The 72,089-nt window shown below is 42.6% G+C and overlaps 1 protein-coding gene and 1 long non-coding RNA gene across 4 annotated transcripts; one reads left to right on the forward strand and one right to left on the reverse strand.

The window, feature by feature from the left end:
• Positions 1-7,053: 7,053 nt before the first annotated feature.
• MARCO (macrophage receptor with collagenous structure) lies at positions 7,054-28,719 on the reverse strand. Of its 2 annotated transcripts, XM_081313483.1 has the most exons (18): positions 28,665-28,719; positions 28,143-28,187; positions 27,498-27,599; positions 24,904-25,116; positions 23,026-23,070; positions 21,470-21,514; positions 20,942-21,004; positions 20,801-20,833; positions 18,734-18,787; positions 18,598-18,633; positions 15,838-15,945; positions 14,261-14,368; positions 13,625-13,669; positions 11,372-11,455; positions 10,724-10,777; positions 9,699-9,743; positions 8,410-8,583; positions 7,054-8,104 (listed from the first exon to the last, which is right to left on the reverse strand). In XM_081313483.1, exons 2-18 carry the CDS (start codon positions 28,183-28,185, stop codon positions 7,974-7,976), a joined length of 1,383 nt encoding a protein of 460 aa, XP_081169609.1. In that variant the 5' UTR covers positions 28,186-28,187; positions 28,665-28,719; the 3' UTR covers positions 7,054-7,973. The 2 variants fall into 2 exon arrangements, with proteins under 2 accessions (XP_081169609.1, XP_081169608.1); XM_081313482.1 differs by lacking the exon at positions 28,665-28,719 and having other exon boundaries at positions 28,143-28,442.
• A 25,292-nt stretch (positions 28,720-54,011) lies between these two features.
• LOC308660814 lies at positions 54,012-58,650 on the forward strand. 2 transcript variants are annotated; one of them, XR_014024820.1, is made up of 3 exons: positions 54,012-54,374; positions 54,586-54,777; positions 57,597-58,650. It is a non-coding gene; the product is annotated as an uncharacterized lncRNA (long non-coding RNA). The 2 variants fall into 2 exon arrangements; XR_014024819.1 differs by having other exon boundaries at positions 54,012-54,777.
• Positions 58,651-72,089: the final 13,439 nt, after the last annotated feature.

Here is a 72,089-nt window from a genome sequence, read left to right on the forward strand (position 1 = left end):
GGAATATTTGCATATTTTAATATGTGTTCGACGTTTCATACATGAGGTGGACCGCCTTGGGAAACTGGCTAATTTTTCCCAATATTCCCCTTGGTAATACCTGGAAGGCTGCAGTTCTGTGTCTATATGTAAGTCCGACTAAACTCAGTAACACTGATTTCTGAAGAGTTCTTGATAGAACTGTTCTGCATCTCTCTGAATATCTGATCATTCTCACAGAGGTTCTTATACGTTCCTGAGTCTCAGATAAAAGACAGTATGGAATTTGGACTTAAACTGGGGGTTCTAGCAAAGCATATCATTGTTTTAGCAAAGCATATCATTGCCCTGGGGACATACACGGGCCTGCCAATAACATTTAAACTAGATCCTACGGTAATGCCAGTCAGGATTAAACCCCGTAGAGTGCCATTTGCTCTTAAACACAAGATAGACACTGAGTTAGATAAACTTGTAGAACAGGTGAGTACTGCAGCCAGTAGATGGGGGTGAATGGGAGACCCCAATCGTAATGCCATTAAAAGCTAACGGGGAGGTCAGAATCTGTGCCAATTACAAATGCACAATCAATTGCATACCCAGTACCAGTAGTAAGCCACATCCTGGCATCCTTGCAAGGCGGTACAATTTTTGCAAAATTAGATTTGGCTCAGCCTATCAACAGCTTCCTGTTGACGAGGCCACAGCCACGGCACAGACAATTGTCACCCACAGGGGGGCATTTAAAGTAAAACACCTGCAATTCAGGGTCAGCGTAGCCCCCGGCATTTTTCAAGGCATTATGGAGTGGACACTCAAGGACATCCCGGGGGTTTGCCCCTATTTCGATGATGTGCTCATCGCTGGTGAGTCCACCTAGGTACTAGCAAAGAGGCTCAGAGCCATCTTTCAAAGGCTGCACAAAGCAGGCCTCAAGCTTAAAAAGAATAAGTGTAGTATTGGAGTTCCCTCAACTGAGTTCTTGGGGTTCCGTATAGATGCCAACGGCATCCACCCTGCTGAGTCAAAGGTTAAAGCCATTCAGATGGCACCCAGCCCCAAAACGAAGGGAGAGCTTCAGGCATTCCTAGGCCTCCTAAATATTTACCATGCATTCCTTCCTAACAAGGCCACAGTGGCAGAGCCGTTACACCAGCTCTTGGACAAAAATACTGCATGGAAGTGGACTAGTGTTCACGAAAGAAGTTTTCAGGAATTGAAGGCTCTAATGTCTGTTAGTTCCACGACCACCCATTTCAAGGAATCAATGCCAGTATGCCTAGCATGTGACGCGTCCCCATACGAGGTGGGAGCTGTCCTAAGTCACTTGGAGAGCAATGGAAATCAACTTCCAATTGCTTTTTATTCCAGGACACTGTCCTCCGCAGAGCATAATTACGCACAAATTGATAAGGAGGCATTGGCCATAGTAGCTGGAGTAAAAAAATTCCATGACTACTTGTACGGCAGGGACTTCACGGTCTTCATAGACCATAAACCGTTATTGGGGTTATTCACTACAGACAGACAGACACCCCACATCTTATCCCCCAGATTGCTAAGATGGTGCATTTTTTATCGGCTTATAGCTTTAAGCTAATTCACAAACCCAGCAGGGATATGGGCCATGCAGATGGCCTGAGCAGGCTTCCACTGCCTCAAATCGAGCCAGATCCAGCCCCAGCGGCCCGCAATTTGTCCATTCAGGACTTGCCTGAGTTTCCCCTCCATGCGAGGGACATAGCTGCAGAAACGGCAGCAGACAAGACTCTAAGCAGAGTGCTATTTTGGGTCCACACGGTGTGGCTAGAGAAAAGCCCAGATCCTGAGTTTCAGAGCTACTTCACAAGGAGACATGAGCTCTCAGCTCATAAGGGTTGTATTCTTTGTGGGAACAGGGTCCACGTAACTGATTTTCTATGCAAAGGAGGGGTGAGTTTTGTCCTATCCAATCCATTTTTCTCTTTGATGTGTTAACTATAAAACAGAATGTAAGCTGAGGAACTGGGTCCCTCTTTGAATGAGAGGAATCCTTTTTAGTCAACTGTTCTGAATAAATATCAATAAAATGATCTTCCTGTCTCAGTACCTTATTGGAGTCTGGGTGTACTGGAGCCAGAGCCTAGGGACTTATTTGCCCCACACTATGACCATGGAGACGTCCTCGGACAAAGCTCTTCGGCTTTGAAACGGAGATGAGCACCGGCCCCTAGAGTTGGAAACGACTAGCACGCATGTGCGGGGGAACCTTTACCTTTTACCTTATGATAACCTTAAATTATAATTAGGCCACTGAACTTATAGGACAGATACAACTGAAAATAGTTTTTGCTTTGTATTATGAAACGGTATGTGGCCTAAACTGCAGGGGGAGGATTTAAAGTATCCTGTGGGAGATACACTGTCAATTGTCAATAACCCCTCTCAAAGAGCTTGAGAACTGCGATGCAAGGGAACAGCGAGAGAAAAAGCAGCACTGGATAGAAACTGCTACGAAGATCAGAATGGCTTGTAGCTGCCTGTTGGCAGATGGCAATCAACTGCTTTAAGTGGCTTCATTCTAGCAGGCTCTAAAGACTCTTGTCTGGCTGTGCTGTGTCAAATGTCTGAGTAGCTTCTGCTGAGTTTGAGCCAGGGAGCCTGACAGCTTGATTACCTCCTTATCACTCCCACGACAGGATGAGGAGGGCCATTGCACACCTGCTGGGGAGTCAGAATAAATAGTTGTTAACCTTCAAAACACTCTGCTGGCCAGTCATTCAATGCTTCAGTAGCAGGATCAGGTGGTTACTCATATGGATCAGGTAGCCCGTTCTGCCCTTGATAGGCTTTCCCCCTCCAGGACATTGGCAAACCCCAATGTTGCTGCTGCAGTTCAATAGCAGCAAACCCTTCCTTCCTTCCTTCCTTCCTTCCTTCCTTCCTTCCTTCCTTCCTTCCTTCCTTCCTTCCTTCCTTCCTTCCTTCCTTCCTTTCTTCCTTTTTTAAATATAAATCTCATGACTGAAAAAGTTGTATGTTCCTGATCTGTGGTAGGGTGACATCAGGAACAACGCAGATTTGGATAACTGTGTTAACTGTGGGGTTTGCCTGACTCTGAAGATGCTCTACTACTTCTGCATCTCCATCAGCGTAAAGCATTTAATGCTGGAGTAAAGCATTTCAGGTGTGGTGGGCAAGAATGCTTGGCTAAATTGATCAGTTCAGAGAGGGCCAGTTGGATGAAATATGAGAGAAATTTAGCCCTAGGGCATCATGAACACCATGCTTGACCTTTCCCCTCATCCTCCTATAGATCAGAGACCTTAGGAGTTGAACCATGGACCTGGGAGCCTTCAGAATTTTGCTCACTGTAAAGTGTACTATTGCACAAGCTTAAGGATGTACTTCTAACACCCTACAGAACATCAGTAAAGGACCACAGTTGGGAAGAGGGAGGCATTTTACCTCATCTACTCCTGAGTAGGCTCAGGTTCATTAGATTTTTAACCTGTTTTTATTAGTTTATAAGTAACTCAAGGTGGTGAAGCTTGCAAGCAGGCAGGCAAATATTGGAGGTGCACACAAGGGAAATACGGAATGAGCTGCTATAGTATGAGTCTTCTGATGAACTATCTCTCTGGAATAGTTTTCCAGGTACTTGGAAAAACAGGGCTGGAAAATTCTGAGGAGGGAAACAGATGAAGGACTCACAGAGGATCTTGGTCTATGGAAATCTCAGGGTAGCTAAAATGACTGGAAATGGTTAAGGTGCGTGCATCTGAGAAATCTTTTGCTTGTGAGCCAGTTTTTCCATATCAGGACACTGTAACTGCCACTGTTAAGAGCTGCTGTAGACCCTATATCTGAATCTGGATGAGGGACGTGAGCGCCACCTAGTGCTGAGATGGAACCATTCATTAGACTATCTGGTAGAAAACAGTTTTCCATTTTTATTATGTTGTTATTGTAGGGTTCTTTATAGCCAAAGACACACACAAGCCAAATCCTGGGTACAGCATTTGAGCTGGTGAATAATGAATTTACAAAGCTAAATGTTACAGAAGACACTCTGAGACGAAAACTCCAGGGGATATTCCTGTTGTCGGAAGCGTCCCTTTCAATGATAGATTTCAGAATTTTTTTATTTATTTTATTTTTATTACATTTATATCCCGCCCTTCTCCGAAGACTCAGGGCGGCTTACAAGCTTAGCAGTATATGTCTCCTACTTGCTTCCTAACTATTTATTTGATTTTTATCCCACCTTTATTGTTATTTACAAACAGATTAAGGTGGCAAGCATACATACTACTCTTTCTTCCTTCTATTTTCCCCACAACAACAACCCTGTGAGGTGGGTTGGGCTGAAAGAGAGTGATTGGTTCAAAATCACCCAACCATATTTTTGTGCCTAAGATGGAACTGGAACTCATTGCCTCCTGGTTCCTAGCTCAGCAATTAATGCAATTAGCATTAATTGACAAGAAAAGATCATTTATGGTAATTATTTTGGTATTGGTATGCTTATTATTGTTTTTTTTAAAAAATCGCTATTTCTCAATGATGAGGGGATTAATTAATTATATGTTCGGATGACTGAACTGTCTCAGAGAGGGGAATTTATGGGGCTGAAAATGCTACTGAACTCCAGTTCTCAGAATTTCTTGCAAGGGGCCCTGCTGGCTAAGATTGGGAGAAATTACAATTCAGCAAAATGTGAAGACTGCTGCTGCATTAAATTGTGCAGCCCTGGGGCTGTGTAAAATTAAAACTGAGCAGGGGTATGAGGTTTCTGATACAATCTTAAAATGCTAGTCTTCAAGACAATAATTAGGTCCTTGCCGCAACAAAATTGTATAAAGCAAAGGGTCTGGATTGCAAAAGGTGATCACATGACCTTAGGGCACTGCAAAACTGTCATAAATATGAATCATTTGCCAAGCTTCCGAATTTTAACCAGGTGACTATGGGGATGTTGTAATGGTCGCAAGTGTGATAAATGGTCATAAGTGACTTTTTTCAGTGCCATTGTAATCTTGGTCACTAAACAAATGGTTGCTAGTTGAAGACTACCTATATATAGCACACAACTATTTATAAGATACCCTACTTTACAAGCCATTTTAGGTGTCCTTTGCTTGGCTTCAAAGCTCCATGACTATAGTACAAATTGTATATAGGATTAAACATTTTTAATAAAACAAAATCTTTCAAGCCCACCAACCATGTGAAAAACCAGGAAGCGTCCTACTCCCACCCAAACACATTCCACAGCCGTGTCCTTAGTGCATCACTGCTTTGCCCATCGTAACACTTTGGCATTCAGACAAGATTTAAGTGTGTTCCCCATGCACACTTGAAAATTACCTTCCCTTCGTTGAATCTATGTTGGTTGTTTAAGTATATTTTGCTGAACCCTCCTTCCCACGTTTATGCATTTGGCTTCGCCATTGCAGTGGCTGTTTCATGCATCCTGAACCAAACAAATCCTAATATGGATTAATCCACCACGTGAGCATAGCTAGTAGATGCCTTGCTCCTCTTGTATGGCTGAAAAGGTGATGTAAAAATAGGAAGGTAAGATGAGATGGGCAATTCATGTAGAGCAGGGGTGTCAAACTCAATTTCATTGAGGGCCGCATCAGCATTGCGGTTGCCCTCAGGGGGCCGGGTGGGCATGGCCTACTGGGTGGGCGTAGCTAAAGTGCGTATGGCCTACTGGGTGGGCATGGCCAGCTCTACATCGTTCGCATCAAGGATGCCTATGGGGGCCTGGGCAGGAGTGGGACAGATCTGAGGGTCTCTGGCAGAAGGAGGGTCTCTGGCCCAGGGCCAAGGCAGTGGGGGCCGTTCCCTCACTCTTTCCAGGATGGCTTCGCGGGCCACATGAAACCATTTTGCGGGCCGGATCTGGTGTCTGGGCCTTGTGTTTGACATCTCTGATGTAGAGTATTGTGCAGAGGATTGCTGCCAATACAAGATAAGCCCCTTCTTGGTGCTGGCCTTTTCTTTCTTTCTCCCCCCCCCTGTTCAGCTATATGAAGCACAGTGGTTATTTCTCCCTTTCATCTCATCTGTGTTTGTGTGCATTCAGCTTATGCTGAGTTTTATGAGTCTTTAATAAACTCTAGACAACATTTGCAACATTTCATCCCACCAATGTGTCTTCAGGTTAACATTTGCCAAGACTAGCTAAAATGACATACACTGTAGAAGAACTAATCAAATGCGACATAAAACAATTCCTTGAAAATGCATCGCTTTGCTCCTTAATACAGCCCTATTCCTCTTCTTTCTTCATTTCTGGGTGAGCAGATCTCAGATACTGATGTATGCCAATTTGGATATCCCTGCCTGTCATCGTCCAAGGCTTTTGTTAGAGAAATGCCAAGGGGGAAAAAAAGAAAGAAAAAGAAACAAGTAGCTGTAAACCTTCTAGAGGGACGCGGTGGCTCAGTGGGTTAGGACGCTGAGCTTGTCGATCAGAAGGTCGGCAGTTTGGCGGGTCGAATCCCGAGTGCCGCGTAACAGAGTGAGCGCCTGTTACTCGTCCCAGCTTCTGCCAACCTAGCAGTTCGAAACCACGTAAAAAATGCAAGTAGAAAAACAGGGACCACTAAGGTGGGAAGATAACAGCGTTCCGTGCCCCTTTGGCGCCTACTCATGCCAGCCACATGACCACAGAGATGTCCTCGGACAAGCACTGGCTCTTTGGCTTTGAAATGAAGATGAGCACCGGCCCCTGGAGTTGGAAACAACTAGCATGCATGTGCGGGGGAACCTTTACCTTTACCTAAACCTTCTAGAAGTCTAAGAATTACTCATCAAAGTGATTCATGGTTTTCTGCCCTCCTACTGTATATGAATACACAGTTCACCCAGAAGATAACCTCTTTCACAGGTATTCCCTGAAAGCATAAAACTCTGTTCGTATTTTAAGGCATACATTCCTGATCTCCTACAACATATCTGCTACAAGATATTTAGATATGTGAGGATTTCTCTTGTAATGTTATCAGAATGACATCACATAAAGAAGGAGAGGGGTGTTTCTTCTGGCAGAGGCGTCAGGCTGCGATTGCTCCAGGTGGGAATGAGACAACCCCCTGCGGGAGAACTTGCCCTGGGACAATTTAACAATTCAGTTTAATTATTTAAAATAAAATAATTTTTTAATTTTTGTCACTCACGTTTCATTTTGTCCCTCTCTTTGCATCCTTTCTTTAATGAGTCTATGCTACCATTTCTTTGATATTAGTGTAACTCTTGTCCCGCAGCGACTTGTTTCACAATGAGTTGGGCCATGGTGAGTTGGCCACAGCAGATGGTCATAGAACCAGCTCAGTCACCCAAAGGGACACTATGCCTTGAAGGAAGACAATGCCTCACAATAGGAGGCCAGTGTGTTTGAGTTCTCTTGAGCAATGCACATGTTCGGAATTGGGACTCAACATGATGCCACCTTGATGCAGAAGTTCAGGAAAAGGCACCCCTTGGAAGAAGGTGAAAGTAACATAAAGGCTAAAGAAACATGGCCATCGTTTTTTGTAAAGTTCTACTTCAGGTGAGCAAGGCGGTGAATGTTTCCTGGAATCCCGGCTGTTTTATGAAACGATGGTGTGAAGTTCAATTGTTTTATCTACAGAAGAACCTAGCAAGGTCATTTTACTTTACTGAAGATGAAATCTAACTTGGCAGATATTCATTGCTTTGTGGTATGTATCCTCCATGTGTGCTTCTTATTAGGAAGTCCAACTGTATCAATAGATCCAGGTGAATAAAGATGCAATTTATGGGATTTTTACATAAAAAAACATTCCTCAGTGTACTTGTGAGCCTAGTTACATCAAATATATCTTTAAAATTGGTCTCAATCAAAGAAGAACCTAAAAATACATTGATACAACAGAAGATAGTAAGCAATAGGTAACTGCTCAGTAAGATGCACACTGCATGACAAGGCTGAGACACTTATTTCAATATTATTTTACAGATTGCGCTGCAAAACTGCCTTAAGCACACTCAACCCCAGCATCTTCACTATGACTGCAGTTGTTTTCACCCCATTCACGTTTACTACACAAATAAATGGAGTGTTCATTTCCTGAACATTGTACATCATCCAGCCAGATTTGTCCAGATCCTGATGAGAGTCAAAATACACAAACAGAGATATAATGAGTAAATATGTAAATTGTTTCCAAGGCAAGAAAACAAACTCTTTTGACATCATTGTGCTGCAAGATCTAATTTTACACATATGAGGGATTGTTGAGGGAACCATATTCCCTTTAGCTGTTCTCTCAGATGTCTAAAATTCCCCTCTAGAACAAAGGCCCACAGCAAAGATTTCCCTTGCTATTTAAGAGTAGACCCATGTTTCAACCCCCCATCCCCCCACCCCAATCTCACGTTTTCTGATTTCATGAAAGTTGTGAAGTAGATTACCTGCAGCTGCAGTGAAGGTAGAAACAGCCCGATTGAACCCCAGCATTCGGCAAACCACGTTGCCAGCATTCACATCCCAGAGATCGTCACAGATGGTGCCCCACTCCCCTTTATGCAGAATCTCCACACGACCACGGTTGTCGTGTCCTATGAGTCTTAGGAAAGCACCGAATCCTGTGGTTGTTTGTGTATGTAATTTCAAAAGATAATGGTAAAGCATTAAGAGGTTTGATTGGGCCAACTATCCATTGAAAATTTACCTTTCTACTCCAGCTATACATTTGAGATTTTCCACATCTAAAGGATGGTTCAGTATAAACTCTCTTAGAGGGAAATGGTGGACTTTAACTAGAGCATCCTGTGCAAATCTTGCAACTGATGGCCCATACATTTATTTTGGTATTTGTAATTTTTGTTTTTGTTCCTTGATATAGGCTTCTCTACTAAACCTGATGCCTCAGGTGACCGCCTAGTTCACCTGTGTGGATAAGCCACTCTTGGGAAAGAATAACATAACACTATCTAAGGGAACACCTGCTGCCGGCATCATCTTCCCATCGTCCTGTGCGCCCCCACAGGGAGGGCCTTCTCAGAGTACCGCCGGTTAATGAATGCCGGCGGGTTATTCCCAGGGGAAGGGCGTTCTCTGTGGGTGCGCCTGCCCTATGGAACCAACTACCCACGGAACTTAGGACTGCCCCCGACCTTCGCTCATTTCGCCGTGACCTGAAAACTTGGCTTTTTGATCTGTTTGGTCCAGACTCTGGGGTTGTTAATTTAACTGGGTTTTAGATTTACTCTTGGGGCTTGAATTTAATTTAATTGTTTTAATTGATTTTAATTTTTGTATTTCATGGTTTTAACTGCCCTGTAAACCGCCCTGAGTCCTACGGGAATAGGGCGGTATACAAATTCAATAAAATTAAATAAATAAATAAATAAATAAATAAATAAATAAATAAATAAATAAATAAATAAATAAATAAATAAACAAACAAACAAACAAACAAACTAACTAACTAACTAACTAACTCCTGGATTAAATGTATAATAAGGATAATAAACACAAATATCTTTTCTAACAAAGGAATGCACCCTATTACTTGTCTATAAGTCCTGATACGAAGAGTACTATCACAGTTTTGCCTGCTTCTGGAACAGACATAGCTGTGTGCATTTTTTAATTGTGTTTTTGCAATTGTTATGCTCTTATGCTAGATAAAAAACCCCAGCTCATCTACAGCTCCACACGTGCAAAGAAGTTCTACAGTTTGTTGGGAATAATTTACCTGAGATGCCCCTTTCACCTTTAGAGCCTTGTGTTCCTGGTAATCCTGGTTTAAGAGAATTAAAAGAATGTTGATAAAACATCCAGATAGCTTGTGTGTTCTTTTTTTAAAAAACCATAAATGAAAACAGAAACAGTACACAATGGAGTGATGAATGAATAAAACAAATGCAACATGTACCAGAAAGATAATATATGTCCTACTTATGTACCACACTTCCCAAGGCATATCTATTGCAAGAGTTCTTATAGACCAGTGGTTCCCAAACAATTTTGTTTTAGGACCATTTTTTAAATTTTAACTTTTTTTAATTATGGGGTATCCTTGAAAGGTTTAGTTGTGTAGGTTATACCTATCAATATTTATTAGAAATTAAAACAGAGAAATTTTAAAATATTTATTTGACTTCACCAGATGCTGCTTTAGGACCTCTTTCCAGAGCACAATACCATAGTCTCTCGAGACTGAAAGATGCCAATGATGAAAACAGAGAAATTTTAAAGTATTTATTTGACTTCATGAACCCCTTGAAAGCGTGTAGTCCTAGAATGAATTTTTTCCTGCAATTTTCTTCTTTGCTACTACCATAATAGGTGAATTTTTCCCCAAGTGTCTAACAGCAAAATTGGAGAACCAGCATTGAAGAATCTTTACAATGGCTTTTCATTATAGATCAACCAAACAAGGCATATGGAATAATCCAGTAGCCTCAATAAAATGGAATTTATGGAGAGTGGGTTGAGAACAGGACATCTGTCACGAGTGCTCTATAACAGGTGTGTCAAACTGGCAGCCCACCGGCCGGATGTGTCAAACACAGGCCACACCCACCCCAGCTCCACAAAGGCAAAAAACATCATGATACGTCACATGACTCAATCGAGTTTGACACCCGTGCTCTATAGAATACTTGCCCATAATAATTTAAACATTATAAATCTATATTCTACCAAAACAAAATATAAAGTTCATATGCATTTGATTATATGTATGTGCAAAATATTGATATCCGTTTTGCAATTTACCTGTATCTCCCTTACTACCTTTTTGACCCTGAGCACCTTTTTGTCCTTGTGGGCCTGAGAGAAGAAAGAAGAACTACAAGTTAGAAAGTCTTTGGAAGCTAATGTTTCAGCCGACTAAAACATTCTATTTGCAGCTTTTTCAGCTGTCAGGTGAATCATTGTAGACTAAAGATATCTGTACAAACAGCAGAGACTAGGACTGCCTTGAAGAATGAGAGATTGGCATGTAGACCAATCCTTTGGAAACTCTCTGGAGAAGAGAAGAACAGGAGATTGTCCACAAGCTCTGAATGGCAGCTCCTTGCAAGAGGTTTGTAATGCCCTATTGGATTGAGCACCCTGAGACAAGCCTTTAAAAAGAACATTACTCACTTTGTAATCATGTCTGGAGATGATCTACTTAACTATATCATGGATATTAGAGACTTTCAAAATGCCAAGTTTAATTTGAGACCTGGTGAGTTTTACCTTCTTTCTTTGATACAAGGACTTTTTTTTAAGACTTAAGAGTTTCAAAACACTATATAATTGGCATTCAGGGGGAAAAAAGAATTTTGATTTAAGAAAATTATTAATTGAACTGGAGACCAGAGGAATATGGACTTCAATAATATTGTTACAAAAAAAAAGCCCACGGTATTTGCTTACCTGGAACTTGACTTGCTTCTCCTTTCTCCCCTTGTTCACCCTTTGGACCAGGAGTTCCTGGTGAACCCACATTTCCAACAGCACCTGTTAAGCAAATCAAAGGGTGTGATAGCAGAGCAAATGTGAAAGGATAGTTGCATATTGTGTACAAAAAAGATGTGCTAAGAACCATCCTTTTAACATGATAAGAAAAGATTACCTAGTAATTGAACAGCTGTCATGATCATGTGCTGTCAAAATATTTTGAACTACAACTCCTAGACTTCACAATCACTGTGTCTAAAAACCATGCCAACCTTAATAATGTAAACTGAGGCTTCTGGAAATTGTAGATCAGGAGGTATACAGACTATGGGTAGTCCTTGAATTATGACTGTAATTGAGCCGGGCAGTCATCAAGCAGGTCATCAAGTGACCATGTCCAATTTTAAAACTTTTTTTGTGATTAAGTGAACACCACAGTCATTAAATGAATGTGGATGCTGTTAATTGAACCTATTGTACCTAGACACTATAAGCAAATGCTGGTTCCCAGCAAAAAAAAGCCTAATAAATCCCATTCACATGACTGCAGGATACTGGAAATGGCCATACATGCAGGCCAGTTGCCAAGCACCGCAAGGCAAACATATGGCGAAAGGGGGAGCGGCTATCAGAACTTGGAAATCCAGGCTGTAAGTGGAGGTCCATTGTAATTTCAAATAGTTGCTAAGTGAGCAGTCATAAGTCAAGGACTAGCTATATTAGGTTATACCGGGCTGCAGTAGATGATTTTGCTCTGTAGCTTTGCACCTTTTGTTCCACATTACGGATTTGCAGGCAAAATCTGTTCTTACTGTCAATCTCCTGTTGTAAGCAGCTTTGTAACAAAAAGAAATGCAGAGAATGGCCACCATTTTCTGCCTCATCTTTTGCTGATTCACAGCACCACGAATCGTTTCTTGCTCATGTCAGCAAGAACAGCTTTTGCCTGCAAATCTATAATAGGGAACAGTGCTTAGAATGGACAAGGCCACAGATACTCAAAATTCACTTTTACCATTTTACCATTTGGGAGAAACCCATCGACTAATGTGGAGGAAGGCAAAAACACTTTAATAAATGAGGTGGAAAATGCTGGTCAATGAAAGAGGAGAAAAATGGGGAAGAAAGTCTGCAAATAATCTTTTAATGTATACAATCTGATGCCAAATAAGCAAGCCCTAGTCCCTTCCTTTTTTAGGAACAACAATGTAATTACATCTAGCAATTTCAGTCAAGACTTCTCTATATTATGTGTTCTCAGAAGTCAAATTACTTCTATGAAAAATGTTTAGTAGCTCTTGTTTTAGTATTTTCTCAGGTATAAGTCCTATTGGCCTCTGCATGTCTTATTGCCTAGTAAGCCTGCTTTGCTGTGCAGTGCAATCCCATGTATTTTCATTCAAAACTAAGCTCTGTTTAATTCAGCAACATTTACTTCCAGGAAGTGGGTGAGATTATTGTGCTCCTAAACACATCTACAGTATGTAAAAATAAATGCTACTTAATATAAGGAAATTGACTTCTGGTAAGTATAGGGTTATAGTGTTGGAGAAAGTTTGTGTCAGGGTATAGGTCACGGGTTGGCAACCCACGGCTCTGGAGCCGCATGTGGCTCTTTTAGCCTTCTCCTGCGGCTCCCAGTCATCCTCCGCCATTTGCAGAGAGACAGAGACAGAGAGAGGCACTTGCACTTCCCTTCTGTGTGTCTGTGTGTAAAAAAGAGAGTGGCCTCATGCTGTTCTCCGAGGGGCTCCTGCCTTTGCTGTCTCTCCACAGGAAGCAGCAGAAAGCAGAAAGTAGGAGCTCTCTCTCTCTCTCTCTCTCTCTCTCTTTCTCTCTCTCTCTCTCACACACACACACTGAGTGGGGGAAGAGCACTGGCAGACCAAGGGCAGGAGAGAGCCAGCCCAGTAAGCTTGATCGAGAACAGCATGAAACCAGCTTGCCAGGTGAGCAGAGAGGAAGAGATAGAGAGGGGGGAGAAAGAAAAAGAGAGAGAGAGAGAAATGGAGAGGGAGGGAGGGAGGGAGGGAGAGAGAACTCATGCATAGCAGCTTCAATTTCTTTTTAATTAAACTCTTCAATCAAGCTCCCCGCCTCGTGTGCACCCAGTGTTTTCTTTTCCTCTGGGAAACAGGTCCAAGTGGCTCTTTGAGTGTTTAAGGTTGCTGACCCCTGGTATAGTCGATAAGGAGGTCATTTCAATTGCACTTACACAACATTATTTACCTTTATTTCCTTGTGGTCCACGAAAACCATCGTGACCTGGTGGACCTGAAAGAGAAAATATTTCCTTGTCTATACATTTGAGTTCGTTTCTATAAGAGATTCTTTGTGTGTTATGAACATGACATATGAAATGATACATTATATAGAAAATATAGACCAAACAGCACTGGTTGCATTCCTGGATGATTTCTGGTGGGAGTCTGAAGACACAAGGACAAGAGGAAGGAATGACCACAAACTTCCAGAAAAGCTCTGCTGTTCCCAGTTCTATTTCACTCCCTATGGAAGATGTGAAATTGGGGTCTTCCTCCACTCCATGCGTTGTAGCTCTCTCCTCCGTTAGATCACCATGTTTTCTTATTATTTTCCCAACATTAATAAAGAAACCAGGAAGGACCAGCGTAAAAAATAGCTAAGATGCCAGTATAGGGAGCTGGTAAAATATGGCTGACTGTGCTCTGCTTGTTGTCTGAGTAGTTTCTGTTTGAATTATAATGCTAACCCACAACATGTTCCAACTATTTACTTCTGAAAGTAGTAAATGTCACATAAACAGTGAAAGTATATTGAGTACTTAAGTATTCTCCTTGATCTAAATACAACATTCAGGATAGCACTTGGTTGCATTCAAGTTACCTTGCTGGCCTTCATTTCCCTTCTCTCCCTTCTCTCCTGGATCACCAGTTATTCCTCTTGGGCCCATGATTCCTCTTTCGCCAGCATCTCCTTTTGATCCTGGTAAGCCTGTTTAACAGATTAAACACACTAAGTCTGAAGGCAGAAGTTTTCTCACTGGTACAGTCCCGGGTTTGTTTTCAGTTGTAGCATCATCATAACATGGTAATAACTACTAATTTGCTTAATATCTTCTTCACTTAAGACAATCACATTGCCAGTCAATTAGCTCTCTCTAGTAATGATGAAGATGTATATTTTGTTTCTGGGTCAACAGGCGTTTGAGATCATTTGTCATGTGAGTGATGAATTAAGACAGATTTTCTCACTTGGGTGTTTCTACATGATTTAGAACGGTAGTCTCCATAACTCACAACTAGAATACCCAACTAGCTAGAGAATTATAAGAAATGAAGGCCATATACCCATCTAGAAGGCACTCAGCTGATAAAAAAAAATGTGCTAATTTAGGTCAGCGAAGTGTTTAACTTCAGGCTTTAATAATTACAACATAACTAATTTGCAACTTTTTCTTTTTTAAAAAAATTAAAGTTACAGCTGGGGGAGCTGTACCAGGGGGAGCTGAATTTTGGTTTTAGCTTGGTTGGATTTGGATGAATGAATGAGTGTGGAATAGAGGAATAAAGTGTTTGGCAAGTGGAGAGCCATATAAGTAAGTTACATAAAATGTGTTTGGGGAAGGGGAGTTTTAATGTAATTTGGAAAAACTATTAGAAAAAAACTGTAGGCAAACTTAAAGTAATAAGATTTCAGAGGCAGGAACCATAATTTGACCAAACTCGGTTGAATTTTATGATTTATATTAATAACAATAGACTACAATCTGGAGTACTTCTTATATTTGGTACCTTTTCACATGTGTAGTGCCTGATTTAATTTACATGGTAGATTTTTCTTTTCTTTTCCTATAATGTGTCTTGAAATTATGTTAACATAGCTACCTGATATTGTAATAAGAAAAATGGAAGTATTTTTCTTTTTTAAAAAATTAGGCATTATTGATTTCAGCTGCAAACATCTAGGAAATGATAGATGGCAGCAAAGAAATATAAGAAAATCTGCCATTTAGTAACAGCCAAAATCTACAACCCAAAAGCTCAGGTAACAAAAACAATAATACATTTCTGGTGGGCAGCCATGCTACACTGTTTCATCCCAGATAGCAATTTACACAGCCCCAACCCTGAAAAATAGTTCATACAGCCCAGACAATCAGGACAATAGATGAGAATATTTGTAATTCAGGGTTGAACTGTTGGGACCTTGGTCGTCTCTGAGTTTGGTTGTTTTCTTGCAGACATTTCATTACCCAACTAGGTAACATCATCAGTGGCAAGAAGCAGAGTAACGAAACACCTGCAGGCAAACAACCAAGCTCTGAGAGCACCACGAACCTCACAGAATCAAGCCAGTTTATCATTTATCTCTTTCTTTTGTCACAGCACCAGCAGAATAGCATTCCACTAAGAACAGCCAGGAATAAAAGATTTCTTCAAAATGGTAATAACTCATCTTACCGTGAGATCCCATCTCCCCCATTTCTCCTTTCATTCCTGGTTCGCCCTTTGGTCCGACAGGCCCAAGATTCCCTTTTGATCCCTTTTCACCATCTAGTCCAGATATACCTGATATGAAAGAGATTTAATAATTCTTTTTAACTGAGCCACTGTACGCAGTGTCCAATACTGAACACAAGAGACTTGATCTTATTGTGATTTATGCTACAGTAGTAATCTCAGGGCTGATTCACTCCTTGTAATAAACTTTGATTTGCTTTGGTGTGTTGTCATAGTGCCCGGATTTCCACAAAATGCTAAGCCATAAATCACGGCTTAACAGACCATGATGGCTGTATTCACACCAAAAACAAACCTAAATACAGTATTAGCATGATGCATGCAATTAGAAAGGCCAGGTTTGCACAATGCTCAAGACAAAAACCTGATGGCTAGGCTAGGGTGTCATTTGAATTAAGCCTTGTAGCTAGTTTATGCTCCAGGGTGCTGATCAAATGAGGGAACTGGATTAATTCCACATGGTATAATTAAGTAAGCCTGGGTTACAATGGACAAGACAAATTTTGGTGGGCAGAGGGTTATGTTTACTATTTTCCATGAAGATGGAAAGCTGTAGGAGATAGGGCAGTGATGCAAACAGGTCATGCCATACACATGAGCAGCCCTGGATTTACTGATCCAGTTTTATATTTTTTTTGCATATTTTTCTTGCCTAAAATTATAAGAAATGATGACAATGAATTCAAACTATAGTTGAGGGAATTCCAGGGATCCTTAAGGAGGAATTGGGGCTGCTCACATACAGTATATATATATATATATATATATATATATATATATATATATATATATATATATATATATATATATATATATATATACACATATATACGTATTTTCCGGTGTATAAGATGACTTTTTAACCCATGAAAATCTTCTCAAAAGTTGGGGGTCGTCTTATACGCCCAGTCGTCTTATACGCTGGAAAATAGTACATAAATCAATCGAGCGCCCTCGTTCTTGCAAAGCAACTTCAAGCCTCCTTAGTCCAGTCCCCCCTCCAATGTGACTCTCCCTTCCCACCCCCAAGAGCCTCTAAGCCCCTTCCCCTCCCCCTTGCAAACGCCAGACCCCGGGAGCTCTTGCGTTTATTCCAAAGGGTGGGTGGAAGGAAAAGCCCTTTTCGGCTCTGGTGTGGCTGCAAGTCGACGAGCCCAGGAAGGCACACCCTCCCCTCTCACTGTGGAGGAAGCAGGGCAGGCTGGCGTCAGGCGGGAGCCGGCAGGGCAGTCCTGCGCACGCGCGTGCTCCCCGGCTGCTAAGGATTGCTCGGGGAGCCGTGGCAGGCACCTCACGCCCTTCCCTCTCGAGGTGGCACCGGCGGAGCCGTCCGGCGTCGGGCGGGAGCTGGCAGGGCAGTCCTACGCATGCGCGCGCTCCCCGGCTGCTAAGGAGTCCTCAGGGAGCCGTGGCAGGCGCCTCACGCCCTTCCCTCTCGAGGCGGCACCAGTGGAGCCGTCCGGCGTCGGGCAGGAACTGGCAGGGCTTTGCACCATCTGCATCAGACGGGTCTGAATCGGGCTTGTGTCGGACACTTGGCAACTGGCATGTAAGTATTTTCCGGCGTATAAGACGAAAAATCTTGAAAATCCTCTCAAAAGTCGGGGGTCGTCTTATACGCCCAGTCGTCTTATATGCTGGAAAATACGGTAGACTTCTTTGTGGTGATGGTTGTGTAACTATGAATTAGCACAAGTTGTCTATTCCTTTGAAATATGTGTTACATATTGACTATACTAAAAGATAGACAATTGTTCAGCATTTGTAGCTATTACAAAATCATATATCTCTATCTACAGTATCTATCTATCTATCTATCTATCTATCTATCTATCTATCTATCTATCTATTTATCAAATGATATATTGCTATTTCTGTCTTTGTCATCTACTGTAAGTATAAAATATGTCATCAAACAATGGGAAGGCCTTGATAAGTAGATAAAAATACTAAATCCTCTCTAAATATCTCACTGACTGTGCAACCACCCCTAGTAATAATGTGGCTAAATTGTCTTAATTTCATTTCAGCAAAATGGCCTTGGTGGTTTTATTTCAGTCTTAACATTTGAAAATGGAGTTGCTCAAGTTATATGCATTTAGACCAACCTTTCCTAGCCTTGATATGGTCCATAAACAGAATTGTTGGATGATATTGTCCCAGGATATGTAGGGTTTGAAGGTTGAAAAGACCAAGTTAGACATTTGGAGGATGGGAATCATAACTTTGGAAGATAAAAGGACTTTCAAGTTTGGATTACACACTTATCTCTGACTAGAAATAAATCTGGAAACCAAGGGCAGCCCAAGACATTTCGTTCTAAGAACTGGAGTAGAACATGGTTCCTGTGCATTGTAACCAAGACTTACCAATGTTTTCTCCAGGTCTCCCAAGAAAGAAGATATTGAAAGGCCCTATCCTAATTCCTGCTGTAAAAATACATTGATAATATAATAAATAATTAACCATATGTTCCTTTTTCATAAGACTGAAAACTAGACTCCTCAGTCACCATCATCTGACCACTATCTTGCTTTGGAACTTCTCTGAACTTCAGTCCACAACTGAAACAAATGCTGGACTGGACTTCTGACCAGTGAACTTGTCAAGGATCTATGCAATAGAAGTAATATTTAAGGATCTCCCAGGAGAATCACTTTAAGAAAAAGTGTTTAAAGAGGCAAATCCAGCCTGGTAGACCTTGCTCTCCTTTTGTCCCTTCTGGTCCCATGGCTCCTATAATCAAAATATAGAGAAAAATAAAAATAAATGCAGAACAAGAATTGGCAACACAATTAAACTTTACTTGAATTTCAGCATCTGATTACTTTATTACCTGTATCACCTTTCTCTCCTGGGGAACCAGGATATCCTTGTATTCCTGGAACTCCTAAAACATATGCAGCACAGATTAAAATACAATCTTATTCTCTGTATGTACTAGGGATTAAGTATCACTGAGCTCAGAGGGATTTGCATACACACACACACACACACACACACACACACACACATATATGGATCTTTGGTCATTCGGGGTTTTTCCCGCGTAGAATTGAAGGTGTAGGAGCAACGTTTCGACGGAATCCCATCCGTCATCCTCAGGCTGGTGGCTTCAGCTTCCTTCTTCTGGGAGAAGCATGTGGTGGTGGCTGTTTGTTCCTCTTTTTTAAACTGCCAGAGGGGGTGTGTTCTGTGGGTGGAGGTGTGCTCTGATTGGGTGGGGGATTAGGTGTGTTCTGATTGGGTGGGAGTGTGTTTTGAATGGTGGGTGTGTTCTGATTGGGTGGGGGTGTGTTTTGAGTGGATGGGCTGGTCTCAGCTGCCAGCCTTAGACCTGAGCTGGTGAGTTGTGCTGCTTTTGTTCGGCTTCGTGTTTGTGGTGGTGACATGTTTTTATAGTGGGTGTCAGTTTGCTTATTGTGTGGTTTGGAGGGGTTTAAAGTGGCTGATGTTGCAGCTGTAGTTAGGTTTCTGTTTTGTGGTTGTGCGTCGTTATCATTGTGGGTTCGGATTTGCTTTTTGAATGTTTGTGTGGTGGTGATGTCATGTGATGTTATCATGAGTTTGGGTCTGGTATCATTCTTGGTGGTTGGGACTTGTCTGTCAATCAAGGCGGGTTTCCAAATGGCTGGTAGGCGAGAGGTATCATCTCGTTTGTTCATGCTGTGGGGGCGTTTTTCTATCTCAATGGCTTCTCTGATTATTCTGTTGTTAAAATGTTCGATTTTGGCGATAGTTTTGGGTTTTTTTTAAATCAATTTCATGTCCCGTGGCTTCAAAGTGTTGGACCAGGGATGAAGTTTGTTCTCCCTTTCTGAGTGAGTTTTTGTGCTCTTCAATGCGTGCACTTATTCTTCTGTTGGTCTGTCCGATGTATGTGGTGGGGCAGGTAGTGCATGGGATTTCGTATACTCCTTGGTTTTCTAACCCAATTATGTCTTTGGGGTTTCTTAGGATGGTGGATATTTTTCTGTCTGTGTAGAATGCTGTTTTGATGTTGTGTTTTTGGAGGATCTTGCTGATTCTGTCTGTGGTCCCTTTTAAGTATGGGAGGAGGGCTTTGCCATTTTCTTGTTCTCTGTCTTGGGTTTTTGTGGGTGTCTCTCTTCGGATTAAGTTGGTAATCGTGTTTCTTTGGAATCCATTGGCTGTTAGTACATTAGTGAGAGTGTGTAGTTCGGTTTTTAGGTGTTGTTCGTCAGCTAGGTGTTTTGTTCTGGAGATGAGTGTCTTGGCTACGGAGTTGATCTGTGCTGGGTGGTGGTGTGAGAGTGCGTTCAGATAGCGGTTTGTGTGTGTTTTTTTAATGTAGATAGTGTGTCCTAGGGAGCCGTTGGATTTCTTGTAGACTAAGACATCAAGGAAGGGAAGTTGATTGTTAGCTTCTGTTTCCATGGTGAATTGTATTTGGGGTGTAGGCTATCTGAAATAAATACAACCCCCCAAATACATCCTAGATCTGACCAACCACTGCCTATCCAACACATACTTCATCTACAATGGACAAAGATACAAACAAATGGAAGGAGCACCCATGGGATCACCCCTTTCACCTGTCATCGCAAACCTCTACATGGAACACTTTGAAACCCTCGCTCTAGAAAAATCCAACCACAAACCCAAACTCTGGCTCAGATACGTAGATGACACCTTCGTAATCTGGCCACACGGCAAAGAAAAACTGGATGACTTCCTCACACACCTCAATAGCCTACACCCCAAACAGCCACCACCACATGCTTCTCCCAGAAGAAGGAAGCTGAATGACCAAAGATCTAGCACAATGTCCTTCAGGAGAAAACCCAGGAATAGCCAAAAGAAATTAAATGGTTCATATGGAATGGATAACACCCCTCTTGACTTCACAGCATAGAGGTTCAGACTGCAGCTCAAGAATTACCAGGTTCTCCTTTCGGTCCAGAAAGTCCTATCCCTGAAAGAGAAAAAGGAAGGGAGGCTTAAAAATCAGTAATTCATTAATATCACCACCTCACCCTCAGCCCTCTGCTTGAAGGTGGGGATTGTAGTTTTATTTGCTTACCTTTTGTTCCAGGGTCTCCTTTGATTCCTGTTAAACCAACGTCTCCTTTTTCACCTTTATCTCCTAAAAGATGCCCCCAAATTGGATTTATAGCAGATTTTATATGATATATACTTGCCATAAATGATTAAAGCTCAAACCTTGAATCTGCCATTTAATAAAAATCACATATTGGCCGCCTATTTTAGTGGCCATTTCATTTCACATTGACCGCGCTTCAGCAATGAAACAGGTATTCATTATTTTAATGAATCTATAGAGGTCAGATATGAATTCCTAACTATGTTTGCAACTTGCAATGACAATTCATGGTGTAGCTCAGGCTGTATGAAGTTAGCTTAGGGAACCATTTTGTTAGGTCTAAGTCACATGACCATTCCTGACTTCATATCCTACTCAGGAAGACAGCTAAGGAAGCAGGAAAATGAATAGGCACATAGCTTATTAATAGAACAGGGTTGTTATGTCTGCACTGGGTCAATGCTGTAAATTCAAAACTGAATATTTGAAAATGTAACTTTTACTTACCTTGGTCACCTTGTCTTCCTGGAATTCCTCTTTCTCCTTTGGGACCTGAATATGAAGAAAAGAAGATTCGTATTTTCATAGTCTTCTTAGTTGCTGCTATTACACACACAGAGAGACACACACACACGTCATAAATCAGCAGCAGAGACCAGTCTAAAGGGCCACTAAAATTGTACGTTAATATAACAGGCACATGAATTCATTAGTAAAAGTATTTTCATGGCTGGAGAGGTGAATTGTGCGTAAAATTCAGAGAACATGTGTTTTTTAGGATGAAAGGAATTTATAGCCGTTGTCCCTAATCTTTCTCCTTGTATTCATCTGGCAGAAGATCTGAAGTGCCTACATGTAGGGAAATTGTCTTGGAGTTTCTATACATAATCATGGAATCCATCTATTCAAGTCTCCAGGTATCCCACCCAGCCTATTTGCATCAGGGATAGGTGAATCTGTCAGTTTTGATTGCTTTCTGCGTCTAATGTTTTCATTCCTTACATTTGTTCCATCCGATTTCTGCATGAAGCTGCTTTTTTCTTTCTTTTTTAATCCGCAAAAAAAAATCATGTGCGTTTTCTTGCACATTTATCCCAGAATGTACATTTTGCTTAAGAGAGATATTTTTGGAAGCTGAATTTCCTTAATGTGATTTCTTTAATTTTCTTAATTGCCTTTTTTTTTCATTATTTCCTTTAACCTACCCATTTAACTCCTACCTTGGTGGAGCAGTGGGCTAATGCCTCCTTAAGTAACACCAGCTGCCTGCAATTAGTGCAGGTTCGCATCCCACCAGGCTCAAGGTTGACTCAGCCTTCCATCCTTCCGAGGTAGGTAAAATGAGGACCCAGATTGTTGGGGGCAATTAAGCTGACTTTGTAATAATGCCGCTTGGGGGTGTGTGAAAGCCCTAATAAGCAGGCATATACATAGAATGAAGGCTACTGCTAAGCTTGTAAGCCACCCTGAGTCTTCGGAGAAGGGCGGGATACAAATGGAATTTAAAAAATAATAATAAAAAATTGAATACTTTTTTTAAAACTTGCTATATATTCCAGCACTGCAGATTGGATAATGGGATTATTTCTCCTGTTCCTTTTACAAATGTACAGATTACTGCTGATTTCTTTGGATACATCCACTAATGGTGTTCAACAGGCACATTTTCACACATTTCTGTTGAATCCGGTAAGACAAAAATGAACAATTTAGTAACCATGCTTCAAATGAATGCTGTAGAAGTTTAGATGAGCTGGTCTTTTTGCTTGCTAGAACTCAGATATGTATGACATTTGCTTGTTTGTAGATTATCATGTAATTTTAGTCACTCATATATTTTACAGGAATGAAGTTGGACCCAATAAAACAAAATATTTGTAGTTCAGGGTTGAAATGAGGGGTCATTGATTCTATCTGAGCTTGCCTCAGTTTACCTAGTTTGGATAATGAAACCTCTGCAAGAAAACAAGTAAGCTCAGAGAACACCAAGGACCCCTCAATTAAGTTGGAGCAATAAAAGAAAGAATAGAAAGTGATTAGAAGGTCATATTATATTTACCCACCAGGAGGTCCTGCAATGCCTTGAATCATGTTGCTTTTAATTTGGTCTGAAAAAAATATTGACATCTGTTGGAAATAGCATACGTCTGTAACTAAAATCAATCATTTTTCACACACTTATTAAACAAGCTACACAGCTACTCCAGATGTAAACCATATTTTAACATTTCTCCAGTTATAATTTTCAACATTCCCACAGTGTTTATGACCTCCTTTTCCTCATTTTTTTCATGGATTACAGTACAAATATTTATAGCATTTGTTTGAATTCCACTCTTAGAAATATCAGTATCATTCCCATGCAAACAATTAATTATTCCTTTCAAATGTCCTTATTTCAGTTTCATTTCAAACATTCCATCAATTTATTTGTCATGACATTTCCAAGGTGTACAGAAGGCCCTTCTTGGGTATTTATAGTCAGATCAAGAGATTTCTACCCAAATATCATAGTAAATACTGCAGACTCCAATAGGTTCAACTCCTCTCAACAAGGTACAAGTCTACATGAAGAAGAAACAAATGTGCTAATAAAATAGAGACAAATAGGAATATAATCAATGTAAAAAGTACCGTATGTTCTGCTCTTTGCTAAGGTGATTGAAAGGGCTGGTACCCAATCCTGAACAGTAGTACTGGGCTAGTGAATGTTAATGTGATTATTCTGGTAACCTTGTAGAATTGTGGGTGACAGCAGTAGTAATAGGTGTGCTTAAAACAGTTTTTGAATGTTGCTAAGGGACTGACTTTACCTATTTAATCCAACCCAGATCATCATCATAATAATAATAAAGCCTCAGATCAATGATACATCTGTCAGCCTGGTAGAACAGACAGGAAACATGACCAGATAATCTAATTCTATTTATTGTAAAGCTACACGATCTCAAGGTACAATTTTGCTGTTTTCTCCTTTACAGCCAGACAAACTAAAACTATGGAGGATCCCTTCTGAGTCTCTTGCCCCACCCACTATCCAACTGCAGGCTACTCTGCAGTGGTGGGATTCAGATATGTCAACAATCAGTTCTCTGTGTGGATGCCTCTTCTGGAAGTCCATTCTGGGCCTGGGCAACAAAAAATTAGCTACTGATTCTGCCAAACTGGTGTGAACTGGCTTAATCCCACCACTGCTATTCTGTCTTCTATCCCTAGACAGTGTCCCTTTGTTCCATCTCCCAAGGTCTTTCCCACATACCCAGTGGTGGGATTCAGCCAGTTCACACCAGTTCAGCAGAACTGGTAGCTAATATTTTTGTTGCCCAGTCCCAGAATGGACTTCCGGAAGCAGTATCAAATATGTTCACATATTTGAATCCCACCACTGCACATACCATTACAACATCATAGCATCTACACTAAACTGATGAAAGCACCAAATTGGATCCTTCCTTCCTTCCTTCCTTCCTTCCTTCCTTCCTTCCTTCCTTCCTTCCTTCCTTCCTTCCTTCCTTCCTTCCTTCCATCCATCCCCCTATAGGTTATATCATAATATGTACAAAGACAGGTACAACATGATCACTAGCAAAGGATACATACTTTTATGTATTCATTCTGGGTCATCTCCTGCATAAATTGGGACTGTTGGAAAGCTCTTAATCGGAAACCTTTGAGACTAAGATAATCTGTACATTTGCTTTCCAGAATTTTTTTTATACATAATTTGTTTCTAATGGCTTAATGGAGCAAGTTTAACTTTTTATATTCAAGCTCTTGTCCATGAACTCTTGCAAGGGAGCAAAGAAAAGACCGTGAGCAGATATGCCCCCAGAATTATCAATGTGGCATTTGAACTAAGATATCCATTCCATTTTGTATACAGCATTCAAAATGCTTAATATGCACAGTAGAAAGATGGATAAAACAAAATAAGGATGTACCTGTAATGTTTGCCATTTCCCATTGCAGATGTTGGTTGCTCAGTTTGATTACATGAATTTCTTTTTTAAAACTGTGGATCCAGTGTCCTTGATCACTCTGAGCATTGATTCCAAAAAGGATCTCATTCTCCATGGTGCCATTAGGAAGATGATTCACTAGGCTTGCTTGTCTGTCTTCTTTCATGTTATTTATAATTTTGTGCAACATATAGACTGAGAAAAATGAACAGAAAGTAATGAAATAGCCAGAGTTTATTCACCATTATCCAACTGTGCTAATTTTCTAAGTTAGTTTTCATTTTTTTAAGATAGGAAAATACAAAATTATGTGAAGAACTTTCCTGTTTTAACCAAAGCCTGTAAGTTGTCAGGAAGCCTTGTTCTAATGCTGTAAATGCTCTCTTGAAGTTATATAAATAATCACAATTTGTGAAAACTATCACTGGGACATGTCCTTCTACTCCATACCGGGCCAAATCACTGATCTCTTGCTATTGTTAATGTCATATAAAACACACTAAAGCAATTATTGTAGCAGGATCCTACTGACTGTCACATTTCTGTGATGTAAAAGATACAGATTAATTCAGATTCAGTTAGCACCTTGCCTTTTCACTATTCATGTTTTATTATTTTACTGTAATAGTTAATTTTACAAATAGGTAACTACTTGTTACTTCAAAGTTAGTGCTTGAAGGAAATATATTGCTTTATGCAATGCAATTTAATCTGATGCTAAAAATGGGAATGGAGGTATTGCCAAAGCAAGAAAACATTAACTATGGATGTTCTCTTTGGATATACTGTATGTTCCTATCCAAAGGGACAGGGCTGGCCAAAGACTTCAGTTATTGGGATATGTGTTCATTCATGTTTCTTCTGATTAGACAATACCATCAGCACAGTGGACATGAGTTTGGGAAGACTTGGGGAGACAGTGGAAAACAGGGGTGCCTGGCATGCTGTGGTCCATGGAATCGCAAAGAGTCAGACACAACTTAGCAACTGAACAACAACAGAAATATTTCTTCAAAGAAATTGAGTGGAACTGGAAGATCTTCCAATCTGGTGATCACTGCAATGTTAGAGGGCAACCTGTACCTATGAGTGAATTAGTCCCAGCAGCAGACCTTCCATGCCATTCTTTAAATGCAGTTTAAATGCACTGAAAGCTTGTTTCATGTTCTAGCACATGTTCTCTACACTGAAAAGAAGTAGGGTAACATCTGAAGGATGATGATCACAAGAGCATGACCAATGATTTTTTACCCACCAGCATTTCCAGCCCCTAAGATATACCGATGCTCATATTGGAGGCACATTCGTTATCAGCCATATGCTATCATTGGATCAGTTTATATAGTGCCTTCACCGATGAAGGAATAGCCACAAGGTCATGGCTTCCTCTACCTGCTGCATCCAATATAAATATTCCTGGCTTCAGCTGTGGACCATTAAGTACTAAGAAAGCAAGTGACGCAGATGTGGAATGCAGCTCATCATTATTAGCCAGAAAACTAAGAACATTTATAAGACCCCAAAGCCAATTTGCTGTCTTTGACCTTTGCAGTCTTACAAGAAACTTTAACCTTGACCTACAATCCCCATATTTACTCTCTTAATCTCTCTGTCTCTGTGTGCATGTATCATCCATTTTTCTGTGATTTTCCCATCTCCTTTCTCCCTGCCTTTTTTTCTATGCTATTTCCATTTCCTTCTCTCTCTCTCTCACACACTTTTTTAAAAAAATGTAAAGTTAAAAGAAAAATTGATAAAAACTATGTGGTCACCTGATGTCACATAAACAATCAATCAGCAAGCTAACCAATCAAAAGAAAAGTGATGGTACCATATTTTCTGTCCAAATGTGCCCCACAATTCATCAGCTAAAGGCTCAGGGGATGCTTGGAGTAAAGTGACATTTTTAGCTTTTAGCTTCTTCTGTCCCCAGAATATGTCTGCAATTTAATCTGGACTTCAGAATGATTTCCTATTGTTTTTTGCTGCCACTGTTTTAAAACTTAATATTTTGTGGCAATATAAAAAGCATTGTAAAGAGCTACCCAGATTGCCATGAGAAAACTCAGGATGACTAATCAGACCCACATGTGGCTGAAGACAAAAGCATCTGGAAAACAGGTTGGGAAGCTAAAGGTCTGAAGGTTATTTATTGAATGCTGGGAAATCATCTTTGGCACTGTTTTTATTTTTCAGGTACCGGTTAGAAATGCTCTCACTTTTTTTTTTGAACTTTTCAGGATGGGTGGGTTCTCTGTACTTTTATAACTCTATATTCTTTCCAGATCATTAAAAAGAGTGTGGGGGAAAACCCTCATGAGCTGAAATACAGTAATCAAAGAGGGCACCCCAAAATACCTGGCTAACTGGAGGGACATAATATGATATCTCTTACCATCAGCTGTGACTTTCACACAACATACAATATATTGAACTGCTACTTCAATGCTGCTAACCCAATGCACCAGGCTAGCTAAGGATTTCACTCAACTAGATTTAGCAATATCAGTGGTGTGAGAACAGGCAGTTTTTCATCTTTTGATTTAAAAAATTAAATTGCATTTAATATAGGTTACCTTCATAGGCCAACAGTCCCATGCCTCCCGTGAGCATAACCAAATATATTATGAGTACAGACCAAATACAGCATCTGCAAGTCTTTTTCTCTTTCTTTGGTTCTAAAATTTGGGGAAAAATATACAGGTATATACAGAGTAGTATAAGTCCATCATTTGATTCTACAAGTGACTGAAATTACCATTACTGGTCTAATAATGATAGCTTCAGACCATAATCCTCTACACAAAGTTTTATAAAATGTGGATCCTATTGAGCAGTATGATTTAAACAGGTCATTCTTTATTAATATGTTTAACAGAGGGTAAATTGTTTAATTTCTAGACAAAAGTTTTTGTAGGTATAATCTATGCAAGCTTATTTGAAAGTATATTTGATTACTAAGGTCATTCAAATTTCTAAATACTTCTGCTGAGAACTACAATCAAGAAATAACTGTCTCCCCTAGAATTCACATCTTAGTACTAATTTTCATTATCTTTTACTGTAAAAGTTATGTCACTGCCATAAAATAATGCCATTTAATGCAATAACAAATTAATTCCATTTATAAAAGACAAATTCTCACTAATCAATCACTTATAAATTGTCTTAGATAATTTGATCAAAGTATAGATGATAATCAAATAGTAAAAATACTTTACCACTAATTTCAAATGGTGTGAGTCCAGATGATCCAAAATTCATCTCTGAAAATGAGAATATTTTAGTGTCTTTTAATTCATCACCAGTGAAGCTATTTAAGTTGTCCATGATCAAAGTTTTACTATAAACTGCAATCCTATCAGGGTAAATTTACTAATTTTATCTTCTGGAAATGCATCTTATTTCAAAAACACTTGCCATTGGCTGGATTTTATTTTTACTACACTTGCAAAAAAAACACAAAAAAAACCTAGCAGAGTATCTTTTGTACTTCCCCAAAAACATCTAAGTATGAGCTGGTGAATATATCCTTTAATATTAAAGAGAGAGAGAGAGAGAGAGAGAGAGAGAGAGAGAGAGAGAGAGAGAGAGAGAGAGAGAGAGAGAGAGAGAGAGAGAGAGAGAGAGAGAGAGAGAGAGAGAGAGAGAGAGAGACAGGGAGACAGAGAGACAGAGACAGAGACAGAGACAGAGACAGAGACAGAGACAGAGAGACAGAGATAAAAACCTAAAATCCTTACTGTGATTTTGTCATTTGCACAATGACTTCTTATTTCAAGAAGAAATAAGAAAGACCGGTACTTTTTGACTCATTGTGCTTATGTAAAGAGACATCCATACGCCTAACTCAGCATTGTTTTATGGGTAGGAGTGATTGCAACAACTAATAGTCTATAACTGTCATTGTGAAATGGGATAGCAGTGGAAAGAAAAATGCTGAAGTAGTAGTTGATTGGGGTGGAGGGCTTGCACAAGAAGAAAACGTATTAATAGAATCGAACTGAGGAAGCTTTGTGGATGAGAAGTGGAAAGTTTTCAAGGAAAAATCCAACAAAGAAAATCCAGTTGCCTTTTGGAAAAGCACCCTTTGGGTAAACCATGACCTGAATGATTGAGAAATCTCCATAGACAAACTCTCCTTTTTATGTAGTGTATATTGGAGGACGTGATCCCCTGAGAGCTGTATGCAATGAAATTTCATTTTAATGTATGCCGATTAGTGTACATTTGAAGTAACAATAAACTTTCTATTCTATTCTATTCTATTCTATTCTATTCTATTCTATTCTATTCTATTCTATTCTATTCTATTCTATTCTATTCTATTCTATTCTATTCTATTCTTTCCCATCCTGTCCAATGGTTCCCATCTCTTCTTCCCTTTGTTGAATCCCTCTTTATGTGGTTAGATAGGCAGGTTGCCACAAAGGTATGGAATTTCAGTGATTGCTACTTCTTTGCTTCTGAACCATGCATTTTTCCCCCCTGGTGTCCATGTTTGGCAAGAAGGAATCATCCATTTCTTGCTTTGATCATTGTGTCCTCAGAGCAGCAGTGGTACAACAAAGGGAAAGGAGGACTCAAAGGAGAAAATTTGGGAAGGGAAGATGAAAACACCTGGGAAAGTAGAGGGAAGTTGCTGGGACTAGTGAGGAAGGAACAATCCTTAAAAGTAAAAGGCAAATACTTATAGGCAAGAAGGAAAGGAACGACCAATTGGGGATTGTAGGGCCATACCCTGGACTGAGCACTTATTCCTTACTGAAAGACAAACTTGCAGACATCTAAGGAAAATTCTTTGCCATTCAGTTTTCCTTTTGTTTGAAGCTCGATTCAAGTTCTTAAAAGGTCAGCAGGATGTCATACTTGTTATCCTAATTTCTAGTCTTCTTTCTCTTTCTTCTGTGGTTGCCAGGAATCGTGATATTGTCACAATTTACACAATACTATTTCCAGCATTAGCAATTTGGGATTTTTTTCTAGTTTTTGCAGAAACAGCTACTTATCGGTCAGGGAAAGGGTAATCGAACTTTGGCCGAGGTCATTGCTCAATCTAATAGCTACTGGGGCCAAATGTCATGAGTGTTAACATGGGCAAACACTTCGGAGTTGTTCTTCACTCCTCTGCAGAAATAAAGAGAAGTCTTTGGGCACTTTAGTTTATTTGATGCCAAAGGTGGTACGGATTATACTTTGGGGACTGGGAATCACCTAACTTATGTCTCTAGTTGGTTCTCAAGCTCACTGGATTGTCTATGTCTATATAGCAGGGGTGTCAAACTCCATTTCATTGAGGGCCGCATCAGCATTGCAGTTGCCCTCAGGGGGGCAGGTGGGTATGACCTGGGTGGGCGTGGCCTACTGGGTGGGCGTGGCTAGAGTGCGTATGGCCTACTGGGTGGGCATGGCCAGCTCTACATTGTTCGCATCAAGGGTGCCTATGGGGGCCTGGGCAGGAGTGGGACAGATCTGAGGGTCTCTGGCAGAAGGAGGGTCTCTGGGCCAGGGCCAAGGCAGTGGGGGCCGTTCCCTCACTGTTTCCAGGGTGGCTTCGCGGGCCGCATGAAACCACTTCGCGGGCCGGATCTGGCCCCCGGGCCTTGTGTTTGACATGTCTGCTATATAGGAAGAGAAATATGCAGTGGGTCAGTTTAGGATTCAGTCTCTTCCACGTTTTCATAAAAAAACTTAGGTAAGGGCATAGAAAGGGATGCGGTGGCTCAGTGGGTTAGGACACAGAGCTTGTGGATCAGAAGGTCGGCAGTTTGGCGGGTCGAATCCCGAGTGCTGCGTAGCAGAGTGAGCGCCTGTTACTCGTCCCAGCTTCTGCCAACCTAGCAGTTCGAAATCATGTAAAAATGCAAGTAGAAAAATAGGGACCACTACGGTGGGAAGGTAACAGCGTTCTGTGCGCCTTTGGTGTCTAGTCATGCTGGCCACATGACCACGGAGACGTCCTCGGACAAGCGCTGGCTCTTCGGCTTTGAAACGGAGATGAGCACCGGCCCCTAGAGTCGGAAACGACTAGCACGCATGTGCGGGGGAACCTTTACCTTTACCTAAGGGCATAGAAGGGATGCTCATCCAATTTACTAATGACACAAAACTAAGGGTATTGGTAATACCTCAGAAGTTAAGATTTGAAAGTATCTAAATAGACTTGAACCCTAACCCTTCTAAATAGCTCTTATTAGATAACTTACAGCTGAAAACTGTTGTGTGTACAGCAGAGACACTCAACCTGAGTCTCCAAAGCTTCATGAAATCCTCCAATGCCTTGGATATGCCCCCTACCAATCAACCTGCCCCCCTGATGTTGCCAACTGCATTTTAACATGATAGGAGAAGAAATCAATAACTACACAAGTAGCATTAGTAACAATTATAGTTAATTAGTTTAATTCTAATTATATTCCCAACTGAATTAAATCAGATGGGTTTTTTTTAATCAGGCTTTACCCTCTTTTCTGAGCACATGCTACCATTCAAGGGCCAAGTAAAATTGTTAATCTCTCTGCCCTGAAACCATGAAGCCCATTGATATAGAATAAAACATATTTAGCCAAAACGATTCTTAATTTTATATATGTGTGTGTTGCTGGCTAGCACATGTGGGTCAGATATCAGAAAAATGATTCACCCTTCTCTGCACTGTGATGTGCTGCATTGTGGTGAGGTAGGTAGTTCATGAACATGATTCAGAAAAGTATTACTTTTGATAAGTTTGTAGTCCTTCAACCTTTCTCTCCCACCCACCTCCAGTTCCTTAGTTTAGACACCAACAAGGGAGGACTACATGGTAATGAGGATTAGTTAAATTGCTTGAGCAGGGTCCATAAGATTATCTGGGACACTACACATTCTCTTCACGATCTGTTTTCCTTGTTACCTTCTGGGAGGAGGCTCCGTGGTATCCGTAGCAAAAAATATTCAGCAATAGTTTCATTCCATACAGCATTAACCTTTTGAACTCTCAAGCTTCCTCCTTCCGTTATATATTCAAGATGGACAGTATTTAATATTTATTGGTTATGTATATGTAGAGGTGTGGGTCTATACATATGTGTATATAGTATGGTTACATGTGTGTCATGTATGTGTTCCACTTTGAGAGCGGGCAACTAAATTTCATTTTTGATGTGTGCCATTGTGCCCACAGTAAAAAAACTGACTATAAAGGTTATCTTGTTAGTTGCGAAGTCGTGTCTGACCCATCACAATCCCATGGACAACATTCCTCCAGGCCTTCCTGTCCTCTGCCATCTTCTGGAGTCCATTTAGGCTCACACCTACTGCTTCAGTGACTCCACCCAGCCACCTCATTCTCTGTCGTCCCCTTCTTCTCTTGCCCTCAACCTTTCCCAGCATTAGGCTCTTCTCCAGTGAGTCCTTCCTTCTCATTAGGTGGCCAAAGTAGTTGAGTTTCAACTTCAGGATCTGGCCTGCTAAAGAGCAGTCAAGGTTGATCTCCTCTAGGACTGATCAGTTTGATAGCCTTGCAGTCCAAAGGACTCACAAGAGTCTTCTCCAGCACCATAGTTCAAAGGCTTCAATTCTTTGGCGCTCAGCCTTTCTTATGGTCCAACTTTCACAGCCATACATTGCAACTGGGAAGACCATAGCCTTGACTATACGCACTTTTGTTGGCAGGGTAATGCCTCTGCTTTTTAGTGTGCTGTCTAGATTTGCCATGGCTTTCCTCCCCAGAAACATCTGCGGTGATCTTGGAGCCCAGGAAAATAAAATCTGGCACTGCCTCCATTTCTTCCCCATCTACTTGCCAGGAATTGAGAGGGCTGGATGCCATGATATTAGTTTTCTTAATGTTAAGTTTCAACCCAACTTTTGCACTCTCCTTCTTCACCCGCAACAAGAGGCTCTTTAGTTCTTCTTCACTTTCTGCCATTAGAGTGGTATCATCTGCATATCTTAGGTTGTTGATATTTCTCCCAGCAATCTTAATTCCAACTTTTGATTCATCTAGCCCTGCCTTTCTCATGATGTGCTCTGCATATAAGTTAAACAGGCAGTATACAGCCTTGCCGGACTCCTTTCCCAATTTTGAACCAATTGGTGGTTCCGTGTCCAGTTCTCACTGTTGATTCTTGACCCGCCTTTAGGTTTCTCAAGAGACAAATAAGATGGTCTGGTACGCCCATCTCTTTAAGAACTTGCAACAGTTTGTTGTGATCCACACAATCAAAGGCTTTAGCATAGTCAATGAAGCAGAAGTAGATGTTTTTCTGGAACTCCCTAGCTTTCTCCATGATCCAGTATATGTTGGCAATTTGATCTCTAGTTCCTCTAAAGGTTATCTTATCTTATCTTAAGTGTCAGGCAGGTAGCAGACACCCACTAAAGCAAAAATGGGAAATCATTATCTAATTGGGGTTAGAGCAGAAAGTTTATTATCTCACAACACATGAGAGTAAAGAGGTAGAGCTAGCTTGTCTAAGCAGCCTCTCTTCTGGGATTAATTGAAAAATGCAGGTCAGTCATGAGACTGCATGCTGAAGGAGTCCGAGATGGCATTCTCAGGTAGAAAGAGCATGCTCAGAAAAATTCCACAGCATTACTGACCCACTCTACAGCTGAAGTTAAAAATTCTGGAATAAAAGGAATAAAAAAATAAAACTACTCAAATAGATTTTTTTAATACTACCTATCAAAATGATTAAATTCTGTGTACAGTCTGTGGCATAGCATTTTTTAAAAAAAGTATAATATAGCAAGAAAAGTGTAACTGAGATTATTGTTGGAGCAATTGTTCTGTTAAGAGAGACAACGGGGCATAATAACTGGATTGGTTAATAATAATAGAAGTGATCCTGCTTGATGTTTAAAAATGGAAGACCAGCAAGAATATCCAGGCTGTAGGCTAGTAGTAGAAAGAGAAGAAGGTAGTGACAAATCTGAGAAGAAGGCAATGGCAAATCTCTGTTGTTGTTGCTAAGAAACTTACATGCATGTATCTGCTAAGGTGAAGGATCATCCTCAACTCAAAAGAAACTCTGGAAGACTTTTCTCCTCCATAATATGGGACCTGGGGTCATCCATTCAGTTGACTAGTGGAAGATTTGGGGTGGGGTGGGGGTTAAATTAATAATTTCTTCACACAGGACATCTGTACTGAAATTCTCCGTTGCATGGTGTAGTGATGGAACAAACTTGGTTGGAAAAAATGAAAGAAATCAATGGAGAATCAAGATGATCTATTATCACTGGTAGGATAAAAAAATAAATAAACTCACAGAACTCAGAGAGAGGGCATAGAACAGAGCAAAAAATAAAATTGGGTGGAATGAATAGGAATAGGAATGGCAAAACTCAAATAGTAAGTCCCAACATGGCCCACAAATCTTCTCTCTTGTTCCTTAGTATTAAACACATCCAAGTATACACACGTCTTATAAAGAATAACATTGAATTAATATATTGCTATATATAACTCTCTCACTTCTGAAATCAGTTACTCCGAGAATGATTTTTTTTAACAGTGTTACACTTGCTGCATCCCTAGAGAAAATAGCTTGAGGGATTGTTTGCCAATTCAGGAACTGGATTAAAAAAGATCACACCGATTTCAAAAGATCTTCTATCATGTATCTTCAAGTTTGGTTTTGAAAGACAGGGCTGAGCAGGAATCTTGTGCACATCTAGTGTGAACATATGCACAGGTATACATGAGCTTTTTTATTTCTTCTAAGATTATGGGGCTGAAACCTACACACATATACAGTCACCACAATGATGTTGAATGAACATCTCCATTGTTGGTCGCACGGCTTGGGTCTACTAGGAGTTTTAGTTATATAATCTGGAGGGCCACAGATTCCCAGTGTTATGGTCCATTTGTGTCTTATTCCTTGGAACAAAAAGACATGAGAAATTCAATTTAAAAAAAAAACATGTCGTGCTGGAGAGTCACGGAGAGCAAAGCTTAATACACTACATAAGGCCAGATGAATGCCATGGGTGATGGTGGAAAGAACTCTGTGTTCACATCAGTTATGAATGTGTGGCTTAGAGCACCATTTGGGTGACTGTTCTCATTCAACTCTAATTTATTATAATTTTCATGTCAGAATGAGGGGAAATCACATGGGGGAGGAAATGAGTACAATACTTCCTCATGTAATTTTGCAAGAGAAAGCATTTGTGCTGTGGCACATGATCCATTTATGTGACTGGTTCAGCATGGGGTGATATCAAGGAGTGATACCTGAATTCTGTGCATCATCAATCAAATCGTCTTTCACTTGCATTTTTGTGAGCTGTTTGGGTATAGGTACTCATGAAATGAACTGCTACTCATACCAGTTTTCATGTATTTGTTATAAACTAGCACAGGTCTCCATTTTTACCATATTTCAGTCATGTATGCATATCTAAGGAACACGGTGGCTCAGTGGGTTAGGACGCTGAGCTTGTCGATCAGAAGGTCGGCGGCTTGGCGGGTCGAATCCCGAGTGCCGCGTAGCAGAGTGAGCGCCTGTTACTCATCCCAGCTTCTGCTAACCTAGCAGTTCGAAAGCACGTAAAAATGCAAGTAGAAAAATAGGGACCACTACAGTGGGAAGGTAACAGCGTTCCGTGCGCCTTTGGCGTCTAGTCATGCCGGCCACATGACCACGGAGACGTCCTCGGACAAGCGCTGGCTCTTCGGCTTTGAAACAGAGATGAGCACCGGCCCCTAGAGTTGGAAACGACTAGCACGCATGTGCGGGGGAACCTTTACCTTTATGCATATCTAGCAATTTTATCAGCAGTCGCCTTGTTTATTTCATGTCTGGTGACACTATACAATTCCAGTTGTTTTGCCATCGTGCTTGGAGGAGCTTTGAGTATTTTCAAAAATTGCACAGATGCACAAGTGGGAAAAGTGACTTGGCTAGTACTTTCTCTGCTGACCTGCAGATCATGTTCAAGGAGGCAAAGAGAGACCCTGTTTTTAAATGACACAAGGAAATGTGTGTGTGGGGGGGGGAGGACCAAATTAAAAGCCACTCACTTTTTCAAGCAATGCCTTTGGAAACACTGAACTGTCCCATTTTCCCCCCATTATTTTACACATGCTCAATAAGATAGGATGCTTTCCCAAACAGTTTCACTCATGGGAAAGCGAGATGAATAAATTAAAGTAACAAGATCACCGGGGCAAACATATTTACGCTCTAATTTCTTTGTCTAGGCTAGATGATCCAGCAATCATTTATTTGAAAAGAGGAGTGCTCATATATGTTTTATTAAATATAACCTCTTCATCCCAAACAAAAATGGCAAACAACTCAGGATTAAAAGCATATTCAGTAAGTTATACTTAGCTTCCCCCCCCCCACTCAATCTTAATTGTTTAGATTGTTTGACTTTGACAGGAAAATGTTGTAAAAGATGTTGAAATTTCATTTTCCTGCAAGAACTCAGCATTTTTTACCAAGTAAAAATCTGAGCAAGAATGTTTTGCAGAAGTGACAAACAGAAAAGGGCTTGTGTGGACTTCTCCACTTTTATCTTCTAAGTGTTCTGTGGTCAGTTTGTTCATCTGAGTAACTTCTCCTCCCAGGAGGTTGGTAACCATGAGAGTCTCCATTATCCATTGACAGAAAGATGTGGTGAGCACCCTGGTCTCTTCCACATTCCACGTCATTAACCAAATCGAGTTGGTTCATCTGCCAGGAGAAGGGCAGTACAAGAAAGTAACCTCAAGATTCATTTGCACAAGTTCCTGTTGAACATTTTTTGCTTCCTCTGTCAAGTTCTTTTTTTTTTTTTGCTTTCCACAGAGATGTGTTATATATCAAAGCCATTATGGAAGGTCCCAGGGATCACAGGAAGACTATGGATTTGACTTGTACTTTCTGAGGTGGTGGATTCTTATCTATGAGGAACTCTTTGGCAATGTATTTCCTCTTAAACAAAAGAAAACAGAAGTAGATACAACACTTCTATGTACAGATAAGTAAAAGAAATAGTTGCATTGTCTTGACTTAGTTCAGAAAGATGAAGACATTAAAAAACCTGTCTGATGACAACAAGTAGAATAATCGCAATAGACCGAGGAATATAGATCTGGCTGGTTTTAGCTAAGAATTATGTTTTGAAATTAATCATGGAGTAAGAAAAACTCTTGGGTTGCACCATTCTAAAGTTGGACCATTTCAGCCTTTCACAGCCTCTGGATAAAACTTAAAATAAAATCTGGAACTCTTTTAAGGCGGGAGTAGGTAGGGACTCAATGCCTACTTTTCCTCAACAGTTTTAGACTTATGTAATTAAGAAGCAAAGTTAAAGCACCACGCAGCAGCATTAGTTACAAGTCACGGTGATAGCACAATAAGAACATGTGCACCAAGGTATTACACACAAATGGTATCATTATGTGATGGTATAATGGAGTCTGATGCGAGCATATCAGTAGTTTCATTTATGTTTTGTTATCACGGTACACAGGCTGTCATTTGAATACACCCCCATATTTGGTAGAATGTAGGGCAGGGCTTTTCAACCAGTGATACGCGTGCCACAGGTGATACAGTGGCACCTGGCAGGTAGTATGCGATCCTGCCTAACCTAGACAAGTGCAGCGGAGGGAGGGAATGAGCTAAAGTGGCGCAGCACAGGACATGCCCTGAAAGACAGTCATCAAGAGCTGCAAGGCTGCTGGGCCTGGACAAAGGCCCCAGAATCGGCACTTCTGGCACACCTAGAAGAGAAAGGAGGGGGAGGCAAGGCTATAAAAGGAGGCAGTTTTGGTGGGAGAGGGAGAGAAAAAAAAAGACGCAGCCTTGGGAGGAGGAATCAGCTGTGCCGGCACCAAAGAGAAAGAAAGCAGGAAGGAGGAGATAGGTACAACAGGCCATCCGGGAGCTGATGTACAACTTTGTGGCAGCCATCCTTGCCTGGTGCGCACATGCGTGGCAGGGAAAAACAGGGGAGAAATGCAGCTGGGGAGGGGTCGCCCTCCACAAGGAATGAAGAAAGGCACCATCGGATGGAGGTGAGGCACGGAGGGAGGGAGGAAGGAAGGAGATGGGAATGAGAAAGAGGGAAGGAGGAAGGGAAGGAAACAAAGGAAGTGAAGGAATGAGAAAGAGGGAGGCAGGGAAATAGGAAGGAAGGAAGGAAGGAAGGAAGGAAGGAAGGAGATGGGCATGAGAAGCAGAGAGGCAGGGAAGGAGGGAGAGAGGGAAACAAAGGAAGGGGAGGAAGAAGGAGATGGGAATGAGGGAGGCAGGGAAAGATGGAGGGAGGGAAACAAATAAGGAAAAGAAGGAGGGAAGGTGGGAAGGAGGGAGGGAAGGAAGGAAGGAAGGAAGGAAGGAAGGAAGGAAGGAACGAAGGAACGAAGGAACGAAGGAAGGAAAGAAGGAAGGAGATTGGAATGAGAGGAAGGGTCTGAGGGAAGTCCTGCTGTCCTTTTGCCATCCCCTTGGCCCCTCCTCCTGGCCTCTCCTGGTGGTCTCCCATCCTATCGCCGAGGATGCTTTTGTTACAATGCTGGGTCTCCTCGCATGGAGAGGGAGTGGGCCTCCCTCTGACCTTTGCCCTCTGCACCCACCATGAGCAACCAGGCCAAGGAGAGTGAAAATAAAATTCCAATAAGTGATTATCATTCCTGTTAATTTGCCACTAACTAGGATAGATTATTTACCCTGGCTAGCTATAAATAGGGTCCTGCCAGTGGTGGGATTCAAATACATGAACAACCAGTTCTCTGTGTGGATGCCACTTCCAGAAGTCCATTCTGGGCCTGGGCCACAAAACATTAGCTATCGGTTCTGCCAAAGTGGTGCAAACCGGCTGAATCCCACCACTAGGTCCTGCCTTTGGTTTCTGATGCTGCAACAGGTCAGTTTACAAACCCAGTTGACTACAGATTTATTTATTTATTTAATTAATTAAATTTCTATACTGCCCTATTCCCGAAGGACTCAGGGCGGTTTACAGGGCAGAATAAAATACAATATAAAAATAATATAGAATTAAAATACATTAAATTAATTAAGCCCAATTAAAACAACCTGTAAAAAAGCTAAAACCCCTTCAGTCCAGGCCTGATAGATCGAAAAACCAGGTTTTCAGGTCCCGGCGAAACGAATGCAGATCGGGGGCGGTCCTAAGTTCCACGGGTAAATCATTCCAGAGGGCAGGCGCGCCCACAGAGAACGCTCTTCCCCTAGGAATAACCTAGGGCAGGGGTAGGCAACCTCGGCTCTTTTATGACTCATGGACTTCAACTCCCAGAATTCCTGAGTCAGCTATGCTGGGAGTTGAAGTCCATGAGTCATAAAAGAGCCGAGGTTGCCTACCCCTGACCTAGGGGAATAGGTTATGATAGTCAAGGATAGTAAGTCCTTGACTTATGACAGTTCATTTAGTGACTGTTCACAGTTCCAACAGCATTGAAAAAAAGTGACTCAAAATTCAGATGCTTGGCAACTGGTTCGTATTTATGACAGTTGCAGTGTCACAGGGTGATGTGATTCCCTTTTATGACCTTCTGACCAGCAAAGTCAATGGGGAAGCCAGATTCACTTAACTTAACAATTGCAACGATCCGCTTAACAACTGTGGCAAGAAAGATCATAAAATGGGGCAAAACTCACTTAACAAAAAATGTCTCATTCAGCCACCTAAATATGGGGGCTCAACTGTGGTCGTAAGTCGAGGACAACCTGCACGTGGAGGGGAGGGAGAACATTGTGAAGATGTTTGGAGAGCCCAAATGAAATTATTAACTGTCTTTGGAATAGTAGCCTTTTTGCCCTGCCTGGGCCATACCTTGCGCTTCCGTGTTTGTTTGTTTTTTCTGGGCGGGTGGGGGTGGGGAGGGAACAACCCAAACATAGCAAAAGGCATTCTGCCCCATCTTGTGGCACAAATGGGAACTGCATTTAACCTGCTGCAAAGTATGCATTTTAAAGACCTCAGCAGTCTTATTTCTGAAAATCCGATGCTACCGTAGTTCTTCTCTAGTTTGTATGTTTTCTACAAGGAAAAACAAACAAACAAACAAATCAGGTTCTTATTCCTTGTAGACTTACACTGGCGGAGGTAAGAGATCCCAGCCCAAGTGATTAATTGTCTGTTGTCAAGGCTCCTGCTCTCGCAGCCAAAGTCTATTAATGTTTGTAACATCAGCACAAAAACTCAAACAAAACAACCAGAAACGAGTAAACAACCCTCCCCTCTCCCACCCAAAAAGAACTCTGTTGCTGAACATGTTTTTTTTTTAATACTCCACCAAATTTGTTGAAAGTTGAGAGAGTTCTTTTTTCCAAGGAGAAGAAATTCTGGGGTAATTTCCCAAAGGCAACAGATCGCATGGCTACTTCTGGGGAAAGAAGGCCACCAGGAGGGTTTTCCTTCTGTCAACTTCCTTTGGGATTAAAAAGAAATGAGGGAAACCAGGGAGGCTACAGAGTTTAGAGATTACTATATAAGCTGAAAGACGAGGTATATACAGGCATATACATAGAATGAAGGCTATTGCTAAGCACATTGGTTTGTGCTTAAATTGTAAGCCGCCCTGAGTCTTCACAGAAGGGCGGGATATAAATGGGATTAAAAAAAAATTCACAGACCCTACAGCAGGGGTAGGCAACCTTGGCTCTTTTATGACTCGTGGACTTCAACTCCCAGAATTCCTGAGCCAGCGTGGCTCAGCCTGGAAACCTCTCCATTTTCCCTCAGCATGGCTGGCTCAGGAATTCTGTTTTGAAGTCCACACATCGTAAAAGAGCCAAGGTTGCCTACCCCTGCCCTATGGCTATCTCAGAAGTAAAGACAGGTTGTCCTTGACCTATGACCATATTGAGCCCAAACTTTCTGCTGCTAAGCAAGAGAGTTGTTAAGTGAGTTTTGCTCCACTTTACGACCTTTCTCAACAGAATTGTTAAGTAGATCATTGCAACTGTTAAGTTAGGAACACGGTTAAGTGAATCGGGATTCCCCCGTTGACTTTGCTTGTCGGAAGCTGGCTGGGAAGGTTACAAATGATGATCACATGCTCCTAGGACAGTGCAACTGTCAAAAACACATTCCAGTTGTCAAGCACCCAAATTTATGATCACATGACCCTGGGGATGCTGCAATGGGCATAAGTGTAAAGAATGGTCATATGTTGTTTTTTTCCACTGCCATTGTAACTTTGAAGGTCACTAAACAAATGATTATATGTTGGGGACGGCCTGTAAAAGCATATATTCCCACCCATGAGAATTTATCCCTAATTCTTCTCCTTCCAAAGACTCTCTAAAGCAAATTCTCTTTTGCCAACAGATCGGGGGGGGGGGGGGAAATAGAGAGGATAATTTCTTTGCCTATAATTACAAAAAAAAATGCTGCCAGCCTTTTGAACAGATATTACAGCTATAGATATCAGCATGTTGGTAACCCCCAACTGTACCTCGTTTCCCACCCCCACCCCTACCCCAGGCTGAGCTGGCAATGCGTTGGAGGTCTCGTCTCAGTACTTGCTGGCTGTGAATATCTGGACGGGATGAAACAAGATGAAATTGAATCCCCAACGAAGTTATTGATGATCCATTACAATTCTTGGATTGCTACAGGGTTGTCTCTTGAAAGGAAGAGCCTAAGAGAGGAAGGGCATTGCCTGTGGCTAGATGGACACGTAGTGGAAGGCCTTTGCTCAGTTCTGGCTAATGTGCCAGTTGTCACCTTAAGGTTCTTTATACATGCCACTATCCTTCTAGACCAGGGGTCTCCAAGCTTGGCTACTTTAAGTCTTCTGGACTTCAATTCCCAGAATTCACCTGGCCAAACAAACCTCTGGGAGTCTGCTTGATTTGGAGGATTCTAAATGTGATTTAGGGACGCGGTGGCTCAGTGGGTTAGGATGCTGAGCTTGTTGATCAGAAGGTCAGTAGTTTGGCGGGTTGAATCCTGAGTGCCGCATAACAGAGTGAGCGCCTGTTACTCGTCCCAGCTTCTGCCAACCTAGCAGTTCGAAAGCATGTAAAAATGCAAGTGGAAAAATAGGGACCACTATGGTGGGAAGGTAACAGTGTTCTGTGCGCCTTTGACGTCTAGTCATGTCGGCCACATGACCACGGAGACGTCCTCGGACAAGCGCTGGCTCTTCGGCTTTGAAACGGAGATGAGCACCGGCCCCTAGAGTCAAAAACGACTAGCACACATGTGCAGGGGAACCTTTACCTTTACCTTTTAAATGTGATTAATGAGTGACCAAACAGAACATTTGCTTTAATTAGATTTATAGCCCACCTCTCATTTAGAAGTTGAAGGAGCTTCTTCTATCTCTTTTCTGCCACAGACATGACTGGGAGGAAACCTGAGTTGAGAGAATGTGAATTTCCATAGGTGAAAGTATAGCGCAGCAGGGGAATCCTTGCTTCTGTTTCAACATCTTAACTACTGCAGCACATTCTCTCTCTCTCTCTCCCTCTCTCTCTCTCTGTCTCTCTCTCTCTCTCTCCTGCAATTGGCTTAGAAGTCATGCCATTATTTTAATAGGTATAGGATAGTGGGGATAATCTAGACAAAAGCACAAAAGCAACAACATTTCCTGAGTTCAGCACAACGTCTGGGGACTTGTTAGTGCTTTCTTGACAGTTAGAGTATACAGAAGGGGTTAACCACAGCTTCCCCCCCCCCGTTTTCTCTTTTTCTTTTTGATAGTAAAGTGACTCATAGTGCCTTCACTATGAGGATGTCATGTCAGTGGTTAGTGACCTGACATCCTCCTTTTGGTTATTGGTTATCCAAACAATGATGGTTGGAAGATGTTAGAAGAGGGTTGTTCAGATAAGAGTGATTCATAGGGTTTCTGAAAGTCTAGGGGATGAAGGCTTTTGTCCCTCCCTTTGCCCTCCACTAGTGTTTAAAATCTCATGTCTGAAAGGTTTGTTTTTTTCCCCCATTGCAGATACAATCAATTGGTGCATTGTCCTTGTTGTGATTACAGCATGGGTACATACATTATCCTGCTTTAGACACATTGTGTAAAGACTAGCTCTCTGGAAAAAGCTCTAATTCCGGGAAAGGCAGAAGGAAAAAGAAAAGAATGACAAGCTACAAGGTGGATGAACTCAGTTACAGTCGAAATGAGTACACCATGACCTGAAAGAACAGAATAGACATAGACTGTCATGGAGAAAATCTCTCTGGCTGCTAGGAGTTGAAAAGGACTTGATGGCCCATAATCAAATCAAAACAAACATACGAAACATGCAGCCAGCCATTGATCAAGAACCCTAACCTTAGCCCATCAACTTGGGAAGAAGAGTATGAGACAACTAAAATAAATGAATGTACCTGATTCCACCTGATGTGTGAAACTCAATGGTGGGCAAAAAAAAAGGAATACTCTTCCCTATCCCTAGGTTTACTCAGACATGGCCAATTTTATATCATTATAGCTTTTAGAACAATTAATCTGTGGAATGACTTGCATCCAGAAGTTGTTGGTGCTCCAACATTGGAGGTTTTTAAGAAGAGATTGGACAACCATTTGTCTGAAATGGTATCTTGCTTGAACAGTGCGTTGGACTAGAAGACCTCCAAGATCCCTTCCAACTCTGTTATTCTGTTATTTGATTAGGGATTCTCATCTCCCCTCCCCAAAACTAACAGGTTCTTTGTCTTTGCTCTAGAAGACTTTCATGTCATTCATGAAGGCTCTAGAAGGCATCCATATAAGTCATTCATGGGAATATGATATCCAATCTACAAATCTGATGCTTCTTGCTGCTGCTCCATATAAATACTATTCCTGTAATGTATGGGGCTGATTACAGTACAAGAACTACAGAAGGCACTGTTGCTGGACAGCTCCGGTAAGGAGCAGCACTGGCGGGAAAACCACGGAAGCCTATTGGCTGACAGCCAGGCGGGAAACCAAGGTTTGAATCTATTGGTTAGCGCCCACCTGGACAGGTATAAGAGGGCCCAGGTAACCCCAGTTCCCCAGTCGTTGTTATTCCAACCTGCCATACAATAAAGATTCTGTTGCAGCCATCACCTACGTGTCTCATTGCTCCACGACTTAACAGTGGTGACGAAGGTGGGATACTGCTTCAATCAACACTGAGACAGCCGCAGCGGCAGCTGCGCTCACTGGTCATCCCAACGAGGGCTAGAAGCAGGATCGGAACCCAGGAGCAGGATCGCAGACGGATCAGACGCTATGGCACAAATCAGGCAGATACTGGCGTTCAATATCACACACCCGGAGTGATAGGAGTCGCACATGGGTCAAGTTGAACTATTCATGAAGATAAATCACATCAAGGACAATGACTTAAAGGTGGCAGCCCTACTCTGCACTAGCGGTTCGGCTGTTTACGACATAGCAGTGGGGTTGTGTGCGCCAACAGCTCCCGACGAAGTTCCCTACAGCGATCTCCTAGCAAAGTTGAACCAACACTTCAGCCCGTGCATGTCGGAACTGGCATGGAGGTTCCAGTTCGTGAAGCGAGACCAGCGGCCGGGCAAATCGGCCGCTAACTTCATCGCAGGGGTCAGGTAAGCGGCCCGGTTGTGCAAATTTGATAACCTGGATCAGAGGTTACGGGACAGGATCATCTTTGGTCTCTGGGACCGAAAACTGCAGCAGAAACTCTTCGCGTGACTGAAGTCGATGCTACAGGAGATCCAAGATGAAATTCTGGCCCGAGACATGGCTGAAGGACCAGAACAGTCTGGAGCCCACACCAGCAGCCCCGGTGGAGATGTTCACTAGGCAAGTGTGTGTGGAAAAAGCTGTGACACCAATGACCAGGCCAAAGTGGATGCGATTCAGCCGAAGCAGGGCCAGCCACCAGCATGGAGCGCCAACGGTTGACGGCGACCAACCAGGAGCGGAGGTGCTCTGGATGCAGCTGCTGCGTCTTCAAGCAGAAATGCGCCGGTTGTGGTGGCAACCACCCCCGGGCCACCTGCAAGTTCCAGACGGCCAAGTGCAGGGCTTGTGGCAAGACCGGCCACATTGCGGCCATCTGCCGGAACTGGAACCGTAACAGCCTGCACGATGTGGATGCGGAAGACCATCAACTGACAGGTACCGGGGGCTGACAACAAATCACAGCAATTGACTGTTCTGAAGGCTGGCGGGCCGTCTGTAACACGGGGACCCGCCGACCGCTAACCCAAAAAATCAGACTGGACATATGGCTACAAGGTGTCCCCTGTAAAATGGAGCTTGACTCCGGCTCAGTGGTCTCAGTGATCTCACATGAGACTTTTACACAAATATGCAGCCAGAGCAAGCAGAGGGCCACCTTGAGGCCATCCAGTCTCACTCTAACTGACTTTCAACAAACACCGATCAAAATCAGGGGAGAGGCTACTCTTACAGTGCAGTATGGGGGGGGTGTTCCAGGGGCAATTGGATGTCCTGGTGGTCGAGGGCTAGAGGACTAGCCTCGTAGGATTGAACTGGTTCAAGGCCCTAGGCATTGGCATTACCGGAATCAATAAGACCCAAGCCCACAACATCAAATCTGTCTGCAATGCATTTGCAGACGTATTCGATGAGACTCTAGGGATATACACAGGGCCACCCATCGCCTTCAAATTAAACCCCAACGTTCCCCCCATTAAAATCAAGCCCCGAAGGGTACTGTTTGCCCTGAAGCAAAAGATAGAGTGAGAGTTAGATAAACTGGTCGCGCAGGGAGTCCTAAAACTGGTCGAGGGAGCCAAGTGGGAGACTCCTATAGTCACCCCACTCAAGGCAAACGAAGAGGTGCGGATCTGCGCCGATTATAAATGTACAATAAATCGAGCATTAAATCAGCGTGCTTACCCGGTCCCGACGGTCAGCAGCATACTCGCGTCCCTGCAGGGCGGTGCCATCTTTGCCAAACTTGACCTCGTGCAAGCGTATCAGCAGCTACCAGTCGACAGGGAAACAGCCGATGCACAGACCATAGTCACCCACAAGGGGGCATTCCGGTTAGACCGGTTGCAGTTCGGAGTTAGCGTAGCTCCAGGCATCTTTCAGGAGATCATGGAGCGAACGCTCAAGGGCATCCCAGGAGTATGCCCTTACTTCGATGACATCCTAATTGCAGGGGACAATGAGGAGGTATTGGCTGAGTGTTTACAGGCTGTTTTGGGAAGATTCAGGGCTGCATGTCTCAAACTTAAAAGAGACAAATGCAGCATTGGGGTGACAGAAACTGAGTTCCTGGGATTCAGGATAGATGTTCAGGGCATCCATCCTGCAGCATCTAAGGTGGGGGCAATTAAAGGAGCTCCCACCCCAAAAAATAAGGCAGAGCTACAAGCCTTCTTAGGTCTGCTCAATTTCTACCACGCATTCTTACCCCACAAGGCATCCATAGCAGAACCCTTACACAGCCTCCTGGATAAGAACACTGCATGGAACTGGACAATTACTCATGACAAACGTTTCTGGGCTTTAAAGGACCTCTTAGCGAGTGATGCCACAATCACTCATTTCATAGAATCCAAGCCCATCTGCATTGCTTGTGATGCATCCCCTTACGGAGTGGGCGCTGTCCTAAGCCATTTAAAAGACAATGGGAAACAAGTTCCCATTGCCTACTACTCCAGAACATTGCCAGTGGCAGAGCGGAATTATGCCCAGATAGACAAAGAAGCCCTGGCGACAGTTGCTGGAGTGAAGAAGTTCCATGATTACTTGTATGGCAGAGAATTCACCATATTCACTGACCATAAGCCCCTACTAGGCCTCTTTACCACAGATAAACAGACCCCCCCAGATTCTGTCACCCAGAATGCTCAGGTGGTCCATTTTCCTGTCAGCATATTCTTGCAAGCTGGTCCATACACCAGGCAAGGAAATGGGCCACGCTGACGGGTTAAGCAGGTTGCCCTTAGCCAGCACTGAACCCGATCCAGCTCCCGCATCACAAATATTGGCATTGCAAGATCTCCCTGAGTGCCCTCTCAGTGCAAAGGACATTGCAGCAGCAACGCCTGCCGACAAAATAGTGAGTAGGGTACAGACGTGGGTGAGCACAGGGTGGCAGGAAAAGTCCCCAGGCCCGGAGTTCCAGGCATACTTCATCAGGCGACACAAATTGTCTACCCACAAGGGTTGTTTGTTATGGGGGTGCCGTATCATCATCCCAGAGAAGATGAGAAACAGGATCATACAATCACTCCACGAAGGGCACCCTGGGGTTGTGAGAATGAAGGCCTTAGCCAGAAGCTACCTGTGGTGGCCAGGTTTAGACAAGGCTATAGAGGAACAGGTAGCTGGCTGTTACACCTGTCAGAGGTCCTGGCCGGAACAGCCCCATGCACCAGTCCACAAGTGGGAGGCCACACACACTCCCTGGTCCCGAGTCCATATTGACTATGTGGGACCATTTCAGCAACAAACATTCTTAGTGGTAGTGGACAGCCACTCAAAGTGGTTGGAGGTGGTGCCAGTAAGTAGCATGACCATGGGGAGGACGATCCAAGTGCTCAGGGAACTCTTTGCCACACATGGCCTCCCTGACGTGTTAGTCTCTGATAACGGTCCACAATTTACTTCCATGGAATTCTAGGTGTTTACGAAGACCAACGGAATTAGACACGACACAGCCACCCCATTCCACCCGTCGTCTAATGGAATGGCAGAGCACATGGTGCGCACAACCAAAGATGCTCTGAAACGCATCATCCAAGGGGACTGGAAGCAAAGGTTAGCACAATTCTTACTCTATCAACACACCACACCCTGTACATCCACAGGAAAGAGCCCAGCAGAACTGCATTGGGGCAGAAGACTCATAACAAAGCTAGACAGACTCCATCCTGACAGAGTGGCAGCTGACACAGACCAACCCAACCCCACCAGACACCTCAACAATGGAGAACTGGTCTGGACAAGGAACTATGGCCCTGGGTGCCACATGGGTGCCAGGGGAGGTGGTTGAAAGGATGGGGCCACTGTCGTTCATTTTAAGGGTGGAGGGGGGCCGTCAGTGGAGAAGACATGTAGACCAGGTCAGGAGGAGAGCTCCTGAGAATGTACCAGGCAGCACACATTGGGCGGGCCCAGCAACGTACTCCAGCCAACCTGACACAGAAGAGACCAGCGGGGACACTGACCTGTGAACAATAAGATCCACACAGACATGGCAACAACAGGGACAGGGGAACCAGGCACCAGAAACAACCGTTGTCCCGGGGCTTCCCCAGAATCCTGGTCAAATGAGCAATGCGGACAACACCACACTGAGGCATTCAGGCCAGGAGCACAGGCCCTCGGCCTACCTCACAGACTATGTGCGGACGTGAGGGAAGCAAGGGGTCAACAAACAAAGTGTAAATAGTTATGTTGGGGGGGGGAAAGGTTCAAGTGGATTGGCATTGTCTGTTCTTATGGGTGAAGGGGTGTAATGTATGGGGCTGATTACAGTACAAGAACTACAGGAGGTGCTGTTGCTGGATAGCTCCAGTAAGGAGCAGCACTGGCGGGAAAACCACAGAAGCCTATTGGCTGACAGCCAGGCGGGAAACCAAGGTTTGAATCTATTGGTTAGTGCCCACCTGGACAGGTATAAGAGGGCCCAGGTAACCCCAGTTCCCCAGTCGTTGTTATTCCAACCTGCCATCCAATAATGATTCTGTTGCAGCCATCGCCTACGTGTCTCATTGCTCCGCGACTTAACAATTCCTGCTTAGCAGTTTGAGATTGGTTAAGTGCTACTATCTTGAAAACTAATACAAGAGATTTCATCTAACATCATGTGATGGGTCTATTCTCTGTCCTCTGCCTATTTTTACAGGTAGTTCCTGAACTAATTGGTTAATCTTGTCTTTACCAACAGGCTATTCATCTTGATACAGAAATCAATATTTTTGCTGATTTCTGTACCTTGTTTCATTAAAAAATATCACAAATTAAGGGCTGACCCTTTACAACAGGGGTCCCCAACCCCCGGGCTGTGGACCGGTACTGGGCCATGGCATGCCAGCAAACGGTGTGCACAAACAAGCAAAACCCTATCCATGGGATGCAGGCAGCACAGAAAACCACACACTCTTCGGTTCACAGAAAAACCTTTCTCCACGGAACCAGTCCCTGGTGCCAAAAAGGTTGGGGACCTCTGCTTTACAAGCATGGCTATTGTAACTATTGGCTGCATTTGCCCTTAACACTAAGCTATCAATTTAAGGATGGTTTAACACCCTGGCATTGCCTAATTCAGGGGTCCCCAACACCCGGTCTGTGGACCAGTACCAGGCCGCAGCATGCCAGCAACTGGTCCACACAATCAAGCAAAGCCGCATCCGCGAGATGCAGGCAGCACACAAAACCACGCATCTTCTGGTCTGCAGAAAGACCTCTCTCCACGGAACTAGTCCTTGGTGCCCAAAAGGTTGGGGACCTCTGGTCTAGTTCACACTTGATAAGAGAAACCAAAGAAAAGTTCATTAGAGCTAAATTGAATTGGCAAATCAGAATACAAACTCAAAAGGCTGAGGATAAAGTTTTGAAAAGCCATTTAGAATAACACACCAGCCACAAATCTGTAACTGCATGTTGGAGGGCCATGTTCAGTAAGGCAGGACCAAAAACAACTTTGAAATTTTTGCACAAGCTGATCAGTCCCACTCAGTGCTTGGCATTACAGGAGAGAGAGAAAAAAACCCAACAACCTTTGCTTATTTCTATCAGGAGCTGCAACAAATGCATATTGGTTAGGCCAACTCTACCACAATACTCAGCACTCTTGGCTGACTTATCACTATCAGACAGCAATGTTCATATTTACAGGGCTGCACTAAGGGATGCTATCAGGATCAAGCCAAATTCCAGCTGGTTTAGTTTGGTTTATAATGCCAACAGCTGCGTGAGCAAGATAAATTTTTCACAGTTACAGATATCAAAACAAGCTGGTTGGGATTTTAAAACAGTAGACACCTGACCTACAGCTGTGCATCTTTTGTGGGTTTTCTCTCCCCTCCCCCTTTGCTTCTGTAAAGATATCTGTGAAGATAATCATGCAATGAAAGCTATCCATAATTCTTCCACTCAGAGCCCAGGAGAAGGAGGTGGAGGAAAACAAGGCAGCCATTTTCTTATTAAGTCAGGGTGGTAAGTTTGCTAATGAGGGGGAGAGCCTGCAGGTGTGGACTTTAAAAATATTGCTTCTCATGGAATCAACCTTTAATCTCAACCTGCTGCTTATTTAATAGGAATCAGAAACCTCTTCACAGTGGGAAACCAGACAACAAATAAAGACCATGCAGCTTGGTGAATTGGGTTCATTATAAAGGGAAAACAAATGATAACCTAAGATTCAGCTGCTAGGTGTAGCAATGGATGACTGTGTCCATTTTGATTCTCTGCCTTTTTCATCTTTCCTTTGCTTTATGGTGCCTTTTATCCTTTTCTCTGCAACACACTGTAACTCTTCCTTTGGGAAAAAAAATTACCCAAACTCAGTTGTGTACTAAAGGGATTACTTTTGGTAAGTCTACATTCCCTACAGTGCTTTAGAGGCATGTTTATATTTGTTTTATCCTTAAATATATATATTTCAATGCATTTGATTATCTGTTTAAAGAATTGTAGTGCAGGAACCTAAGAAGCACAGATCACATTTTGCAAAGGCTAATAAATTGATACCAAAGGGCAAACAAAACGTTCCCCTCTGGCCTAGTGACATCTGGCATTATTGGTGTTCATCATCCTTACTCAGAATCGGTAGGTAAATGTTGTGCTCTCTACTTTCCAGTTTACCTTGTGTTTCAAAGGATTCCTTTGGAGGTAATCAAGCACTGCTTCAGCTGTTCAACTGGACCCATCCCAAGAATCCATCAGCACTAAGTAAATGTGTAAAAATGATTCATGACCATGGCTCCAAGTTTGGAGTCATGAACTTTTGCACTGCGTTTCCTTCTAAAACTCACTACCTTTTGTGTAGTGTGAAAGTATTTGAGACAACTGTTTCAGATAAAGGCATCTATCTTAGGTCCAAAAGCTATTTCTGATTGGGACTGAGATAATTTATAATTTTGAAATTTACAAAGGATGGAACATTCTCTGGAATAGAGATAATGGTAAGTGATTGACAGAGACTCTACATGCTAAGTTTTGGCTAGGCATCCATCTTGATCCCTAGACTCTATGGCCATAAAGGGCAGCCCCCCCCACTTACAGTTGTCCACCATGGCTTGGAAAACAATGAGGTTTCTCAAAGAAGTAAGTGGAACATGGGCCAGAATGCTTTATATGACTTTAGATAAGCAGTCTCCATAAAAGTGAAATACATCTCCTGCAGTAAATCAGAAGTTACAGATTGTCCCCATCTGCTGAAGAATCAGTGCCAGACCAAACAAGAAAATCTGGGAGAAAAGGAAAAAAAACCGGGGTGGTGGTGGGGAAACAAAGATACAGTCCAGTGCATTCTTTCCTAGACAGAAACTCTGCTTAGATATACCCATGTATACTCATATATCTTCCATCTGAGTAAAAGAGTAAAAAAAAATGTTGCTTGCAGAAGTTAAGTTACCTTCCTTCAAATGAAGTAAATATGAAAAAGCAAAATCAAGAATTTTATAAAGCGTTTCATTATTGTAGTGAAGAAAATAAATTTAACAAAAAAAATATAGAGCACATCCTCTTCCCCTCTGTTTTTGGATATGACCAGGGCTTTTTTTGTCATAGAACGCTCAGAACGGAGTTCCGGCACCTTTTTTGGGATGGAACCTTGTAGGGTAGGCAAGGTGGGTTGTATGACATGTGTGAGTTCCGGCACCTTTTTCTTTTACAAAAAAAGCACTAGATATGACCAAGGTCAAATTCAATTCATCTTTTTGTCCAATCCCATCATACCCAAATTGTCAGTTGTAGGAACAGGGTACGGCTAGTTTAAAGAAAATAAGAAATAGGGGTGACATCATAGCAGTGTTCCAGTATTTGAGGGCTGCCACAAAGAAGAGGGGGTCAATTTTCCAAAGCATCAGAAGATGAGATAAGAAACAAAGGATTGAAACTAATCAAGGGGAGAAGCAACCTTAGAACTAAGCAGAAATGTCCTAAGAGTGAGAATGATTAACCAGTGGAACAGCTTGTCTTCAGAAGTTGTGGGTGCTTCATCACTGGAGGCTTTTAAAAATAGACTGGGCAGCTCCTGGTATAGACTCTCCTGCTTGAGCAGGGGGGTTGGACTAGAAGACCTCCGAGGTCCCTTCCAACTTGTTCAGATTGTTCAGATTGAATGAAGAAGACTGATCCTATCAACTTGGTGTTTTTCCCCCCACTGTATACCTGTTCCTGTTAATACAGGTTGTCTTCAACTTACAACAGTTCATTTATGTTCAAAGTTACAATGGTACTGAAAAGGTGACTTTTGACCATTTTTCCCAGTCATGACCTTTGCAGCACTCCTGATGATCATGTGATCAAAGTCTAATTGCTTGGCATCGTATTTATGACCATTGCTGTGTCCCAAGGTCATGTGAACCACCTTTTGCAACCTTCTGACAAGCGAAGTCAATGGGGAAGCCAGATTCACAATGACTTATCAAGTGCAGTGATTCACTTAACAACTGTGGCAAGAAAGGTCATAAAATGGGGCAAAACTCACTTCACAAATGTCTCAGTTAACAACAGAAATTTGAGGCTCAATTGTAGCCTTCAGTTGAGGACTACCAGTATGTAAAATCAATAGAATACAAGAAAATCTAGCTCATAAATCTCCTGTGCCACATCCCTATTTCTCATAATTTGGATGTCAACAAAGATTTTGTTTCCAAATGATGTGCCTGGAATCCAAGTTTCCTTTGGGGAATAGAGAGAAGTCCCCTTCCCATCTTTAGTTTCATGTTTATGAGTCTTCTGCAGTCATAGATGGATTCAGATTGTTGACAAGTAACTTCATCCATAAAACTTGAATCAGATGGGAATGGTAGCTCTCTCTCCCCCCCCCCAGTTTTATCCCAGATGGCAATTTGCAATGAAGGCGCTGACATCTTTTGCAGTTTAAACTCTGTAGCTGGTATGCGGAGTCCATATGTGCTTCTTTCAGATACAACAAGAAACTCACTACCTATCACTAGCATTCTCAAAGAGTTGATAGCTCTTGGCCTGATTTCAAGAAAGAGAAACACAAATGGATCTATTTCAGTTTGTTCTCATACAGTAATAAACCTAGCAAAGGGGGAGAACAGCCTGAAGTCTTGAGTTATTCGGCCCATCTTCAGGAACAGCAGCTACCTAATCACATGTTGAGAGTCAGGTGGCATACAACTTTCATATGTTCTTATTTTTATTACACAGAAGCAAATCTCAGTTATGAAATATGACGTTTTCCCGAGGTAAACGGGTTTGGGATTGCACCCTTGCAATTCAGTCCAGCGCATGTTAACCAAAAAGTAAGGGCCATGAAATTAAATGTTTTCTTCTCAGAAGAAAGATGCAAGATTTCTTAAATTGGTGAGCTGCATTATTCTGATAGAGGATTTGAGTGCCTTCCCTAGCAGTATGGGGAATTTACAGAGAACAGGAATTACCTTATCACAGGATGAATACTGATGTGTGAGCTCTTAATAAAGCTATTGTATGCTCTCTGGAATCCAGACAATGAGACTTATTACCATTATTTATGGATGTATAGAATTGTAGCTTAAATCTGATCAAATAGACCTGCACTGATCAATTATTCCTTTTAAACAAATCAGAACTTTTAATAAAATAATGTCCTCTTTTGTTGTAGGATCAAAATCACAATGACAGCAAAGTAACTGTTTATATAACCAATATCAATGATACAAAAACTAACAGATTTAATATCCCAGTGACAGGATTTCAAATGCTTAGAGATCAGATTTTGCTTGTTTTTCCTTTAGTCTTATACTTTTGGGGAAAACTGCCCTCTAGCCATCTTCCCAACATATATCTCACCATTATGTAAAAGGAAGCACCCTATGGATATGCCACTCAGATGCAGATTAACAGCCTTTATATAAAATTTAACCTCCTGCTTCAATCCTAAACATGTTGTTCAAAAACCTCATTGTATTCTATGCAATCCATAAGCAACTTGATTTAGAAATATCTCATTCACTTAGTGGAATCTGCTTCCACGTAAACGTGTAAGAGAATGTGGTGGTTATTGCATATCTATTAATCACTGTATTATTTAAATATGAGATTCAAGCAGAACAAGATTCAGTTAAAATGAAGTGAGACTTGACACTGTAAGGCAAAAGATTCAAACTCATTCCAGGTTCAACTTGTGTGTGTGTGTGTTTTTAAATGAGCATAGGTAATACAGGTAGTTCTTGATTTACAATCATAATAGAACCTTCCCATTATGGTTATAACATTTGACAGTTGTAAAGCAGATTATCATATGACAGACCCAATCTTATCACCTTTTTTTTTGCAGCAGCAGCAGCAGTCGTAAACACCGGGTTTGTTGAAAATATACAGTAAATTGTGGTCATGTGACCATGGAACACTTCAATCAACCGTAAATGAGGGCTGGTTGCCAAGCATCCAAAATGTAGTGACATGACCATTGGGGTGGGGTTGCACCTTCACAATTTCAGAACTGGGTTATAATTACCTTTTGGGAAGGGGTCTGTTGTAACTTCAACTGACCACTGAGTGACCGGTGATAAGTTGAAAGCTACCTATAATGGAGACTTGTCAAGATATTTGAAACTGCTTCTTTTTTGCAGACTTGGATGGAGAATACCAGGAAGGATACACTGTTTAGAGGTCACCAATCCTGCCACTCAAAGACTTCATCACAATAATATTGTGGCGCAGTGGTTAGAATGCAGCGCTGCAGGTTACTTCTGCTGACTGCCCACTGCCAGCAGTTTGATCCTGACCAGTTCAAGGTTGACTCAGCCTTCCATCCTTCCAAGGTCAGTAAAATGAGGACCCAGATTGTTGGGGGCAATATGCTGACTCTGTAAACCGCTTAGAGAGGGCTGTAAAGCACTGTGAAGCAGTATATAAGTCTAAGTGCTATTGCTATTTGTATTTTGACATTTGCTTAATGACTCCTGCAAACAAGGTCACAAAATTTTATAATTATCATGATTTATGATGGACAAGCTCCATTATGGTCATAAGTTGAGGGCCACTTGTACAACACTTACTCTTTTGTTTCCCCATAAATTTGTTAATTGAAAAAAGTACAGCCAGACTCCACCTGGGTTTTTTTTGCCAGCATAGACTAATACAACTTTTCTCCTATAATGTGTATTAAATCAACTGAAAGATTTAATTTTAAAAAGCCCTGTTTGAATGAAGGATTGATTTTCCTTTAAATCAAAGCATTACAAGGTTATGATTACACAAATTTAGTTTTCTTGCAATTCAATTTCATATCTGATTCAAATATATTCTGATGCTATCTCAACATTTTAAATAATAATAATATGATGATGATGATGATGGAAGGGACCTTGGAGGTCATCTAGTCCAACCCCCTGCTCAGGCAGGAAACCCTATACCATTTCAAACAAATGGCTGTCCAGTCTCTTCTTAAAATCTTCCAGTGTTGGAGCTTTCACCACTTCTGGAGGCAGGTTGTTCCGCTGGTTAATTGTTCTAACGGTCAGCAAGTTTCTTCTTAGTTCTAGGTTGCTTTTCTCCTTGATTAGTTTCCATTCGTTGCTTTTTGTCCTGCCTTCAGGCGCTTTTGAGAAAAGCTTGTCTCCCTCTTCTTTAAAGAGGAAGAAAGCACCAAGGGTTAAATGACAGAAATGCAGGTGAGCAGATCTTTGTAGAGATGTTCTAGAATAGATCCTATGCATTTTGGTACTGAGAGTCTATGGAGATTCTTGACCATCCAGGTCATGGTGGTCCCAAAGGTGCTTTTCCAAAAGGCAACTGGGATTTCTTGAGGTTTTTTTTCCTTTGAAAACACTTCGCTTCTCATCCACGAGGCTTCGTCAGCTTGGTACTGAGACTCCAACTTCTTTTTTCACTTTACACTAAGGCAGCATTCTGATGTAACTCATATTTTACAACTGTTTAAGTAAGATAATAACTGCTTTCAACTAAATCACATAAGCTAAGTTATAATTATATATTGCGTTAAAAATATTTTAAAAATTGCCTTCGCTAGAAACTTAAACACACATCATTAGCGTTGACATAATTTCACCTCAAATGATAATATTAAATCCAATTTTAAAAATCATCAAGTGATTAATGAATTAAAAAGTAATATATTAATGGTATTAGGGACTCACTGACAGTGACATAGTACTTTTAATTTGCAAACCTATACAAATTAACCTGAGAGTATTTACGACTGAACTCAATGAGTCTTAAGAACAGATGTCATCAGGATTGCTTTGTTAGTTACACATTCTTGGCCAGAACTTCAGTGCCTGAAGAAAAAGAATCCTTCCTTCCTTCCTTCCTTCCTTCCTTCCTTCCTTCCTTCCTTCCTTCCTTCCTTCCTTCCTTCCTCTTTTAAATGAAGGTATTGAGCATTTATAAATTGTACTAAGAATGCAAAACAATTTTTGGAAAAACACCCAATGACACAACTAAAGACTTTGAATCCTATGAAAATAATCCTTGACGCATGACCGCAATTGAGTCCACAATTTTTGTTATTAAGCATGACAGTTGTTAAGTGAGTATTGCCTCATTTTACAATCTTTCCTGCCACAGTTGTTAAGTGAATCACCGCAGTTGTTCAGTTAGTAACATGATCGTTAAATGAATGTAGTTTTCCCATTGACTTTGCTTGTCAGAAGGTCCCAGGTGATCACATGACCCCAGGACACTGCAACCATCATAGATATGGGTCAGTTGCTGAGCGTCTCAATTTGGATAACGTGACCATGAGGATGTTGCAATGGTCATAAGTGTGAAAAAACGGTCATAAGTCACTTTTTTCAGTGCCATTGTAACTTTGATCGGTCACTAAACATTGTAAGTTGAGGGCTCCCTTCATATAGAATTTTAAAAGAAAGAATGCAAACATGATTTCTTCATACACCTATTTTCAACAGCTATGCTCCATAAACAATGTGTCTCCTCAATGCTTGCTAGTTATTCATACATCAATAAATCTGTAGCCAGCTTGGTGTAGTGGTTAAGGTGCTGGATCAGGAACTTATGAGTTCAACCTCCTGGGTCATGGAGGCAGGTGGGTGACATTGGGCCAGTCCCTCTTTCTCAGCCCAACCCCACCTCCCAGGGTTATTGTTGTGGGGAATAGCATTGCATGTGCTACCTTGAATTGTACAAATGAAGGTGGAATATGGACCAAATAAATAAATACTCTGTAGAATCTATGAATAGGACCAACAGTATTCAGAACAAAGTGGTTCATCTCTATTATTGACCAAGCAGCTGTGATGTAGAAGCAGGGAGGTTCAAGGCCCATGTTTAGCTTCAAAATGTTTGAAGAATCCCTTCCAAAAACATTGCTAAAATGTAATTATTTTATGCAATGGAAAGAAGTTATTACATACACAGGAAACAGCTTTTGAGCTGAATTTTAAAGCCCAGATCTGGTCTTGGGTGGTAAAATTCAATACCTCAGCTTTATTAAGGGCTGCAAAATTCTAAGTGACCATTAGATGGCAGCAAGAGAGAGGGAAGAAATTCCAATACTTTGCTGCCATCTAATGTTTTGTACTGTATAAGAACACCTTGAAAAAGTTTCAAAACTGCAAATGCAGGTGTAACTCCTTTATCTGGTTTTATTTTACAGGCTTTGACACAAGCTTGAAAACAAATCTTTCCCTGTAGGCGTCTCACATGGAAAAATATCAGGCTGATTTGCAGCAAGAGAGCTTGAAGTCTTTTTTCCAAATCATTGTTGTGGTGTGTGTTGCCATAATGAAAAGCAAAAGTGATACACAAGCAAGTTACTAGCTGGAAATTGGGAGCTACATCAAGAATGGCACTTGAATTCTTTTCTAAAGCCATCAGGTCAGGAGTCAATGTTTGTAAGGAGAACATCTGGAAAATTCCTTTTTTCTGGCATACTTCTTCATTCATATAGTCTCTAGAAATTCAATTTATTGTTTTTATTATGTACAGAAGGGGTGAAATTTATCACCACTGAGTTTTGTATGGGTCTCTTGTCCGTAATGTGTGGCTGATTTTAATGCCACACATTTACATTCTGCTCCTATTTTCAAAATTTATCATTAAAAGTGAAATGACAAAGTTCAACAGGAATGCACCTGAATTAATATTCTGGCCTAACAGCTGCAGTTACACATTAGTTAAGTTAACTCAGGTGTTATGCCTGCTGCAAGGATTTTAAGGAGTGTTTATACTTTTTCACTTACTGTAGCTCCACAGCTATGATAAACAGTTACAAATTCTTAAACTCTGTTGCACTAATGTGTCTTCCATGTTAGTGATTCATTTCAATGCAGCAAAGGAGTTTTTGTGAGTGTGTGGAAACATTTTAACATCACCTGCTGAACTTGCTTGTTCCAGCCAACAAATGTTGACATTTCCTTTTTTCTCTTCAGCTTTAGATTTCAAATTATTATTTTTATACATCTGATTGTGCTTGGTTTGGGTCAGGATTCTTAAATCCTGACATTCTGAAATGAATATAATAACTATGGGTTGTCTGCAAAAATCAGTTGGACAGCTATAATTCTTGCCTTTATCATCTGTGAATATTGCAACATTTTTCTTTAACGCCCTATAAATAAAGCTATTGTTAGGAAATTCATTATGGTAAAATAAACATAAAAAACTGTAATTTTTTTAAATCACAAATAAAAGCAATCATAAACTTTTCATATAGGTATGTGAATCTATCTATCTATCTATCTATCTATCTATCTATCTATCTATCTATCTATCTATCTATCATCTATCCATCCATCCATCCATCCACACACACACACACACACACACACACACACACACACACACACATACATATTTGGTATGTATCTGTATTTGTGTGAGTTTGTATGTGTATGTTTATGGGTAGGTAGATAAATCAATTCAACTCACTGCAATACTTACAGAAAACCACAAGATGTCTCTTGTAACTTGCAGATGAACATGAGAAACACAAAGCCTGTCAGCAACAACAACCTGCAGAGCACTTTGTACCCATTCAGTGTGCAAAGAGGATACTTTTCCTGCTTGAAATAAAGATGTTTTCAGCACTGCTATTTCTAGGTGAGATAATCACAGATTTGGATAAAAGAACAAAAAGAACACTTGCCTACAGGCCCACATTCTTCAGGCATAAGAATATCATGGTATAACAGTGCCATCTGTATAGATCTTGGCAAGAATAGTCTCTGGGATGGGAAGTTTTTGAAGCTGAAGAAATAGGATCTATGGTAGGTAAGAAATAGTCTTAGGTAAAGGCTTTAGGTGAAGGTGCAGGTGGGACAAACTTTCTCTCTCTGTAGGACAAAAAATTATGACTCTACATTTACAAACCATTATCAGTCTTCCACCAAAGTTCCTTGTGAGTTCAACTAATCCTATCCAGCATGGTGTACAGGGGACACCATGTGGAACATGGATACGTGTAGTGGGAATAATAGTTTCGAGGATACCAGATGGAGGAAGAGTAGGATCCTCCATTAACTCTGCTTAGGGGACTTTTTGAAATTAAGAATATGCTATCCGATTAAATCATTTCTACCTATTTTGAACACTTATGAAATAAAGTTATCTAAACCAAATGACCAATTCACGGAAGCTGAGATGCTGATCAACGTTTTTAGCTACTCTTGTCTAGGTACAATTACCATGATCATTAAGAAAGTGCTAGGTCAATTAACAGATGCTGAATGTAGCCACCATTTTTTATGCTTAGTTCATGTTCTTGTACAAAATAAGCATCAGCTTGCTTCGGGTCTATGGCAATTCACCAGGGCCAACTCACCATGGCCAAGCGGCTGTGGTCAATTTACCACAGGACAACCCATTGAGGGACAAGAGTTACACTAATATAAAAGAAATAGTGGAATAGAATCATTGAAGAAAGGATGCAAAAGGAGAAACAGAATGAGCTGTGAATGGCAATTTTTTTTTTAAAAAAATTGTTTATTTTAAATAATTAAATAGAATTGTTAACTTGTCCCACAGAGAGTTGTCCCATGGCAAGTGGCTTGTGGTGTGTTGGCTGTGGCAAGTTCTCCCATTTTGTCACAGAGAGCTAATCCAGTAAGTGCTAACTTTAGCTCTTCTGCTGGTAATTCTTATTGGTCCAGATCCTTGAGTAGTTTAACTTGACAATAAACTAAATGAAGCAAAGGGGCAGTTGAGTGAATAAAGAAGGCAAGGTCTTCAAAGACAACCAAAAATCAGAAAGAAGAAACTGACCTGAAACTATAATAAGTTCCACGTTAGTCGTGGCTCTCTGCAAATTTATGAGGATGATAAAATGCTGGGTGGGAAATCTCTGGAGCAGCCGAGAATTAGCGAAGGCCATATTCATAAAGTGTCAAGAGCTAATTATATGTGGATCTCAGCCTCCAGGGGAAAAGAGAGGGAGTCCTTTCATTAGATGGTGGCAGGGAGTTTCCATCATTTGTCTTGCTCAGGAATGTCATCTCTTTAGCCTGATGGGGGAATTCAAACTTGGCTGGAGGGCTAAGAAGAAATGTACCATTAAAAAAAAACAACCCACCCCACTGAGCAGTGATACTATTTCCATCTATTTCCCCCACCCACCCTATAGAGTGGATTAAAAATAAGTGCACAATTTAAAGATGGCTTAAAGAAACGCCTTAATGACATGAGGAACATTCATTAAAATGTGGTGACAAGGTATAATTGGGGGGGGGGGTTTAAGAGAATTAAGCATTTTTAAATCCTCCTGATATCTTCCTTAAATCTACCGCAATGGAAATCAAAAGACCTTAAATCTGTTTAAGTGTATCTGTCTGTGTAACGTATTATTATTATTTTTGTAAGTACTCTGTGCTTATTACATCAGTGAGTAGAGTCATGTGGAAGCGAGCCCATTGCCTGGTTTATTCAGGCCATAACAGGTGGCATTTTTAAAGGTATTTTTTTTCTAGCCTGTATTTCAGAACCATCCATTTTCCTGTTTCATTTTGGGCAGGGAGACAGGAATCGCCTTTCTTAAATATCTGGGTGCATTGAATGCTCCAACATATTGGCCTTTCTTGGAAGGTGATTCAGGGAACAAAAAGAGGAATCCAATGCTGGCTTTTGACCCCAGGAGCCTTTTCTCCGAATCCAGAGAGCAAAATCCAGGCATCGTAGGCTTTCCAGAGGCACGCGTAGTGAACCTGGTGATAAAATGTTGCGGATCTTTAATTTGCATTTTATTTTGCTTTAATATACAGTATGGAAGCTTTGCTGTTATTATTTAGTTTTTTTTTAAAAAAGAATTTAAATCAACTATATAGACTGAGAGACAGGTTGATGAATGAGAACCAAATGACAGCCAGCTTAGTGTACAGGTTGAGTCACCAGGCTAGAAATGGAGAGACGTTTAGTCTTGCTGTAGGCAAGGACCGCTGGGTGACATTGGCCACTCACTCTATTAGCTCAAGAAAGCAGGCAATGGCAAATGTTTCACAAAATCTTGCCAAGAAAAGCTTGGAGACTTGTCCAGGCAATTGCCAGTGACTCAACAGTGACTCGAAGTTGTGTGTATACACACACACATAGAGTGATATGTATATAAATAAATTCACTTCTACACACAATTGGAGAAGAGAGAGAGAGAGAGAGAGAGAGAGAGAGAGAGAGAGAGAGAGAGAGAGAGAGAGAGAGAGAGAGAGAGAGAGAGAGAATGGTTAAGGGGTTTTAAAAGATTGATGTACTACTTTCCAAGAGACTGACATAGGCACACAATGTAAATGCTTAAAAGCATGATTGTTCAGCCCTTTTCCTGAATGTGCTGCTTTTTCACTATAGTAGTTAAAAACTCCACCAGCTCACCATATCCCAGTGATCACATGGACATGTCCAAGTTGTTTTCTGGGAAGTGCTTTGGCCTGAGTTTTCTGACTTCTTAGCCTGGGATTTTCTAGTGGTCTCCTGGCAGGTCCTAACCTGATCTGACCTTGCTTAAATAAGGCTAGTTAGGTGAGGCCTGGTCAAGGTAATTATAATTTAGTAGCTGACCGGCAGAAGTGATATATAGAGAATGAGTGAGCAGTGTATTTTGGGGGTAGTATCCCTTTAAGAGACTGTGTCTGAGGGGAATGGCAGTTGGAATCTTTAGCTCACTTCAGCCATTTGTACATAACTATCTTCTGTATCCTGTATGCTCCCTGAATGTTGTTGTTTCATATTGTATATTAAACCACAGTTCTTTTGACAAACCACTGTCAGATGTTTATGCTCCTGTGTTATCACAGGGAGAAAACAAGAAAGGCTGCAATAATTTATATTTTTAAACAAGTCCCACTTCTGAAACTCTGTAGGTGGAATTTAATGCTTTCAAATGCATTAACTTTCTACTTTTTCAAATTCATGGTGTGAACGTAAGGAATTGGTCATCTTTAGTTATATTTGTTTCAGCTACTCTGTCTCTTCTCTTTATAAACTTTATAATTTAACTCTGCTGTTTTTTAAAAAAAACATCCAAACCCAGTGTAATGCACCCCCTCCCCCCTCCCAAATGTTTCTGAACTTCCACTCCTCACAGCCCAGATAATATAGGGAATGGTGAGGCATGCTGGGAGTTGTAGTTCAGCAACATTTATCACTCAGCCTGACACCCGTTCCTGGACTAGAGTCTTGTCCAAGAAGTCAGAAAGGTTAGAAGCTCCCAGTGCTAAGTGTAGCTTTCACTTCTTCAAACAAACTAAGGAGGCCTAATCAGCCCCCACCCCTTCTGAGCAACCTTCAACCCATCAGCCAACAGGTTTCTAGATTGGACACTAAAATAAGGAGGAGGCAGTTCCATGTTTGGACTTGGATTCCATGAAGTCTTAAATAAACAAGTTTCCAAGAGCTCCTGCAGCCATTCTTGTTCTCTGGGATTGCTTGGCATACGTGGTCATTTTCTGCTGCTGGGCTATTGTTTGCCATCTGGCAGTTAGGTGATGTACCACAGATTAGTTTGAGAGCTAAGAGTCTTTCCAAAGATCCAACAGTCAACTTGCTTGCGCACAATGGGAAAAGTTGGCAAAAAAACCTCACAGGCTGGCTGGGGAATTCTGGTAGTTGAAGTCCACCCATCTTAAAGTTGCTGAGGTTGAGAAACACTGACTTAAGACAAAGACTTGACAGTTTTTTATCTACACCCTTGTAGTTTTCTTGGCAGCAATGAGGAAGGGCTCTGCTTCTACTTTCTCCGAAGTTGGTTGTAGTGATCCTTAAACCTGGTGGTGGTCTTTTAGTGATTCCATTACCTGGTGGGCTCCCATCCAAATACAAGCAGGACCGACTCTTTAGCAATTTAGAAATTGCCCAACATCAGTAAGAACTTTCTTCTCATCTGGAAGACAACGATACCATCTTAGTCTTCGGTTCACAATTGTGTATGCTACAACTCTCATCGTTCACAGCCAGAGTGATAATGACAATCCAGTTCTGGTGCCAGTCTGAAGACTGATGGTGTTGAATGGAATTGAACGTCAAAGAACATGCTACTTTTTTATGAAGATGGGCTATTCAATCAATCAATCAGAATATAACTGGAAGGGACCTTGGAGGTCTTCTAGTCCAATTCTCTGCTCAAGCAGGAGACCCTATACAATTTAGGACAAGTGGCTGTCCAGTCTCTTCTTAAAAACCTCCAGTGATGAAACACCCTGAAGGCAAGCAAAGTTAATTGTTCTCACTGTTAGGAAGTTTTTCCTTTAATTCCAGGTTGCTCATACCCCGACGCCCGTAAGAGGCCCAAAGCTTCTGACTCCCGTCCTGAACAGCCCCAGAAGGACAAAATACTTCTGGACTGTTACCCAGAAAATGCGGGACTTCTTCAAGAAAAGTCATTTGGCGTTCGGATTGGATCTGAAAGGAGATTTTATTTTTCCAAAGTTTAGGGCTGGTACGAGCGCTTGCACGTTTCAACATCGCCAGAAGATGGCGCTTTCCCCTTGCAAATAATAACAAGTCGATCCACTGTAACTCTGGAACAAGAGATTTTTTTTTCCGGGTATGCGTGTGTGTGTGTTTGATGGCATTCGTGTACCCATTTCTACAGTAGATTTAGGAGCTATAAAACCGGGTGCAACATTCAGGAGGAATAAAGAAAGAAGCCTTTGGTCAATCAGGAAGAGGCGAAAACGTAAAAAGTGCCCCAAAAGGAAAGATTTCCAAGATATCTCACCATTCTCCTGGAACTGCTCTCCTTCCTGGATTTGGGAAAGGATCCCATTCAAATTTTAAATCCGTGCAAGAAGTCTGGACAAGGTCCGCTGTCCCCCTTCACCAGGATATGGAGGGGTGTGAAATCCTTGCTCCATCAGTACCCCCTAAGCTAAACCTCACTCTTTCGTTATCCTTTTCAGACTTTCTGTTTAGAAGAAATGAGAAACGCTGCTATTTCCAATCGCTATATTAATTGTCTGGGAGGAGATGCGTTTCTGAATCGCTTCAGCCCTTAACGACTTGGGCTTGAAAAATTTAGGAGGAGATTTTTGGCTCCCTTTATTTTTATTCTGCAGAACATCTGGTCCGAAAGTTTTAAGAGTTCCTACCCTCTATTGCTGAAGTTTTCAAAGCCTATAAAATCACTCTACCCGTATAATTAAGGAAATCACCGTGTGTGTGTGCGCGCGCGCGCGCGCGCGCGTGTGTGTGTGTGTGTGAGAGAGAGAGAGAGAGAGAGAGAGAGAGAGAGAGAGAGAATGAATGAATGAATGAATGAATGAATGAATGAATGAATGAATGAATGAATGAATGATCACTTGGAAAAGATACAGGCCTGTATCTTTCCCCAAGCTGACTCCCTGAAGATATGTTGGGTTTTCAGTGCCTATCATCCCCAGTAAAATAAGAGAGACATAACCGAACACAACTGGAGGGATCCAGCTTGGGAAAAGATGGTGTGCTAGCTGTTATTCCTGGTTTTTCCCCCCCAGCCATCTACCTGCCTCCATCGTTCCTATACACAGTATTCAGTATTAATCCCTCCCAACTTCAATGGAAGCAGGAAACTTAGACTGGAAGCTAGAGGAACCTCTCCGATCTCCAGGATGGCGAGGCTGGGGAAAGCAGAAGGAAAACCGGGACAGGGAATTCCAAAGCCAGTAGAAATCCCCCGGCAATCCGGTCCCCAACACCGAGAGTTCAACGATTTCGCCCTGGATGTGGGGGGAAGAAGCCCCATTAAACCTAACGGAGTTCCCTTCCAAGGAACGTAGCGGCGGGGCTGGAGAGGAGTCCACACCAAGACACTGTGCGGGAAAGTCAACCCTGCGGCTTGAAAAGGGGGGGGCGGGAGGGGGGAACGCTGCCCCAGTTTGGAAGAGGAGCAAACCAGAAGGGAACTGAGCCTGCGCGTGGAAGCCTCCGAAGCAACCAGATAATAAGCGAAACCAGGCTAGCAAAGGAGACGAAGAGATGAGGGTGATTTGGCGGGGGCGGGGGGAGGTACGGGGGGGGGAGCAGCTTCGACATGGAGACGCCGACCCTACGGTTCCTTTCCTCGTTTATTGGAGAGTCCCAACTCAACTGCAAGGCGAGTTAATTCAACACAAAGAACTAAGTTGAAAGGGTTAGGTTTGGGCAAAACCCACCCTTGAAAAGCGCATCAGGACACAAACCCTAGTTGAAAGGAAGCCTCTTCCAGCGCCCCCGCACCCCTCTCCCCTGACTTGGAAATCGCTCAAGGCCTTTCCGGATCTGCTGGGCGCATTGTGCTCCATCGGACTTGCTCCCGATTCAGATCCGGGTGCCGCCCAAGGTGGAGAGGAGAGGCTTCGGGCGCTTTGGGGGAATCGCGTCCGGATATTCCGCCCTACTTCTCTCGCCGGATGCTTACTTAGTGCTCTGGGTAGAGTGGAAGAGCGGACGAATACTTTGAAATGTTCCGCAGGTGGTTCCCCAGAGACTTGCCATTTTTAAAAAATAAAAATAAAAATGTCTGTTGCGAGATTTCTCTCCTCCGGAACTCCCCCCCCCCCCGTTTCCCGCGGCTCCTACAACGCGCTAAACTCCAAATCTGGATTGAACAGATCGCAATTACGTTCACCTCCTCAACCAAACGAATCCTATTGATAGTCCGGTTCGCACAGCACGCTAAGGCAGCCAGTGGGTTCCCACGACCTCCTGAAACTCAGAGCCTAATCGTCCGTGGGGCATGAATCCTGACCCAGCGTGGCAGGGATCCGGGACAAAGATTGGGGTTCACCCCGGCTCTTTCAGTTTAGGAGGCTTTGACCTATTTCGTAGGCCTAAATAAGAATCAAAGTAGACCCACCTAACATCCAGATCAGGGTCTAAGTCTTAGTCCAGGTTTAAAGGAGGGAAATGCACCGATGTTCTCCTCCCCCCACCCGTTCTAAGATTGGGATCTAGATCGAATCCAGAGGCATGCAAATTAACTTGGTCTCCCTCAAAGCAGAATTACTTGGGCTCCTGTATTTAACAGTGTAAAATCAGAAGGGGGAAGGAATACAAAGTTCGCCTCTCATAAAGCCCCTTTTCTTGCAGGACGACCACAGCAAGAAGTAAGAATCTATAGTCAATGGTGGGAGTAAGGGTTTATTTTATTTGTGTGTATGTCTTGCATCTGTATGTACCTGTCTAACTGTTACGAAAAAGGAGAATATTTGTAGCGGGGTGTGAGCTTGGCTGTTTTCTTGCAGACGTTTCATTGTCCTAGCTAGGAAAGATCACCAGCACTGATGATGTTATCTAGTTTGGGTAATGAAAGTCTGCAAGAAAACAGCCAAGCTCAGAGAGCAGCAAGGACCCCCTCCCTTTCCCTCCCTCCCTCCTTCCCCCCTCCCCCCTCCCTCTATCTATCTATCTATCTATCTATCTATCTATCTATCTATCTATCTATCTATCTATCTATCTACCTACCTACCTACCTACCTACCTACCTACCTATCTATCTATCTATCTATCTATCTATCTATCTATCTATCTATCTATCTATCTATCTATCTATTAAATTTAAAGACAGCTTTTCTCACCCAGAGAGTGACTGTTTTGCTTATACCTCAAAATATCCTCAAAATTATATCTTTCGATCCTCATCCGAAGACAAGAAGAGCGCCTCTATGCATGGGTTGAAAGTTGAAGCCATCTTTTCTAGGTGGCAGCACCTGGCCAACATAGCTGAACGGGTCAATATGGGGGACACCAGCAGATTCCAAGGAAATCTAGAGAATCAGAAGATAAAGCCTTGGTGGAGCAGTGGGCTAATGCCTCCTTAAGTAACACCAGCTGCCTGCAATTAGTGCAGGTTCGCATCCCACCAGGCTCAAGGTTGACTCAGCCTTCCATCCTTCCGAGGTAGGTAAAATGAGGACCCAGATTGTTGGGGGCAATTAAGCTGACTTTGTAATAATGCCGCTTGGGGGTGTGTGTGTCAAAGCCCTAAGAAGCAGGCATATACATAGAATGAAGGCTACTGCTAAGAAGCACCAAGGGTGGAACCGGACTTGGGTGAGAGAGGAAAATGCGGTGAGTATACTGATCAGACCGCCCCATGAAGAGGATGCTATGTCGGAAGGCCGGCTGATGTTATTTTTTGGCCCAGAGGTCGAAAGTCAACACGCCAAACCGTCTGCCGGTCCGTTCTGTGCCGCTTTCTTCGAAAGACCTCGGTGTGGAGAAAGTGACTGTCCTTCTTAGCCTCTTTCTTCCGGAGCCATCCCAGCGCCAACTAAACCCAGCCAGGTCTGTGGAGGTTCTCAGGCATCCAGGTCCTGGTTGTTCCAAAGCTGCTTTTTCACGAGGCAGCTGGACTTTCGTTTTTCTCTTTGAAGACGTTTCGCTTCTCATCCAAGAAGCTTCTTCAGCTCTGGTTGAGAAAACGAAACGCCTTCAAAGAGAAAAAAGAAAGTCCAGCTGCCTCGTGAAAAAGCAGCTTTGGGGTAAACCCAGCCCCATTTAGCTTTACGCATAGCCAGCGCCTGACTAGGTTTGCGCATCCTTCCTCCGCCTAACGAGGTTTGGTGCCTACTTTGCCCTGAGTGCTACGGTAATAGCGCTTTACAGTAAGAAGGGTGGATGAATTAGTTCCCGTCCCGAGTGGCCTTCTAGTTCTTCACATTTCAACCCTTCGGTTGGGATTGAAGAGATTTAGGAGAAAAGCGACCCGTCTCCCTGCAACGCTTCGGATCTGCTGGCCAAAGCGAGGTACAACCCCCATCCCGGGGAGGGGGGAGGGGGTACCAGAAGACTCCCCAGCTCTCTTTCTTCTCTTTTGGAGCAGCTCAGTCAGAGGAGCACAGTCCCACCGCTGCTGCTGGAACCAGGGTACCTCTACCTGCACCCAGGTTCTGCTAACGGGAAGGAGGGTTGGGGGTTTAGGATTTTGTGCCACATCCAGGGAAAGCTAATCCGACGGGGATTGGGGGCAGAGATTTGACTTCTCTACCCTCTTCTACCCCTCCCCTCCCCTCCCCTCCATTCCTGCCTTCTTTCAGCCCCCGAGTGAGGCTCTTAAGCACCGCAAACCCATCCGGAAGCGATCGGCGAAGGAGGCCCGGCAGAATTCCAGGGGAGTCTCTCCTCCCCCTTGTCCCTCCCGGAGTCCAGGCACGCAGGTGGAGGACCGCAGATCCACCCCACCCCCCACCCCCTTTAATTCAAACCCGGTCCCAACACCAGCCCCACTTTTGCAGCTGTGGATCAAATTGACAGTTTGTAAACTTGTGAATGGCTAAACAGGAGAGTCGGAGGGAACCAGAGCGCACAGTGCACGCATACACCGTACACACACTCACACACTGGACAGTATATTAGAATAAGGTTATATATAACGCTATAGTTATATTTCTCCAGGCATCCTCTTCTCCATACTTATCCCTTCTCTCTGTTTCAAAAACTCCCATATCTAGAAGATCTCTTGGAGGCGGGGCATTATAAAGTAGATGTTATCACCTTCCACGAGGTAAATCATAAAGCTGTCATTCTACACTACTGTATAGACAACATTTAGGTCGCGGGTATGTGTACACAGGACTTTCCTTCTCGCGGGATGTTTTTTGTGTCTGTTTCCAGGCTTCCTAATTTCAGTGGCCTGGCAGATACCCCCAGAAGTATTCAGGAAGGTTTTAAATAAAAAGCTAACCACGTCGCAGGTTTTCTCGCTTAGAATGCAGCGGTCATCAGCACATTTCTCTTTAGATCTTTTCTCCAACTCTAGATGTAAGTGTAGCTTCTGTGAATGTGAATGATGTGAATGTCCAAGCGTCCAAAATCCTGAATGGGGCGCAAGACGGCCTCCTTGACGCAAACCTGATTGAATCCCGTGGGACGTTTCAAGACGTCTCCTGATCTCCCTTCCTTCTTTAGGGCCGGGTGGGACACACTTTTCTTTTGTGTTCATCTCACCCTTGTGACTCCGGAGACCCTCTACAACTGCGCCCACCTAGATTTCTTGCGGACTTGCTGCGTCTTTACCTAGAGACCAAGCCGTTTCGTCTCTTTGTCGGCTGTCAAGTCTACTTCTATAGGTATTCAGGCCCTTAAAGATGCTAATGTATTTTCACAAACGGTGAACCCTCGCGCCCCGGTTTCTCCTCCTCTTCCTCCCTCCTCCTCCCTCCACTTCCCCAGCACAGGAGTTTAGTGTTCAGGGGCAACACCTGCAGGGAGAAAGCTTGAATTCTCACACACTCACACACACACACGCCCTGTTTCCTTTCCCCAGCAAAAGTGGTGGGAGCCGCATTCCTGGTCCCCTCTCCCCCCTCCCCTCTGGAGGAAGGTTTCTTCTCCAGGTTGGGGGGGGAGGAGGAGGGAAGGACACCTTCTGCTCCTGTCACCGAGAAACAAGTCATTGCAAAGGTAATCCTTGCCTGGTATTAAACGCTCGCTACTTGGGGGGTGGGGGCGAGAGCGGAAAGGAGGAGAAAAAGAGATAGAGAAGGGGGAAGCAGTCAAGTGGAGCTTCCCCACCAATCCGCCCCCCCCTCCTCGCAGTCTCGAAGACACCACAGTGATCAAAGCTTCGTCATCTCATCAACATTTCTGTGGTCCAAAGACAAAGCCATCAGCCATTGCAATAATAGTATGATTAGTGTATAAGTTATTATCGTTGATGTTATTTCTCCGGTTCCAGCTCTACCTCTGGATGATCCCCAGTTGAGAATCAGATGCAAGAGTTCTTTGTTGCATTAGTTATTCAGGAGCCCCCCCCCCCCCCACACACACAAAGGGCAGCTGCGGGAAGACGAAAGGGAAGAGGACGAAGTAGCAGCTGAGTCCGCAGAAACTTGGGGAGACCCGTTTTGACGCGTCGCCATAACTCAGGACCAGCTTGCCCAATGGGAGTAGAGCGCCGGGGTCGCTTGGGGTGTCCCCGCGAGTAGGAAAAAAAACCCCCAAAACTAATCCTAGTCCAGCTCGGGTGGGAGGCCTAAGGAGCTCCGCCAGCTTCGAGAGAGAGGAAAGAAGGAAGGACTCTCTCTATCCTAAGGGAATTAGAGCAGTTTTCGGGGAAATCTCTCCTTCAAAACCGCTAGCATCTCCGTCCCGTGAGAGTCCGGTACCCCTCGAGCTCAGTGGTTCGGGACAAAATCGTCCCCAAATCCCTCTTGCCGCCCCCCCCAGGCAGATGCCCAAGTTTCAAGAGGCAAGCGCCTTGCGAGTGCCCTCCGGCCCTCTCCTCGCCTTTTCTTGGAGGTGGGTGGGTGGGAATGGGAGAGAGCCGGCGGACGGGAACTGCTATTGGTGGCTTAGAAGAGTATTGCGTGGAGGTGTCTTTGGAGGTGTATTTGGGCTTCTGTTGGGAGTCGGGGGTCTCTTACACCCCGAAGTCCAGCAGTCCAATTCTTTTTCCGCAGGGACCTGCAAACCTCAACCCCCCCCACGAAAAAGAAGATGTTGCCAAGGATGCCTGTCCCCTCCTCCCCCCCTCTCTTGCTTTTGAAATGAAGACCGCATCCCCCCAACCCCCTCCCCGCGCTAATTGAATTAGTCCATTGAGAAGACTGTCAGGTACAATGACGTGAGATCCCCGTGCATTTCACAGGGTCTATAGGCTTTGGGGACCCGGAATGTATAGTCTGACCTTCGCGCTCATAATCATAATGCCGCACTTGTAAGAGAAATCTATTCGCATTCACTTGCAACAAAAACCTCTGGTCAGCCGGTCCCTGTAGGAAGAACGCAACCTATTGTGTTGCAACAGCTCATTTATGTCCTTCACCAAAGGCCCCGAGGAGATCTGATTATCTGATTAGAAACAGGATTATCAGCGTGTATATTAAAGAAAGAAATATATATGAGGTCAACTTATCCAAATATCTAATACCTATAAAACACACGCATATAAACCCCCCCCCCATCCCCGGGCCTGAATATATGAAGACCACACAAACACAAACGCGCACACACGCCCTCCTCCCAAACTTTAAACTGTCCCAACTTTCAAATATTCGGCCCATGCAAATGCAGTTTATCTTATATTTCGTTTTAGGAATATATGCTTAAAGTAGTAATAATAATGGTAATGATGTGAACAGATAACAACAACGACAAGAACAACAATATCCCCAGAGAGAAACGGAGGAAGAACCCAAGAAAAGAGAAGGATTTTCATTCCCACGGTTGCGTTTTCTTCGCTTTTCTTCCACTTCTCTACCCGCTTTTGGACGCTCACAGCCAGAGAGAGACTCCAACTCATTTTCTGCGACTGGAGTGGAAACGATTTGACACTCTAAGAATAGGACGAGAAGAAGCGGCGGCCGCGGCAGCCAAACAGAGGAGGCCGTCCGAAATGCGAAGCGGCAACTTTGGGCTGCTGCTGTACTGTAGCCTTCTTGCTTCAGTGGGTCGAGCTCCTTAGCAAGGACCTTACGCGAAGAGAGTGGGAGAGCCGAGTCAAACTGCCGGAGCCGAAAAGGGAAAGGCCGGGCCCTCTCCCGGCTTGGAGCCTTCTTTTCCCCTTCAGCTGGTCCAGCAACAACCTAAACGCTGCAAAGGCTGAGATCTCCCTTGAAAACGGCAAGGCCCTTTAACTGACACCACACAGACGAATCTGATCTATTTCTTTTTGGACCACAACCACAAAGGTAAGAGAAATCCTTCCTTCCTTCCTTCCTTCCTTCCTTCCTTCCTTCCTTCCTTCCTTCCTTCCTTCCTTCCTTCCTTC

The sequence above is a fragment of the Vipera berus genome (assembly GCF_964194415.1).
Source record: "Vipera berus genome assembly, chromosome: 1".
NCBI lineage: Eukaryota > Metazoa > Chordata > Lepidosauria > Squamata > Viperidae > Vipera > Vipera berus.

Excerpts from the sequence above, each read along its gene's own strand:
- MARCO (XM_081313482.1), bottom strand. The coding sequence starts at position 28,251 with ATGGACAACTTAAATAGCTTCACTGGTGATGAATTAAAAGACACTAAA. Across the intron at positions 21,005-21,469 it reads AGGAAGACAAGGTGACCAAG|GAGATAAAGGTGAAAAAGGA; the intron begins GTAAGTAAAAGT and ends GGCATCTTTTAG. Across the intron at positions 15,946-18,597 it reads AGGGACAAAAGGAGAGCAAG|GTATATCTGGACTAGATGGT; the intron begins GTCTACCAGGCT and ends CTTTCATATCAG.